At 36.5% G+C, this 61,821-nt stretch overlaps 4 protein-coding genes and 1 long non-coding RNA gene across 7 annotated transcripts; 2 read left to right on the top strand and 3 right to left on the bottom strand.

Moving 5' to 3' along the window:
* Positions 1 to 1,172: 1,172 nt before the first annotated feature.
* On the bottom strand, positions 1,173 to 2,836 carry LOC110930711. The gene is made up of 2 exons (XM_035981283.1): positions 1,666 to 2,836; positions 1,173 to 1,198 (listed from the first exon to the last, which is right to left on the bottom strand). The coding sequence occupies exons 1-2, from the start codon at positions 2,834 to 2,836 to the stop codon at positions 1,173 to 1,175; spliced, it is 1,197 nt and encodes a 398-aa protein (XP_035837176.1).
* Positions 2,837 to 3,209: 373 nt separating this feature from the next.
* On the bottom strand, positions 3,210 to 8,381 carry LOC110935184. The gene is made up of 3 exons (XR_002588934.2): positions 8,295 to 8,381; positions 4,011 to 4,077; positions 3,210 to 3,396 (listed from the first exon to the last, which is right to left on the bottom strand). It is a non-coding gene; the product is annotated as an uncharacterized LOC110935184 (long non-coding RNA).
* A 4,247-nt stretch (positions 8,382 to 12,628) lies between these two features.
* LOC110943819 (ARM REPEAT PROTEIN INTERACTING WITH ABF2) lies at positions 12,629 to 18,691 on the top strand. 3 transcript variants are annotated; one of them, XM_022185553.2, is made up of 10 exons: positions 12,629 to 12,916; positions 13,081 to 13,235; positions 15,158 to 15,301; positions 15,349 to 15,504; positions 16,719 to 16,793; positions 16,889 to 17,059; positions 17,153 to 17,260; positions 18,124 to 18,237; positions 18,323 to 18,391; positions 18,482 to 18,688. In XM_022185553.2, the coding sequence occupies exons 1-10, from the start codon at positions 12,691 to 12,693 to the stop codon at positions 18,563 to 18,565; spliced, it is 1,302 nt and encodes a 433-aa protein (XP_022041245.1). In that variant the 5' UTR covers positions 12,629 to 12,690; the 3' UTR covers positions 18,566 to 18,688. The 3 variants fall into 3 exon arrangements, with proteins under 3 accessions (XP_022041245.1, XP_035833994.1, XP_035833995.1); XM_035978101.1 differs by lacking the exons at positions 15,158 to 15,301; positions 15,349 to 15,504 and having other exon boundaries at positions 12,640 to 12,916; positions 16,889 to 17,071; positions 18,482 to 18,691; XM_035978102.1 differs by lacking the exons at positions 15,158 to 15,301; positions 15,349 to 15,504 and having other exon boundaries at positions 12,640 to 12,916.
* Positions 18,692 to 30,636: 11,945 nt separating this feature from the next.
* LOC110943812 (ARM REPEAT PROTEIN INTERACTING WITH ABF2) lies at positions 30,637 to 37,965 on the top strand. Its single transcript, XM_022185546.2, has 19 exons — positions 30,637 to 31,002; positions 31,845 to 31,999; positions 32,501 to 32,673; positions 32,760 to 32,880; positions 32,955 to 33,029; positions 33,125 to 33,219; positions 33,818 to 33,893; positions 33,982 to 34,089; positions 34,952 to 35,080; positions 35,163 to 35,231; positions 35,703 to 35,762; positions 35,864 to 35,987; positions 36,059 to 36,198; positions 36,286 to 36,349; positions 36,439 to 36,518; positions 36,628 to 36,692; positions 36,767 to 36,884; positions 37,416 to 37,540; positions 37,632 to 37,965. Exons 1-19 carry the CDS (start codon positions 30,750 to 30,752, stop codon positions 37,723 to 37,725), a joined length of 2,124 nt encoding a protein of 707 aa, XP_022041238.1. The 5' UTR covers positions 30,637 to 30,749; the 3' UTR covers positions 37,726 to 37,965.
* A 564-nt stretch (positions 37,966 to 38,529) lies between these two features.
* LOC110943828 (cyclin-P3-1) lies at positions 38,530 to 41,889 on the bottom strand. The gene is made up of 3 exons (XM_022185561.2): positions 41,590 to 41,889; positions 39,783 to 40,195; positions 38,530 to 38,978 (listed from the first exon to the last, which is right to left on the bottom strand). The coding sequence occupies exons 1-3, from the start codon at positions 41,611 to 41,613 to the stop codon at positions 38,702 to 38,704; spliced, it is 714 nt and encodes a 237-aa protein (XP_022041253.1). The 5' UTR covers positions 41,614 to 41,889; the 3' UTR covers positions 38,530 to 38,701.
* Positions 41,890 to 61,821: the final 19,932 nt, after the last annotated feature.

Genomic DNA, 61,821 nt, shown 5'->3' with positions numbered 1-61,821 from the left:
GGGAAGGAGAATGCGTATCAAATATATATACGAAACGGTTGACTAACTGTTTCCCAAAAATATAATCTATGAAGCTAAAGCACGGCCATCCGTCTAATAGAATTAGCACATGTAGGTCGTTGCACAGCATTTGGATATTGGATTGCTTGATTTTGTGACGCGTTCACTGTGAGTTCATGTCCCCCTTTTCTCTTAACTGTTTTCAGTTTTATAAACTGCGGGGGTGAAATACATGTTACAATGATTATGGATATGTTATACATGGTATGGTTAGCATAAGGAGGGTTATTACTTAGATCATGTGAGTGGGTAGGCAGAAACTTGAGGCCATTAATCCTCGTTGAGGACCGAGGGACAGGAGCGGTAGATCTATCTGGGTGTAGCGAGCCCAGCCCCAGGTCCAGCTGAACGGACCTCGGGGTGACTTAGTGCCCGACGCATAAATCCGCTAGGTTTGAGTCATCCCTACTTGCACTTCACACATATCAGTGGACTTGCAACCCATTGGTGATCTCTTTTATTTCCTTATTTGCTACATACCAGGGTTTTTGATAAAGATAAAGGTTTATTTACTCATTTTCGCATGAACTCGCTCAACATTATTGTTGATTTTTCAACTTACATGTATTTCAGGGAATTAAGGATCTGGCACGGTTTAGCAGGATTTCCCGCTGCATTTAGATTCAGAGTCATCCGGGTTCAAGGTTTATGGCTCTTTCCTGGACAAGCCATAGCCTCTGAACCATGTTTATTTATGTTGCATTATGGTAGTGGTTGTACTGTTAAGACAAGTAATGGTTGTCGGGTGTTTACCCGTTTAGACAATGTTTGACAATTTTATTTTCAATGGATGACTTTGCATGATTTTAAATTCATATAGCTTGTTATGGTTAAGCTATGGTATTAAGAAGTCACACCAAATTAACCACGCTTCCGCAAAGCCAGGGTGTGACACCCGGTAATCGATACACATACGCATGCTTCCGTCTTTCTTTCTCACGAACAGTACCGGTGCGCCCCAAGGAGACACACTCGGCCTTATAAATACTTTGTCAAGCAGGTCTTGAATTTGGGACATCAGCTCTTGTAATTCCGACGGTGCGAGTCGGTATGGAGCTTTAGCTACGGGTTTTGCGCCCGGAATCAATTCAATTCCGAACTCTACTTCCCGTTCAGGCGGTATTCCCGGTAAATCTTCCTGAAACACATCTCCAAAATCTCGTACTACAGGTACATCTTCAATCTTCCGTGGTTCTCTCTCGGGCTCATTTGCGTATATCATGAACGCTTTGCATCCTCGCTTCATAAGCTTGTGAGCTTTCAACATTGAGCACACTATGGGGTTACCTCCTTTTTCACCATAAATGGTGACGTGTTTCCCGCTCGGAGATATTAGTTTTATCTCTTTACGAAAACACACGACTTTTGCATGGTGTTGGGCTAGCCAATCCATCCCAGCGACTACTTGAAATTCTCTCATTGACATCGGAATTAGATCTATCAAGTATTCCTCATCGTCGATGTTTAATTTGCAGCCTCGACAAACATCACAAACTATAAAGCTTTTGTTATCCCCTATTTCAACTTCTAAGGGCACAGGCAATTTCGTCAATACAAATGAAGGATGTCGAATAAACCCATGCGAAATGAAGGATTTATTCGCACCCGTATCAAACAATACACGTGCTGGAATTGAGTTAATTGTGAATATAGCTGAAACCACATCGGGTTCTGTTTTCGCTTCAGCTGCGGTAAGTTGGAAGGAGCTAGCCTTTGCTTTGGGGGCTTCTGCTGGAGACTCCTTCGCGTCTCTCTTTCCAACTAAGTCCGGGCATTCGGACTTTTTATGGCCGGGTTGATAGCAATTGTAGCAAACTGATACCTTTCCCGGGCATAACGAGGCCGTGTGCCCCGTCTTATTACATATGGGACATGGCTTGTCTTTGAATCGACATTCCCCCTTGTGTCCCTTCCCACAGACTTTACAACTTGGCGACCTACCTTTAGCATCCACCTTCTTTCCCAATTCTCCCGTTCGGGCTTTCTTTGTAGGGCTTGGATTTACATCATGTGCCCTTCGCTCACCTCTTTCCACTTGTTTCTTTAACTCGATTTCACGTTCCCGGGCGGTGTTGATAATCTCCGTGAGGGTCTCGTATTTTGACGGAGTCATAAATTCCCGGTATTCAGCACTCAGCATGTTGTAATAGTAATATATCTTTTGTTCTTCAGTGGTGACTAACTCGTCACAAAATCTGAGCTTATCCATGAAGATGCCCGTGATCTTATCGATTGTTTCACCCTTTTGTCTCAGCTGGATGAATTCTTCTTTGATTCTGTTAATAACCGCTTTGGGGTTGTGGTGTTTAAGGAATGGTACCTTAAACTCGTCCCAAGTCATAACCTTCGCCGCTTCGGCTCCCATTTCCTTCTTTTTGTTATCCCACCAATCCTTGGCTTGATTTCTCAATTGACCCGTTCCGTAAGCGACAAAGTCACCTACGTCACAATGGGTTCGTTCAAACACTCCTTCAACATCGCTTATCCATCTTTGGCAAATTATCGGGTCGACCTCCCCGTTATAGATTGGCGGTTTACACGCCATGAATTCTTTGTATGAGCAGCCTTTACGTTCTCCCGTTTTGTCTTTCATAAGGTTGACCGTATCCTCCAACCTTTTAACTCGTTCTTCTACGAGTGACAACACCGTACCTTGAATCTTGTCTATAAACCCAGATAGACTGCTTTCAATTGCCTTTCCTACTTCCTCGGCAATTATTTCTTTCATTTGTTCGGTGCTTGTCGGCACCGGATCATTATTGCTCCCTTTCGACATCTTGAAACTGAAATGTTTACATCAAGCGTTAAACATTTCATTTATGACATTACTTTGTTTGTTTCGGTTTAGCCAAGTTCCTAACTTGCTTTAACCGTTCACATTTAATGCACTTTCCGGGTTTGAGTGTGTTAACACACTCTTCCCATGCATATCAATTCGTTTCTCATTCCTTACATAAGACCTAATCCACTAACATAATAAGTTAATTCTTACCGGACGATCGATCAAGCTTGAACCGAACACTTTGTTGACAACCTTAAGCTCTGATTACCAACTTGTAACACCCTTAAATTTTTCACTTGATTTTAATAATAAAATACACCATTTTTGTCAAAATATTGGTTAAGTGACATAACATTCGTTAACGGAGTTCAAAAGTACGTTAACCTTAGTCAACTAATGACTAGGTTAAAACATTTCAAAAGTAGTTTAACAAGTGTTTACAACCCATACACAAAGTCTACTAAAGATTTAAAACATCGCGGAAGCTTCTAAATGTAGTGTTCGGTTCTTCAAAGTTTGCTTGACCGTCATCCGTAATCCGTGAGTACCTAGAACTGAAATATTTACACAAACATTTGTGTTAGAACGCTAAGAAATAATACTTGATCAAAATTACGATCAAAGTGAACTTGAGTATTTTCAATTATACAAAATATACACAGATTCAGGCTCTACCGTAACTTACGGTTCCACCGTAAGTTACGGTGGTCAATTTACTATAATGGTCCACCGTAAATCAGTAGATCCCCACCGTAGCCCTCTGAACTTTACCGTAAGTTACGGTGACACCGTAACTTACGGTAGATCCTGCACATATGAGCTTTGGCTTTTTGTTTGTTTTGCCTACACCTTTTTCTCGAATTCTTATTCTATCAAACCAACATAGTGATTTATCGTGCTTTAGTAACTCAATGTTTAATCAATAACCACAAACAAATCAATCGTATTACAAAGCAAAATCCATGCTTTATTTGATTATTCGACCCGTTTGGCTCGTCTAAGGAATCCTCCCATATGACGACTACCAACGAGTCCCAACCAAATTTTAGACCAATTATTCAATATAGCGACATCGTCGCTTTAATTCAAAACAACCCATATTCTAAAATTCACTACACATAATATAAACATCAACACTTACTTAATTGTAACGGGTCAAGTTACATACCTTCAAAGTAGGCCCTTCAAACGTGGTTCGCCACTCGCTTGCCCGCTTGACGCTCCTGCGTCCTTTCCTATAGAGTCCATTTATAACATATTTAGAACTCTCTTTAATTCACAATACACATAATACACCGTAACATCATAATTATGTGTTTTAGATTAAATTTCAGTTTTAAGCCTTCTTTGAGGCATTATCACAAACACTTTATGGGCAGATTTTTACATGATTAATTATCAAGTTCTCTAGCTTATCACCTTGTCCTAGGTTCAATTCAATCAACCATTTTTACATGAACTTTATCCTTATGAATTCAGAAATCGTTTCATAATTGTAAATTTACACTAGAACAACCCTCAATTCCCTAAGGTTTATCAAGTTCTACATAACCCACTAACCACCTACAAGGGTGTTCATGGATTTTGCTAGATTAACACATGATTTCAACTTGTATTTGTCTAGGGTTTGTCCCTAGACACTATAGTGTTCTTATTCTACCCAATTAACAAATATGCAGTACCTAATTTCAGATTTCCCAAAATTGTGAGAATTTCGAGTAGAGAAATTTCACCAATTTTTACATACCTTGTAACCATCTTGCTGTGAGGATCACTAATCTTAGCTCTAACTTCGATTTGGGACAGATCTTGGCCTTCAATTTGTAAGATTTTGAAGAATTTAGGGCTTGAAGAAAAAGCTCCTGGTCGCCCCTTTTGTTTTGGTCGACCAACACACCTTTTGTGTGTGTTGGTGTGTGTGTTTTGGTTACTAATTGAAAGTAATTTCAATTTTAACACTTTCAGTCCCTTAACTTTTGTTTTAATCCATTAACTACTTATAAGTGGTTCCCTAACTAGGTTAGTGCCATTCATAGGTAGTTTATTTTACTAATTTATTCACAACACGATTTTTAACTAAAATATTTTTATTTTCGGGATGTTACAAGTCCATCCCCCTTAAAAAGGGTTTCATCCCCGAAACCAAGGTACGTACCAAACAATGTAGGGTAGAGACGTCTCATCTCTTCTTCGGACTCCCATGTAGTGTCCGAACCTTTCCTGTGCTCCTATTTGACCTTAACTTGATTAATCACCTTGTTCCTCAAACTTTTCTCTTTACGATCTAAAATCGCAATTGGTTTTACTGCATAGTTGAGACTGTTATCCACCTCGATATCATCATAGTGGATATGAGTGGTTTCGTCGGCCAAACATTTTCGGAGGTGTGACACGTGGAACGTGCTATGAATCCCACTCAACTCTTCGGGTAATTCGAGACGATAAGCTACTTTGCCAACCCGTTCAACGATCCTGAATGGCCCAATAAATCTCGGGCTTAGTTTCCCCCTTTTTCTGAATCTAATAATGCCCTTCCATGGGGAAACTTTTAGCATAACCATGTCACCAACCTGAAATTCAATTGGCTTATTCCTTTTATCTGCATACGCCTTTTGCCTATCTTGAGCCGCTTTCAAGTGTGTCCGAACTATGTCAATTTTCTTATTCGTAGTTCGGATTATATCGGTAGGTGCTATCCCTCGTGGACCCACTTCTCCCCAACATACCGGAGTTCGACATTTTCTGCCATATAACAGTTCATACGGGGCCATCTTAATGCTCGCGTGATAGCTATTGTTATATGCAAATTCGACCAAGGGTAGATGGACATCCCAACTACCTCCGAAGTCGATAATGCACGCCCGCAGCATATCTTCCAACGTTTGTATTGTTCTTTCACTCTGCCCATCCGTTTGTGGATGGTAAGCAGTGCTAATGAACAATTTAGTTCCCATTTGTTCCTGAAATTCTCGCCAAAACTTCGAAGTAAACCGAGTATCCCTGTCTGACACAATGGATATCGGTACCCCATGTCGTGCTATGATTTCATTGGTATACACTTCCAACATCTTCTCAGATGTATATGTCTCACGTATTGGGATAAAGTGAGCACTTTTCGTTAGTCTGTCTACGACTACCCATATAGCATCGTACCCACGGTTAGTTTTGGGCAATTTGGTCAACAAATCCATGGTGATTTGTTCCCACTTCCAAACTGGAATGTCCAACGGTTGAAGTTTACCGTATGGTTTTTGGTGCTCCGCCTTGACTTGTAAACATGTCAAGCATTTCTCTACTTTCTTCACCACGTCTCTTTTCATCCCGGGCCACCAATAGTTTTGCTTTAAATCATTGTACATTTTAGTCGCTCCCGGATGAATCGAATATCGGGATTTATGGGCTTCTTCAAGTAAAAGTGTCTTCACCCCACAAGTGTTTGGAACCCATATTCTTCCGAATCGAGTCTTCAACCCGTTATTCCCATCCGTCAAATCTTTTAACTGCCCGATTATTCTTTCCTTCTTCCAATTCTCCTCTTTTACTGCTTCTAATTGTGCCTCTCGAATACGTTCAAATATACCCGAGGTCACCATGAGTTGCATCGACCTTACCCGTATTGGGACGTAATCCGCTTTTCTGCTCAAAGCATCCGCTACCACATTTGCCCTTCCGGGGTGGTAGTGTATTTCACAATCAAAATCCTTCACCGTTTCTAGCCATCGTCTTTGTCGCATATTTAACTCTTTTTGATCAAAGAAGTATTTTAAGCTCTTGTGGTCGGTGAATATGATGCATTTCACCCCATATAGATAGTGCCTCCATATTTTTAAGGCACATACTACCGCAGCCAACTCAAGATCGTGTGTGGGATATTTCTCCTCATGTAATTTCAATTGCCTCGAGGCATAAGCTATAACTTTGCCCCGTTGCATCAAAACACATCCGAGTCCCGACAGTGAAGCATCCGAATAAACTACCATATCTTCGACCCCGTCCGGCAATGTCAGTACCGGAGCTTGTGTTAACTTCTCTTTTAGCGTCTGAAACGCTCTTTCTTGATCGACACCCCAAATGAACTTCTCTTTCTTTTGGGTTAGCTTTGTTAGCGGTAACGCAATCTTGGAGAAATCTTGAATGAATCTCCTATAGTATCCCGCAAGCCCCAAAAAGCTTCTAATTTCCGAAGGGTTCTTCGGGGGATTCCATTTTGACACAGCCTCAATCTTGGACGGATCCACCAATACTCCGTCGGCACTTATGACGTGGCCAAGAAATTGTACCTCTCGTGACCAAAAGGCACACTTAGAGAATTTCGCATACAGCCTTTCTCGTCTAAGTGTCTCTAACACTTCTTGTAAGTGGTGTGCGTGTTCAGCTTCACTTTTCGAATATACCAAGATATCATCGATAAACACGATGACTGACTTGTCCAACATTGGCTTGCAAACCCGGTTCATGAGGTCCATGAAAGCCGCGGGTGCATTTGTTAGCCCAAATGACATTACGAGGAATTCATAATGTCCATATCTTGTGCGGAAAGCCGTCTTCGGTACGTATTCTTCTTTGACCCTTAGTTGGTGATACCCAGACCTAAGGTCAATTTTTGAAAACCAGTTCGCACCTTGTAATTGGTCGAACAAATCATCTATCCTAGGAAGCGGGTATCGGTTCTTTACCGTGAGTTTGTTTAACTCCCGGTAATCGATACACATACGCATGCTTCCGTCTTTCTTTCTCACGAACAGTACCGGTGCGCCCCAAGGAGACACACTCGGCCTTATAAATCCTTTGTCAAGCAGGTCTTGAATTTGGGACATCAGCTCTTGTAATTCCGACGGTGCGAGTTGGTATGGAGCTTTAGCTACGGGTTTTGCGCCCGGAATCAATTCAATTCCGAACTCTACTTCCCGTTCAGGCGGTATTCCCGGTAAATCTTCCGGAAACACATCTCCAAAATCTCGTACTACAGGTACATCTTCAATCTTCCGTGGTTCTCTCTCGGGCTCATTTGCGTATATCATGAACGCTTTGCATCCTCGCTTCATAAGCTTGTGAGCTTTCAACATTGAGCACACAATGGGGTTACCTCCTTTTTCACCATAAATGGTGACGCGTTTCCCGCTCGGAGATATTAGTTTTATCTCTTTACGAAAACACACGACTTTTGCATGGTGTTGGGCTAGCCAATCCATCCCAGCGACTACTTGAAATTCTCCCATTGACATCGGAATTAGATCTATCAAGTATTCCTCATCGTCGATGTTTAATTTGCATCCTCGACAAACATCACAAACTATAAAGCTTTTGTTATCCCCTATTTCAACTTCTAAGGGCACAGGCAATTTCGTCAATACAAATGAAGGATGTCGAATAAACCCATGCGAAATGAAGGATTTATTCGCACCCGTATCAAACAATACACGTGCTGGAATTGAGTTAATTGTGAATATACCTGAAACCACATCGGGTTCTGTTTTCGCTTCAGCTGCGGTAAGTTGGAAGGACCTAGCCTTTGCTTTGGGGGCTTCTGCTGGAGACTCATTCGCGTCTCTCTTTCCAACTAAGTCCGGGCATTCGGACTTTTTATGGCCGGGTTGATAGCAATTGTAGCAAACTGATACCTTTCCCGGGCATAACGAGGCCGTGTGCCCCGTCTTATTACATATGGGACATGGCTTGTCTTTGAATCGACATTCCCCCTTGTGTCCCTTCCCGCAGACTTTACAACTTGGCGACCCACCTTTAGCATCCACCTTCTTTCCCGATTCTCCCGTTCGGGCTTTCTTTGTAGGGCTTGGATTTACATCATGTGCCCTTCGCTCACCTCTTTCCACTTGTTTCTTTAACTCGATTTCACGTTCCCGGGCGGTGTTGATATATAGAAATATGTAATAACAATTTATTTCATAAGAAAACAAAACAATGGTATTGTTTATAAATTTGTTTATTATCTAATTCTTTCAGAAGAAAACAAAACAATGGTATTGTTTATAAAAATACAATGGTGTCGCTCGAATTTTTCCTATTATACGTTGTATTTGCTACACAAAATTCAATGGTGTCAGGCGACACCGTTGTTCAAAGTGTGGCTCCGCCACTGCCGTATGTTGATAGTGATACATACATAAATATACAAATCATATATGTGCAAATTGATTCATCAGAAAGATGGGAAATGGTAAAGAGACTTTCATTGAGGCATTTTATCGAACAGTTGGTACTCAACTCAAAACAAAATTTGTATACTTACAGTCGATTGTTGTTTGAAATGCAGTGGGTGGGTGGATAGATAACTTCTTCAGAAAGAGTTGTTCTTGTGGGGTTGAAACAACGAGAATAACCGTCTGTTGCAAAGGGTGAAAGTGAAACATGGTTTCAAAGGCGTGTGACGGTTGAGATTCTTTATGGCCGTTGGGTAATGTTGCTGGGTTGTTGGGTTGTTAGTGGGCTGGGCTTTTGGACTCAAGACACTCGATATTTGGTTGGGCTCAGCCCTCGAACAACGCCCATGGCCCATTTCACCTACACAACCCAACCCAGCCCAAACCCAACCTACCTCAACCTTCTACTCACATTCACAACTCAATCTTTAAAACATTTTTTTTATTAAATATATATTTTTATGCTTACTATTTATCCATAAATGTGTTAAAAATAATTACAATTAATATTTTCATTTGAAAGCGATTTGTTTTAAAACCAAAAATAAATAACAACAATATAAGAAATCTTTTCATAAAAAAACACATGCATTCATCAAACGTAGTTAATGAAAATGACAAACAAGTTAAAAAAACATTGTGTTTTCATATTTATAAAAAAATTAATTAAAAAAATATATTGTTTTTTAATAAACTCGGTTTTTGATAAAATTTATATCGATATGTTCACAAAAAAAAAGTTAAACAACACGTGTTTTCAGATTTTTTTAATAAATAAATATTAAAAAGTTATTAAATAAAATCATGTTTTCGTTAGAATTAATTGTTATAAAGCAAAAATGAAAAACATAATTATAAAAGAACCAATCACTAGCTAACATGTGGCATTTTTTAAATAATAAAAAAATCATCAACCAAGGTTGAGAGCACAACTTGGTCTTAAACATTAAGACTTAAGTCTTAGTGTTGAAGTCAAATGTTACAATAATCTAGTTTTCTTTTAGAGGAACTAACTCACACTCCCACTAATCTTATTCTTAGACGTACACCTTTGTTCATCATAGAGGGTCCTTCAAGTGCACTATTATGTACACACCTCGATATCATTAAGCTACAAACCCTTTGGTAACAGTTGTCTAAATATCACAATTCTTTATACTGATGTTAATATTTTATTTATATATTATTTTTTCTCTTTAAATTGTGTATAAAAAATGGATGAAGAAATGAAAATTTTGGAAAAACTAATTTACTTTAAAATGTTCATACCGAAAACAAAATGATCGAAAAAAACAATATTATTATGATCGATACCATCTTATATGATAATTGCCCAAATAGTAATTTGGGCAATGATTTAAATGCACCCAGGGCATGTGTTATATTCTCCCTGTGAGCTTGTGTGGTCTATGTGACATTGTGGCCCAGAATAAGAACCCAACGCTAAGTTGTGCAACCCCGTGAACTAGCGACCATTTTGTGGTGACGATACCAGAGAAAGGGGCTCTCAATTTCTCAATTTGATTTTTGTGTTTATTATATTATTTTACTTAATATTTAATATCATTTTTATCTAATAAGTTGTATTCATTAGCTTAAATAATCTAAGAATACCATCATGTCTTGTGTCAACTTTCAGAGATAAATTTTAATGAAAACAAGATGTATTCAAATCATGGTATCTTTTGGCCCCGTAAGCGGCTTTAACACGTGCTTAAATTCACATTTCTGATGATAATAAAACCGATAACTTTAAAATATTGAAAAGTTTTTACTGGAATGTTTAATTATTCATTATTTATCATTAAAAAGTTTTAATTAATCTTATCCTATGTTGTTTTAAAATAAGTAAGCAAATATAAAAAAGAGTTAATTATTGTTTTCGTCCCTGTGGTTTGTCAAAAATCACTATTTCAGTCCATTAGTTTAAAAATTGCGATTTCAGTCCCTGTGGTTTCACTTTCGTAACCATTTCAGTCCATGTGGTTTCACTTTCGTAACCATTTCAATCCATTTATTCTATTAGTACAGGGACTGAAATGGTTACGAGATGGACTGGAATGGTTACGAGATGGACTGAAATGGTTACGAAAGTGAAACCACAGGGACTGAAATCGCAATTTTTAAACTAATGGACTGAAATAGTGATTTTTGACAAACCACAAGGACGAAAACAGTAATTAACTCTATAAAAAAATAGTTGAATGGTGAATTGTAGGTATAACATTGTCTCAAAGATTATATTATACGTATTATTATTTAGTTGGACTGGTATATATGAATAATCTAAAATCTCTCGAATAATGCCAATTATGATTTAAAGAACTAAATCTATTTGATATGATGAACGATTTAAAGAATTAAATCTATTTGATATGATGAACGATTTATGTTAGTCAACATATATTGATCATTTTCATTTTTAGAGTTGCAAGACTTCAAGCGATAATTCATGTCAATGTCACCTACCACTCTACTTAGTAAGTTTATGTCGCAACTTGACGCTAGAGATAAAAAAGTATGTGTGATATCCCATATGATTTGAAAACTGGATATATCACAACTTGACACTAGAGATAAAAAGTAAACTTCCGTTTTGCTCCCTGTGGTTTGGTCACTTTAACGGTTCTGCCCCAAACCTTTAAAAATAGCCATTTTACTCCCTGATGTTTTGGTTTTGTTGCCAGTTTGCTCCCTGCGGGGAGCAAAATGGAAAAACAAACAATTTGGATGGAGTTAGAGGCGGAGAGCAAACTGGCAAAAAAACCGAAACATCAGGGAGTAAAATGACTATTTTTAAAGGTTTGGAGCAAAACCGTTAAAGTGACCAAACCACAGGGAGCAAAACGGAAGTTTACTCTATGTCACAACTTGACATTCCATGTACCAGATTTATCATACTACTAAAAGCTTGATAAAAAGTAAATTTTACAACAATGGTCTATTGAAGACAATTATTTATGTGCTAATATTCTTCCTAAAAACTTTTTTCTCTTCAACTTAAGGATGTAATTTTATGCAGACAATACAATTTTCTAGTAAAACCAATTCACTTTCAAACTTTCACACCCAAACCCAATGACCAAACCAAACACTATTATCAAAAGGAATATTGGATTAAGTAACTCTAACGCCGATAGCACTTTTAACTTACGAACTGTACCACACCACTCTCAATTTTCAACTTATTTTTCTTTGGCACTCTCAAACTAACTGAACCCTAACCCAGTTAGCCGATGTCAAATGGCACGTCACCAAACATGAGACTTTGGTTTATCTTTCTCCTAACAAACGTGTTGCAAGGAACTAATGGGGTTTCAAGAAGATACCGACATGGATGAATATACACACACTTACAACGCAACGCAACGCAACGCCTCGGCTTATGGACTTATGGACTGGTGTTTACATAACACACATATTGGTATTGACGTTTTGAAAAATAATCCTTGTGAAACTGTTTATGACTTTACTAGAAAATATTAAATAGTTAGTAATGAAGATTCATTTATTTTTTATTTTAAAATGAAAGAATGGGTAACATAAGAAATAATAAAAAAAAAAAAGTGGTTCCAAGATATTTATATTATATGCATAGAATTTATGTAAAGTCAAACATGCATTAACATAGACTTTGATCATTTCAACTATGCAAAGTCCACTCTCATCTGTCTCTCATCTCATCTCATGGATAACCAAAAATGCCATGAACAAACTACAAACTCCAGAAGCTCTAAGAGGAAGCTAGATGATGAATTCATCGTCACATCGTCCGATGAAACCACTCAACAAGATCTAGCATCTCATGTTCGCGCTCAGGTTCAAATCCTAGACTCCACTGTTTCATCGCTTGAAGCAGATCGCGCGATTGTCAAACATTCCATTCATATCCTCTCGGAGCTCGCTAAGAACCGTATGAATCTACACTTACTTTCTTTCATTTTTTTCGAGTAAATTGTCATTTTAGTCCCTTAGGTTTGGCCCAAAATGCCACTGTAGTCCAAATAGTTTTTTTTTTTCTCCCCTAGGTCCCTAACGTTTGCGGTTTTTTGTCATCTTTGTCATAATCAATTGCAGAGGATATTGTGAACTTAATTGTTGAATCCGGTGGCGTTTCAGCGCTTGTTCAACATCTTCAAGCTCCAGAGTGGAAAGAACTTTCAGAACCAAGGCCGTATGAGCATGAAGTAGAGAAGGGAAGTGCTTTTACTCTTGGACTTCTTGCTCTAAAGGTACTCATTATTCAGTTATTCATCAAAGTTAATAACATAGTTGGCCACCAAGTTTTGTTTTAATTATGATGTTTGTTTTGTCTAATTGTAATTATCGTGTTGGGACCGGCCTTTGGCGTACCAAGCTGAGAAAACAGTAGACGACTTACTAGACGTTAAGTATTTCATAGATATACAAAAAGAAGTTAGGGGAATAGTGCCGCTACATATACAAAAAGAAGTTAGGGGAATAGTGACACGCAGCTGCGTGGCACTTCCCTATTAGACCAGCCGTTTTATTATTTTATATTCGTTTTAAAATTAGGGTTTCGTCTTTAATTTAAAATAAAATTACGTTTTTGCCCTCACTTCAAAATAAAATTATGTTTTTTCCCTCGCTCAAAATTACGATTTTGCCCTCGGTGCAAAATTATGATTTTATCCCCAGGTTACAATTAAAATTTTGGTCCCAGTTCAAAATAATTTTTTTGCTTTTGCCCCGAACTAAAAATGACGATTTTGCATTTTTACCCCGTTTCAAAATCTATGATTTCGCCTTCAGTTTCAAACTATGTTTTTGCCCGGTTCAAAATAAGGAATGCTTTTACCCCCAAATTCAAAATTACGATTTTGCCCCAATTGAAATTAAAAATATAGTTTTGTCACCAGCTTAAAATTACGATTTTGTCCTTAGTGCAAAGTTATATTACGATTTTGTATTTGGTTCAAATTTATAGTATTGCCATCACGTTAACTTTTGGCAAATTACGATTTTACCCAACTCAACAAATACAACTTTGCCCTCAGTTCAAATTACAGTATTGCTATCGTTTTAGTTTTTTTAGCAAATCTATAAGGTAGCGTTCGTTTCATGGAATGGAATTAGGAAGTTTTTCTTTGTAAAATTGATCTTGGTTGGGGGAGGGAGGAATTTGAAATCCTTCACTCTAATGAAATTTGTAACTATTTCAACATTCCTTAGAAATCCTTCACTCTATCCGTTTGGTATGTGGTAAATGGAATAGACGAAGGAATGGAATAGACGAGGTAATGGAATGCACGAGGGAATGCAATGGATCATTACAATTCCATGTCTTGTTTGGTTACCACCTACCACCATGTGTGAATGGAATGAATTATTACTGTGTATGATTTGGTGGCAAGAAAAACGAATGAATAAAATTAGCGGTGAGTAGTGGTGGTGGTGGGCGGTGGTAGTGATTGTGGGTGGTTATAGGTGGCGGTGGTGGGTGGCGGCGAGTGGCGATGCGGCGGGGACGGCGAGTGATGGCGGCGGCGACGGCGGCCGTTGGTGGTGGGTGGCGGCGGAGGTGGCGGTGGGTGGCGGCGGGGGCGGTTGGTGGTGGCGGTGGTGGCATCGACGATGGTGGTGGGTGGCGGCGGTGAGTGGCGTTGGCGGTTGGTCGTGGCGGTGGGTCGTGGCGGTGGGTGGTAACGGTGGCGGGTGGGCGGGCGGCGGCGGCGGTGGCTGTCGGGATGGCGGGTGGCGGCGATGGCGTCGGTGATGGGTGGTGGTGGTGGGTTGTGGCAAAGGTTGTGGGTTGTGGTGTTGTTGATAAATGATGCAAGAGGGGATGGAATGAAAAAAAAAACATGGGGGTGGAAGGAATGATTTTGAGGGAATGGAATGCCTTTTGGAATGGGTGATTCCATTCCATTGACCAACCAAACACCATTTTCTTCATTCCCTCGTAATCATCCATTCCATTCCGCCTCTCGTTCCTGCATACCAAACACTACCTAATGAAGGAATGGAATGTTGAAATAGTCACAAATTTCATTGATTAAAGAAATTTATTGGATTTCAAATTCCTCCCTCCCCATACCAAGATCAATTTTACAAATAAAAGCTTTCCAATTCCATCTCATTTCATTCTATCAAACAAACGCTACCTAAGAGTGTTTTTTTTTTTAATTTACAGCTTGAACATCAACAACTCATTGTTGATGCCGAAGCTCTACCTCATCTTATTACCCTGCTTAAGAGACACAAGGATGGCGAGAAATCTCGAGCAGTCATAAGAAGAGCTGCAGATGCAATCACAAACCTTGCTCATGAGAATAGCATAGGTCGCTTTAATTCTACCATCTACTGTCACTACTTGTGTATTACAGTTTGTCTGATCGACGTCACATTTTCATTTTCAGGGTTGAAGGTGGTATCCCACCTCTTGTTGAATTGCTCGAGTTCGCTGATGCTAAGGTGCAGAGAGCGGCTGCAGGGGCGCTGCGTACTTTAGCCTTCAAAAATGAAGAAAACAAAACTCTGGTTGGTAACTAACTTTCTAGATTGATAGAATGTGTTTTCGGGATCAATGAGATTTTGTGCAAACGAGCCAAGCCCGAGCTCGGCTCGGTGGTAGTTTCTCAAGCTCGGGGCTTGGCTGGATTATTATCTATTTATTAATTATTAATATATTAAACAAAAATAACATAAATAATAGGCTCGTTTAGACTCGTGAGCTCAGGGCCGGCTCTATAGGCTTGGTAACCTAGGCACGGGCCTAGGGCCACCAAAAAATAAGGGCTCCAAGTTTTAAGAAAGTTATAATATATAATATATGTTTTAGTCCCAAATAAATACGTTTATTTTAAAATTAAACTGGTTTTTCATTGAAGGAACCCCAAATACATATTATTTAACAAAAAAAGGCCAAGTTTCAAAACCCATTTCGCCTTGATTTCCAACTATTACAACACGACAACCATCGACCTAATCATTAATATTTAGCGGCCTAAAGCCCCTAAATACAGCCGCAATCATCATTCCCACTTTCCATCGCAACCTGCTTTCAGTTTCTAGGCTATTGGCTATCACTAGACGAAAAAGTAAGGGTAATCACCCATGGCGTAGGGATTGGAGTAGAGTTTATCGGCGAAATTAGGGCCCCCACTTCATAGTTCGCTTAGGGTCTCCAAAAACGTAAGAACGGCCCTGCGTGAGCTCGATAAGTAAAGCTCGGTCTCAGGCTCGTTTACTAGACAAGCTTATTTTTAGGTTCGGGTTCGGCTTGTAAACAGGTTTAAATAAGCTCGGCTCGGCTCGTTTGCTAGACAACTTAAAATAAGGGTTATTGTCAGGGGCGGACCTACCCTTTGGTCAGGGTGGGCGGCCGCACCCCTTGAAAAAGAAATTTTAGTGTATATTTTAGGCAAAAAATCCGACCGCACCCCTTGAAAATATGGTTGAACACCTTATCCGCACCCCCAACAAATAATTTATGGGTCCGCCACTGGTTATTGTTATTAAATATCAATAAAAACGAATATTACACTGATAAGGCTCGACAATCCTGACAAGCTTCATAACCCAAGCTTGAGCTTGGGCTTGATAAATAAACGAGCTTTATTTTAGGCTCAAGCTCGACTCAGGCTCGATAAGGCTCATCTCTTTTCAAGCTTTTTCTTGAGTCAATCTTGAGCCGCTTGGCTCGTTTGCACCCCTAGTTTTTTTTTATATTGAAGTTCTGTCTCAATCTACAGATAGTGGACTGCAATGCTTTGCCTACTCTTATTCTAATGCTTCAGTCTGAAGATGTAGCAATACACTATGAAGCAGTAAGTTATTTTATTTCTCGACTGATTAAATCTCGCACTTATCTTTACTTATAAGATTGCTTGTAGATAAAAATGTTTTCTGAATGACGTCTCAGGTTGGTGTAATCGGGAATCTTGTCCACTCGTCCCCCAACATAAAGAAGGAAGTTCTTCGTGCTGGAGCGTTACAACCCGTAATTGAATTGCTTAGCTCAAGTTGTTTAGAGAGCCAACGTGAAGCGGCTTTATTGCTTGGACAGTTTGCCAATGGTGATACAGACTGCAAGGTTGATAGAAACGTTAGTTCATTTATTATGTTCGTTTCTAATCATGGTCCTAAAATGTCTATTACCAACTCTTAACAATTATTTTTTTTGCAGATTGACATAGTTCAAAAAGGTGCGGTTGGGCCACTAATCGACATGTTGCAGTCACCCGATGCTCAAGTAAGGGAGATGTCAACTTTCGCCTTAGGAAGATTGGCGCAGGTAGTAACATGTTTATTTAAACACGCATGTTTAAATACCATAGTTGTTGAATTTAGTTTTTTGATAGTAAATGATAACCTTCCCTAAGCGACATATCTTTTTATGGATTTAGTTTTTTTGTTACAAATGAGTCTTAACATGAGAAGTGAAAAAAAAATTAATCTGCCTAAGCATGATGTTTAGTTGCAAAATGTAAAAAGAAAAAATATCTACTAGTGTAAATACACGATTGTTTTTTTCTATTTTAGATTCTGGGACTAAAATACATGCTTGACAAGATGGGAAAAAAATAAAAATAAATCCCCCCTTCACTTCTCATGTTAAGACTCATTTGTACAATAACCTTACTCTAGTTTTTTTTTTTTTTTTGTTTGGATTATTTACAGAAAAGTTTTATGATCATTGTTTCTACTTCTAGTCACATGTCTTCAAGGCATTCCCATTACCAAAAACGCATTATTGCAAAACATAAATTAGCAACATCTTTATAAGAATCCATGTTTATGACTTATAAGATTAATCAAAGAGTAAATTTCTGTTTTCATCCCTGAGGTTTGTCCATTTTAACTAGTTTAGTCCAACAATCTAATTTCTAACAAAACCATCCCTAAGGTTTTCATTTCTTAACGCTTTTCATCCCTAAGAATTAAACAAAAAAGCACCCTTAGGGATGAAAAGCGTTAAGAAATGCAAACTTCAGGGCTGGATTTGTTATAAATTAGATTTTTGGACTAAACTAGTTAAAATTGACAAACCTCAGGGACGAAAACAGAATTTTACTCTTAATCAAAAGTAACTTATTTAGATTGCTTGAGCATTATGTGGCTGAATAGTTTTTCACTCACTTGGATATATACAACCAGGCCGGTATTGCACATGGCGGCGGCATACCTCCATTGTTGAAACTTCTTGATTCTAAAGATGATCGCGTGCAACACAATGCAGCATTTGCGTTATTCGGTCTTGCTGATAATGAGGTAATGTGAAAGCTTATGAGAATTATAGCACCATCATGATCATATGTACTTTATGATATAACATTTTATGGAAATGCTTTTCCAGTATAATGTTGCTGATTTTATAAGGGTTGGTGGGGTACAAAAGCTACAAGATGGTGAATTCATTTTCCAAGTGAGTAATTTGAATTATCATTTTGCTAATGTCTTTTTTATATACTCATTTGACGTTTGACATGTGTAATTTGAATATTGGATTTTGCAGCCAACTCGGGATTGTGTGGCCAAGACTTTGAAAAGGCTCGAGGAGAAGGTCAACGAACGTATATGTAAACGGTCTAAGATGTAAGCGTACCGATTCACCCAAGTGATGAATCAACAAACAAATACAATGAACTTAGAGCATTCACATTGGAGCCTCAATATTTATATATTCAATATAATATAGAGTAAAAATAGAGAAACATCATTACATTGGAATCTCTATAATAAATATAATAAAGAAAAATTTATAGAAAGTAAATTACAACCTCTATATTTAGAGGCTCATATCAACTATCTATATTTTTATTGTGAGTGTATAGAAGGAGAAAAAAGTAATAAAGTAATTGTTTGTGAGTATGATAGTGATAGAGATAGAGAGTTGGATGTTGGAGGCTTTTGATAAATAAACAAAATATAAAGAAAAATTGATTTGAGCGGTTAACTAGTTTATGACAGTCAAAATATATTAAAAAAAAAGTCTTGGATCATTTCAAAGATGCAAGATCCCAAGTGAGGATTTTTGTCATTGTTAGGTAGCAGCACTATACTCGGTGAATGTATGTCTAGCTCGACACTAGAGTCAAAACGTATGTGTAATGTCCTGCATGATTTTCAAATTGGGTATATCATGTATGGCTGTATGCCATGCTATTCACCAGAGTTATATTAATGATCTATTTGAGCATTACAAATAAGTATTAACAAAACCTATGAGAAACATAGTTGTTAAAAGCCATCGCCTCTTGTGTCTAGGCCTATTTTACAGGTGAGGCGAGGCAATTGCGCTTTAATTCTCCAGGTGATGGTCCGGGCGTAGATTTCAACGAGATTCCTAGATTTCCAATATTTTCCGGCCAAATTCTCTAAATTCCGGTAAAATTCTAGCTAGGTTTTTACTTTTATCTAAGACAAACTACTTTTCTACACCAGTACACTAAATATTTTAGAACTTTTGGTACAAAATATATGATATTAAATGTTATATAATAGCTTTTGTTTATTTTTTTTAAGAATATTATTATTTTTCTAATACATAATATATTTTTCATTTTTTTTCATCGTACGCTTTTCTTTTCTCAAGCCCTCGCTTTTTTTGCGCCTTGTGCCTATGCCCCAGGCGAGGCCTATACGCCTTGAGTGCGTCTAGCGCCTTTAATAACTATGATGAGAAGGCAATTGGATAACACTCAATAATATGAAATGACATTGTGTTGAAGTCAAATGTTACAATAATCTAGTTTTCTTTTAGAACAACTAACTCACATACCCACTAATCTTATTCTTAGATGTACACGTTCAGGAGTACTTTTACGTACACACCTCGATACAATTAAGCTATAAACCCTTTGATAACAGTTGTTTAGAGATCACAATTCTTTAGGTTGATGTTAATATTTTCTTTAAACATTATTTTTCCTCTTTAACTTGTGTATAAAATTGGATGAAGAAATGAAAATTTTGGAAGCACTAATTTACTTTAAAATGTTCATACCCAAAATAAAATGATCGAAAAAAACAATATTATTAGGATCGATACCATCTTATATGATAATTGCACAAATAGTAATTCTCTCTGTGAGCTTGTGTGGTCTATGTGGCATTATGGCCCCGAATAAGAACCCAACGCCAACTTGTGCAACCTCGTGAACTAGCGACCATTTTGGGGTGACGATATCGGAGAAAGGATTTCTCAATTTAATTTTTGTGTTTATTATATTATTTTATTTAATATTTAATTTAATTTTTATCTAATAAGTTGTGTTCATTAGCTTAAATAATCTAAACATACCATCATGTTTTGTGTCAACTTTCGGAGATAAATTTTAACGAAAACAAGATCATTCAAATCATAGTATCTTTTGGCCTGGTAAGCGGCTTTAACACGTGCTTAAATTCACATTTCGGATGATAATAAGGCCGGTAACTTTAAAATATTGAAAAGTTTTTACTGTAATGTTTAATTATTCATTATTTATCATTAAAAAGTTTTAACTAATCTTATCCATTAGTTGTTTTAAAATAAGTAAGTAAATATAAAAAAATTAGTTGAATGGTGAATTGTAGGTATAACGCCAATTATTATTTAAAGAACTAAATTTATTTGATATGATGAACGATTTAAATAATTAAATCTATTTGACATGATGAACGATTTATGTTAGTCAACATATATGGATCATTTAAAGTTGCAAGACTTCAAGCGATGATTCATGTTAATGTCACCTAACACTCTACTTAGTAAGTTTATGTCGCAACTTGACGGTAGAGATAAAAAAGTATGTGTGATATCCCATACGATTTGAAAACTAGATATATCACAACTTGACACTAGAGATAAAAAAAGTTTATGTCACAACTTGACATGCCATATACGAGATATACCATACTATTGAAAGCTTGATAAAAAAGTCAATTTTACAACAATGGTCTATCGACCATTATTTATGGGCTAATATTCTTCTTAAAAACAATTTTCTCTTCAACTTATGGATATAATTCTATACAGACAATACAATTTTCTAGTAAAACCATTTCACTTTCAAATTTTCATACCCAATGACCAAAGTACCAAACCAAACACTATTATCAAAAGGAATATTGGATTAAGTAACTCTAACACCGATAACACTTTTAACCTACGAATTCTATCACACCATTCTCAATTTTCAACTTATTTCTCTCAACTAACTGAACCCTAACCCATTAACCGAAGTCAGATGACACGTCACTAAACAACTGCCAATCAGATGTCACGTCATCAAAAAAGTTACGCCAGATGCCACGTCACTAAATAAGTGGCACATTGAATGTCGCGTAACTAAAAAGGACAAGTCGTTATGTTGGATCAGTTCTTTTTGTTCATGAAGGAAAACATTAAAACATACCTGTTACAGCAGACAGTGCGTTGGAGAATCCAGTAATGGAGTTCGACATGCTTGTCATCGTGATCTGGTTCCTCCTTAGGGTGCTGACTGATGATGGTGATGATGAGAACTGAACAAGGGAATTCGGTTAGGAGAGGAGGTCGAAAATTGTGATGTTATGGCTAATGGGGTGTCTAATTGTGTAACTGAGTAACCCTTTAACCTCCACATAATTCTCCTTATATGAGCACCCAGGAGGAAACCTAATTAGTTAATAATGGTAATATGGTCCATCAACAATTACCAACTAATTATTTAATATGTTATAATATATTTTGATCTATATTATGTAAATGATTATAATGGCTATAGATTAAATATTAATACATAATATATTTAATCTTACATTCTCCCACTTAGCCGAGTAATCATTTACTATGAGTATTAGATAAGCCTGATCAGGAGTTAACACTCATTTTAGCTTTAAACAAGTACTATAGCAGAGAAATACAGCCGTTGAATCATTATGCGACTCAGGACCCCCATTAATCATACTATAGCCTTAATTTAAAACCTAATCGTCATGATCAAAATACGCGTAAGCCCTTTGTTTGACTTGTAACTTTATTTGTCTATATGCCATTATACCGGTTGAACATATTCTAACAGACATACAAAATCAAACTGAGGAAATTTCATTAATCATAAAACATAAGCTAGTACAATATGCTAAACAAGGTCTTTACTAAATCCCATATTCCGAACATGTTCTTCATAAACCTTAGGAGGGAGACCTTTAGTCATCGGATCCGCATGCATATCTTTAGTACTAATATACTCGATACAAAGATTATTTTCCTCAACTCGTTCATGTACGAACAGATATTTTGTATCGAGATATAAACCAGCTCCAGTCGAACTGTTACTGTTCGAGAAACTAACGACAGCTGAATTATCACAGTAAAGCTTCAATGGTCTAGAAATGGAATTAACGATTTTGAGTCCAGTGATCAGATTTCTAAGCAACATTCCATGACAGGTTGCGTTATAAACAGCAATGTACTCTGCCATCATTGTGGAAGTTGTGGTCAACTGTTCTTTATGACTCTTCCATGAGATAGGGCCGCCTGCTAACATAAAGATATAGCCCGAAGTGGATTTCTTGTCATTTTTGCACTTTGCAAAGTCAGAATCAGAATAGCCCACCACTTCTAAATGATCACTTCTTCTATAAGTCAGTTTATAGTCTTTCGTCCCTTGCAGATATAGAAGCACCTTCTTAGCTGCTTTCCAGTGATCTAGGCCAGGATTAGTCTGATAACGGCCTAGCATTCCAGCAATATAAGCGATATCTGGGCGAGTACAGACTTGAGCATACATCAAGCTCCCGACTAATGACGCATAAGGTATCTGGCTCATTTGCTTCTTCTCAACCTCTGTTGTCGGACACTGGAATGAACCGAAAACATCTCCCTTAACTACTGGAGCGACGGAGGGTTTGCACTGTTGCATGTTATATCGTGTAAGGACACGATCTATGTAAGCCTTCTGGGACAATCCTAAGATCCCTTTGTGTAACGTCCTGCTTTTTTGTACTTTCCATTTATAGAAAGTTTTGTTCGTATTTCTATTTTTGGAAACCTTGTATTCTTGTAATCGTTCCTTTCTTTGTAATCATTGTCAAACCGAGACTTGGATCATTAATGAAACTTGTATTTTGTTACATTTATGTTGTACGCACTCTAATTATGCTCGTATGTTCGATTAGTGAATCAAAATTGTGCTTGAACGTTATTCTTGGAAACTATGTGCTAAACTTGTAATTAATCTAAACATATGCTTAAAGCATGTTCTGAACATGAACGACACTTGGTTTTGATACTCATACGCGTAATTATACTTGGGATATATTCCTTATACTTGGATTCATCTTAAACTATGTTTTTTGTGGCAAATATAGTCCTTAAATGCCCTAAAATCACCAAAATAACAAGTCTGGGGGCTAAATTGTAACTTTTTTAAACTTATTTGGAATAAACAAGCCCGGGCGGCCCGCGTGGACTTACCCTGATATCTCAGGCGGGCCGCATGGACCTCATGTCTGCAGAAAAGTTGGACAGTCGCGACCAGCTTCGTTTTTTAGCGGGATTTCTTGGTTTAAACCGAGTTTTAGCCTTAGTTATCCCCCCAAATCAACCCTAATCACTCCCCTATAAGTACCCAAGGTCCTCCAAGCACTTGGACACTTTCATCACTCTCAAATCTCTCCTAAACACTCTCAAATTCTAGCAAGAATCTGCATTTTCGGACAAATTCATACCCTTGCACTAAAGTGAGTATAACTTGCTCATTTCTTAACGAAATTACTTGGTTCTTCTTCCTACTTGCTTGGATAATCATGGAGTTTGATTCCTTGACGTCTCCTTGGAGAAATCAGACCTGGAATTGCTCTGAAATGGTCCAAAAACTTTCTGTTTTGTTACATACTTGCTTAAACTTCATCCAACTTGTGTCTAACACATCTCACACCAATGTACTAATGCTTACAACCTCTCTTATGGTTGGGTAAGCTTAAAAACATGGTTGAGACACTTAAATCAGAGGATTGAACCACATAAACTTTCTGTTTTGTTAGGGTATTTAACCCACAAGTCATGTCAAGCTTAGACTTTGGTGAATGAGTGATTGTGGAACAACTTGGGTTGTTCCAACATAAAATCCTCACATGATTTGATGATTTATTTTAGTTTAGATTATTTACATACTTGTATTAGTCCTAGTTTTGACCCTCCTTGGTTGTCTTTACATCAAGTGAAGTGGTGAACATTCAAGGGGTCCCTAAATGGAAGCATGTCCTTCCTACCCCATACATGACATTCATGAATAACTCGAGGTGACTAAACGAAGATCTTAATCTTCTACCTCCTACTTGAATTATTGAACTTAATAATATGTAATACTTAACTTAAATATATATATATACACTCATTCGAACCTTTAATATTAAACTTGTGTTTATATGTTAAGGTAGTAGAATACCATCTAAGACTTAACACTCCAAGTATGATTCTAATGGGCTTACTACCCATGAAATACAATATAACCCTAGTGGTTACGTAGTGTCATATAAGAGTGTAAGTTAAAGATGATTATTTTGATATCATACTTTATGTTATGTTAAACTCTGAATTTATAATCTTCCGTTGAACGCCAAACTCACACACCTACGTTTCCTTGTGTAGAAGGACTAGGTGCTCCAACTTAATCCATCCACCAAACTCGCTCGCGGGATTTCAAGTGGGAAAGCTTGCAACCACCGTGAGTATACTCGATCTCTTTTTCCCCTTTACACTTTGGGATGCAACATGTATAATTATGCAAACATCTCTAAACTAAACTAAACATACTCAATCCTTGTACAAACATGAAACTAATGTGCTTTACTTATGATTCTTGTATGCTCTATTTGAACGATTTGGAACGTATATGCTCATTAACTTTGCTAGCCCACCTTAACAATTATAGCGCTATAGGATTTACGCACCGCCCGTTAAACTTGGGGTATTGTTAAGTTAAACATTTACCATCCAGCTATCAATTGGGATTAGGTTATTTTATGCGTTGGATTCTTGGGTTTGATCATAGTGTATGCCAAAATTGCATGCTAGTAATTCACATATTATGAATCATGTTGGATTTGAGCCTTTTATTCTATTATGCTATGTAAACAAACTTGTATACTCGCTCATTGCCTTTGCATTGAAACTCTATTTTAATACATGTTGCAGGTTGATTAATGAAGTATGGATGATTGATGAAACAAGTTTAGGGTGGACTAGATACACACCTTTAATCTATCTATCTTTTGATGTTATGTTGAAATTTGAACAATGTTGTTATTTCCATTTTACATGTTGTATGACAATTTAGCAATTGCAATGAAATTTGAGCTTAATTAAATATTGTCACATAGTGTTATGAAGTCTCTAGCAATCTATACACACTTCGTCTCATCCCGATGTTTCCGCCATCGGTTGGGGTGTGACACTTTGTGCCTATCTCGGTGAATTTCGATGCCAATGAAGTAAGAAGCATCTCCAAGATCTTTCATGTCGAAGTTATGCGAGAGTAACCGCTTCGACTCATGCAACATGTCTAAACTATTACTTGCCAATAGAATATCATCTACGTAAAGGACAAGTATAGTAAAGTTGCTCCCACTCATCTTGAGGTAGGTGCATTGATCCACTTGATTCTTCATAAAACCTTGCCTCTTCATGACTTCATCAAACTTGAGGTACCACTGACGTGATGCTTGTTTTAACCCGTAAATGGATTTCTTCAACTTACAGACTAGATGCTCCTGACCTTCAGGTTTAAAGTCTTCAGGTTGTTTCATGTAAACATCTTCGTCCAAATCTCCGTTAAGGAAAGCGGTTTTAACGTCCATCTGATGTAACTCCAAATCAAAATGAGCTACTAGGGCCATGACGATCCTTAATGAATCTTTACGAGAGACAGGTGAAAACGTCTCTTGATAATCAATTCCCTCTTTCTGAGTGTAGCCCTTTGCAACCAATCTCGCTTTGTAGCGTTCAACGATCCCATTCGGATCCAGTTTTGTTTTGAACACCCATTTGCATCCTACGGGTTTGACTCCGTTGGGTAATTCTACCAAATCCCAAACGTCATTTTTCTTCATGGATTCAAGCTCATCAATCATTGCTTTATTCCATTCAGAAGACTGATCACTGCTAATGGCTTCATTGTAAGAGATAGGATCATTGAGCTTTCCGGGATCCATTTCAGTCAGGTAGGTAACATAATCATCCCAATTAGTAGGCCTTCTTTGCCTAGATGACCTCCTGAGTGGATTATCGGGTTCAGCGTTGTCGTGGTTTTGAGCGTTTGATGTGCCTTCGTCATGAGGTATGATGGGTTCTGATTGTAGAGGTGAATTTGGAGTTGGTGTAGTAGCTTCAGGTGCAGTAGTTGCATTGGGTACAAGAGGAGTAATCGGAGTAATAGTAAGCGACGAGTCTCTCCCCCCCCCCCCGCGTCTTGTACTTCTTGCAATTCTTCGTAAGGGTTGGTACTGCTCCCACTGACCTTGAAATCCTCCATGAACGCAGCACGCTTGGTTTCAACAATACGGGTGACATGGGAAGGACAATAGAAACGATAACCCTTCGAGTTCTCAGGATACCCAATAAAGAAACAGGTAACTGTTTTAGGGTCAAGTTTCCTTAGGAAAGGATTGTAAAGTTTTGCTTCAGCAATGCAGCCCCATATTTTCATATATTTAAGACTCGGTTTCCTTCCTGTCCAAAGTTCATAAGGAGTTTTAGGGACAGACTTAGAAGGAACTCTATTGAGTATATGAACAGCTGCTTTTAACGCTTCAGTCCAGAGGAATAATGGTAAATTAGTGTTGGCTAACATACTGCGCACCATGTTCATAAGGGTACGGTTTCTTCTTTCAGCGACACCGTTCTGCTGAGGTGTACCAGGCATGGTGTATTGGTTCACAATCCCCTGGCCCTTACAAAACTCATAAAATGGACCAGGAGCTTGACCCACATCAGTATGTCTTCCATAATATTCACTGCCTCTATCTGATCTCACAACTTTAATCTGACGATCTAATTGCTTTTCAACTTCAGCCTTATAATCTTTAAAATTGTTAGAGATTCAGATTTTTCCTTAATTAGATACAAGTACATATAACGAGAATAATCATCAATAAAAGTGATAAATGAAGTATGTCCTGTTATGCCAGCGATTTGGTAGGGACCACTAATGTCAGTGTGAATGAGTTCTAATAAATTAGAGCTCCTAGTGGCACCTTTCTTATTCGCTAATGTCATTTTACCTTTAAGACATTTGACACATGTTCCAAAATCAGAGAAATCGAGAGGAGGTAAGACTTCATCCTTTACGAGACGATTTAATCGTTCTCTTGAAATGTGGCCTAAATGCTGATGCCACAACATGGATGAAGTCTCTAAGTCTCGTTTCTCTTCCATCTTTGTGAGTGATTCATTAATGTTATATGACAACAAAGATTTGGAAAAGTTATCTTCTAGTTCTAATCTATAGAGACCACCATCCAGAATACCAGTACCATAAAGAACAGAATCATAAAGGATAGAGAGTTTGCGATGACCATGGGAAATAATAAAACCATCCATGTCTAACTTTGGTCCTGATACAAGGTTCTGAGTTACCTCAGGAACATATAAAGTATCATAAAGTTTAATACATAAACCAGTTTTCATAACTAATTGTAATGTTCCAATGGCCTTCACTTCTAATTCTCGATCATCCCCAACCTTAAGCGTTCTTTGGTTTCTTTCCAGCTTCCGGATTGAAAGGAATCCCTGAGTTGAATTGGTAACATGAACCATAGAACCAGAATCAAACCACCAAGAATTAGCAGGAACACTTAAATTATAGGACTCAAGTATCATAAAATAATCGTTACCTTTCTTAGCCAGCCACTCCTTAAAGTCAGGGCATTCCTTCTGCATGTGTCCTGTCTTTTTACAGAATTTGCAGCGGATACTGCCTAAGGAGTTCTTAGAGCTGGAAGGTGCACTTGTATTAGGATTAGGATTAGGCCTTTGGACTTTTGAAGCATCCTTCCTCTGATAATTGTTCTTCCTTTTCTTATAATTGGAGGTAGTGAAGTTTGCAACATCAGTATGGCGATCCATCCTCATACGCTCTTCCTCCTGTACGCACATAGCGACCAGTTCACTCATTGTCCATTTGTCCTTCTGAGTGTTGTAATTGATCTTGAATGCTTCAAAGGACGAAGGAAGCGAAGTAATGATGAAATGAACAAGGAAACCATCACTGATTTCCATTTCCAGCCCCTTCAGCTTATTGGCCATGTCATTCATCATCATGATGTGCTCGCGAATGCCGCTCCTCCCATCATACTTAGTTGTTACCAGCTTGAGAATAAGGGTACTAGCGTGTGCTTTAGACGTCCATTTGAACTGCGCCTCCACATGTTCCAAGTAGGTTTTAGCATCATCAGAATCAGGAATAGCTCCCCTGATTGCATTGCTTATAGACTGCTTCATAAACATGAGAGACATGCGGTTACACCTAGTCCACTTTTCATGAGTTAACTGCTCAGCAGCAGTACTTTGAGTGGTAAGGTCCGCTGGCTTTTCCTCTCTTAGAGCATAATCAAAATCCAGCAATCCAAGTGTAAGCATGAGAGCATCCTTCCATGCAGCAAAGTTATCACTAGTCAAATGTGGAATCCCGCAGTTGGGTGCTGATAGTGGAAATAAGATGAGCAAGTTATGATACTAAGGAAGAAGTCCTAATGTGATCTAAGGGCACGTTAAACTAAGGCAGGCATAAATAATGACCATTTTACATTATGAAGCTGTGATATTGTTTATTACTAACATAAAAAATAATAGACTTAGTTAAAAAATTCTACTTAAACGAAGACAAATCAGCTTTGGCCAGAAGTGTAATCATTTAAGCATATGTGCAAAGTGGTTGTAACAAATCAGCTTTGGCCAGAAATTGAAACAATCACTTTAGTTATGCATTTGTTAAGCATCCCATCTATGAAAGAATTAAATCAGCTTTGGCCAGATATTAAAACATTCATGCTTATGATGCACACTTAACATAGCTTTCGTAATACTTGAACGATAAGTAGATGTATCAAGTCAGCTTTGGCCAGAAATGATATATAAAAAAAACTCATTCAAGTTAAGCTATTTCGGTTTTGTAAAACATTATCTGATTCTGATTAATTAACTAAGTAATTACAAAACCAATTATTTAATAGCAAACTACCTGTTAGCGCGGATCGAACTCCGCGGTGAGTTCGCTGGGGTTTGCGGGGGACAGCGTGCCCCGAAAATTTTTTTAGTTCACATTAAACAGTTAAGGCCCAAAACTTGTGCGATCAGTAAGGCCCAAAACTTGTGCGATCAGTAAAGCCCAAAAACTTGTGCGATCAGTAAGGCCCAAAAACTTGTGCGATCAGTAAGGCCCAAAACTTGCGCGATCAGTAATGCCTTGTGCGATTCACAAGTCTTGTGCGATCCGCAAGTCTTGTGCGATCCACAAGTCTTGTGCGATCCACAAATCTTGTGCGATCCACAAATCTTGTGCGATTATGCAGTCTTGTGCGATCAGGTCATCTCTTATGTGATCTGATCTTGTGCGATCCAGTTGTGTTTATTGTTATAACAACCGAAAATTCGAAAATTAAGAATTGTGATAGAGTTTCCAATTATAACATTGATCTATTTTTATCATAAAATTTCGAAAACATAATCTGTTTATCCTTTTAACAGATTTCGAAAAACTTAATAGACAGAATTAGATCAAAATTAGGGAAACATTTAACAATTCAAATCATATTCCAAATCATAAAGGAAAATTCGAATTTTAACTAAGAACATGATGAACCCTAAATAAAATAACCTTAAATTTATATCCGAAATCTGGAAATATTTACACATTTAAACATGTTTCTCAAACTGATGATTTCGGAACAGTTATTACGAATCAATATATATGATCCGAGATGAAATCTCGGATGATAAAACCGAATTTTATTATGGTTTTCAAATCCTGTTTTCCTGCTTTAATCCAGATTTACGGATACAAAACGGAACTGACTAATCAACATATGCTCTGATACCACATGTTGGATCAGTTCTTTTTGTTCATGAAGGAAAACATTAAAACATTCCTGTTACAGCAGACAATGCGTTGGAGAATCCAGTAATGGAGTTCGACATGCTTGTCATCGTGATCTGGTTCCTTCTTAGGGTGCTGACTGATGATGGTGATGATGAGAACCGAACAAGGGAATTCGGTTAGGAGAGGAGGTCGAAAATTATGATGTTATGGCTAATGGGGTGTCTAATTGTGTAACTGAGTAACCCTTTAACCTCCACATAATTCTCCTTATATAAGCACCCAGGAGGAAACCTAATTAGTTAATAAGGGTAATATGGTCCATCAACAATTACCAACTAATTATTTAATAGGTTATAATATATTTTGATCTATATTATGTAAATGATTATAATGACTATAGATTAAATATTAATATATATTTAATCTTACACGTTACACAAGTGTCACGTAAAAAAAAAAAAAAAAAAAACTAACAAACTTAGTATTCAGTTAATTTGTAAGTTAAAAATGCTATCAACCAAACACTAAAAGCTTGGGATATTTAAATTCAAATAACCCTTCTCACAAACCATCTTAAATAACCCGACCGACACACTCGTCCATTCGTCCCCACCTTTATAAACAAAACCCAATTCCCAAACTACCCCTCCACCCCCACTCTCATCATCATTTCAACATTTCTTCTCTCTCTGGCTCGCCCTCTCTCATCTGCCTCTCATGGAGAACCTCAACAACAAACGCCATGAACAACCTACAAACTCCGTGAGAAGAAGCTTGAAGAGGAAGCTAGAGGACGAATTCATCGCAGATCGGAACCTCATCGCATCCTCTGATGACGCCGCTCAACAAGATCTAGCATCTCACGTTCGCGCTCAGGTTCAAATCCTTGATTCTACTTTCTCATCGCTTGAATCGGATCGTGCGCTTGTTAAACGCTCGATTCATATCCTCTCCGAGCTCGCGAAGAACGGTATGGTTGATGATTGATTTGTCTACGTTCGTTTTTTATTCAATTTCATGTTTCTCCGTTGTTACGTCATGATTTTCTTTTATCTACTTGTTTTCGTAGTGTTTGTTGTTGATTTCTGTTATCTAGACGGTGAATTTTGTGCTTCTGGCATGCGTTTGTAGTTTTAGGTTAATTTTTAATTATTGAAGTTGTGTAATCAGGTTGTGAGCGAGTATTTGTTGTTGATTTGTGTTATCTAGACGGTGAATTTTGTATTTGTGGCATGCGTTTGTAGTTTTAGGTTAGTTTTGATCATCGAAGTTTTGTAGTTTTGTAATTATCGGTGTAATTAGGTTTTGAGTGAGAATTTGTTGTTGATATATGTTATCTCGACGGATAATATTGTGTTTGTGGAATACGTTTGCGGTTTTAGGTTAATTTTGATCATTGAAGTTTATTAGTTTTGTAATTATCGGTGTAATTAGGTTTTGAGTGAGAATTTGTTGTTGATTTGTGTTATCTCGACGGATAATTTTGTGTTTGTGGCATACGTTTGTGGTTTTAGGTTAGTTTTGATCATCGTAGTTTTGTAATTGTCGGTGTAATTAGGTTTTGAGTGAGTATTTTGTGTTACCTCGACGGAGAATTTTATCTTTGTGGCATACGTTTGTAGTTTTAGGTTAATTTTGATTATAGAAGTTTTGTAGTTTTGTAATTATTGGTGTGATTAGTTTTTGAGCGAGTAATTGTTGATGATTATGTTTATGATGGGGAAATTTTGTTCAATTATGTTGTATAAGGAGTTTTGTTTTGTTCTATTGTTGGCTGGAGATTTTGATGTGATATTTTTTGTGAGATTGCAGAGGATATTGTGAATTTAATTGTTGAATCCGGTGCGGTTCCGGCGCTCGTACGGCATCTTGAAGCTCCGGATTGGAAGGAAGTTGCGGAACCGAGGCCGTATGAGCATGAAGTGGAGAAGGGAAGTGCTTTTACTCTTGGACTTCTTGCTATAAAGGTACTTTCTCATTGTGGCATGTCTGATGCTAGTTGTGTTTAGCTGGACTAATAAATAACTTCCTTTAATGTGCACATGCAAGTTCTCCTTTGATCATGCAATATGATAGCATGTCCTGCTCGGTTCTCTAAGTTTTGTATGTTGGATCATTAAAGTTTCTGGAAAACGCTACCTACTTCTCTTCTTTGCATTTATTTTTTTTACACAGTATAATTGTGACTTATTGTGTATTTGAAGTATGAAATTAGCCTTCTAAGCTTTTATACCATTTTTATATCTTTACAACATCCATATCCTCATATATGTTTTTTTTTTGCGTACTTGCGAATCGCGTAGTTACTACTTCAAAATATTAGTAACAGTTTAGCTTGCCAGTAAATATAAATAGAAAGAAAATTCTAAATTCAAAGCTTCATGCTTGTAGTGGATATTAAATTGCTTTTCTATTTATATTTACGGCATTACTAAAGAGATACTGTTTGTGAATACATTTGTTGACAGCCTGAGCATCAACAACTGATCGTTGATGCTGGAGCTCTACCTCGTCTTGTTGCTCTGCTTAAGAGACACAGGGACGGCGAGAACTCTCGAGCAGTCAACGGTGTTATAAGAAGAGCTGCAGATGCAATCACAAACCTTGCTCATGAGAATAGCAGCATCAAGACCCGTGTTAGGTTACTTTAATTGCACCATCTACTATTACAACTTGTATGTAACAAACTTACAGTTTGTTTGACGATTATCACATTTTCATGTTCAGGGTTGAAGGCGGAATCCCTCCTCTTGTTGAATTGCTTGAATTTATTGATGCTAAGGTGCAGAGAGCGGCTGCAGGGGCCCTGCGTACTTTAGCTTTCAAAAATGATGAAAACAAAACTCAGGTTGATAACTTTCTAGATTAATAGAACGTGTTGTGGGATCAATGGCTAGGTTTCTTAACATCAAATTCCTACAGATAGTAGACTACAATGCTTTGCCTACACTTATTTTAATGCTCCGGTCTGAAGATGCAGCAATACACTATGAAGCAGTAAGTTCTTGTTTCATGAATGGATGACCAAATCTCACACTTATCTTTACATATAAGATTGCTTATAGATGGGAATGTTTTCTAAATGACATCAGGTTGGTGTAATTGGGAATCTCGTTCACTCATCCCCCAACATAAAGAAGGAAGTTCTTCTTGCTGGAGCGTTACAACCCGTAATTGAACTGCTTAGGTAAGTTGATGTGTGCTTTTATAATTGTCTTTAGCGTTTTCACTTCTTCATGCTAGCTTTCACTTGCTTCATTTTTTATTAAAATCATTAACCTGACATTTCCCAACCAACTATAAACTCAAATCAATCAACTTACCGGTTTTGTCCTGAATTATTGGATCAATGCAAACTATATATGGAGTAAATAATAATTTGTAGTGCACTTGAGTTCTTTGATGGTTGAATTTAAGATCGCAACTTCTGTCTACGCCTAAAAGTACCCTGTTGGAACTTTGAATATATCATCTAAAGTTAAATTTTATATCTACATTCAATTATTAGATGAAAGTGGCTTATTTCGATTGATATGTTCAACTTTCTTATGTGAAATTGTTCGCTTCTTAAAATAGTAGAATAGTAGATCAGTTAAAGCAATAAATTTTAAAATCTGTAACAAGTCTACATCTACATTTAAAAGAAGTATAAGTACTTGAATATTTTACTTTTTTAAACAAACACAGGATAATATTTTCTCTGCTTGATTAGAATTGATTAGATTATGGTTGATTACCTTCAATATTTGTACAGCATTCTTAAACTTTCAACTTCTTTATCACAGCTCAAGCTGCTCAGAGAGCCAACGTGAAGCTGCTTTATTGCTTGGACAGTTTGCTGCCGCCGATACAGATTGCAAGGTTGATATACATGTTGATTCGTTATTATGTTCGTTTCTATAGTTGGTCTTTAGAGACCTATTACCAACTCTAATAATTATTTTTGCAGGTTCACATAGTTCAAAGAGGCGCTGTTGGTCCACTAGTTGAGATGTTGCAGTCACCAGATGCTCAATTAAGGGAGATGTCAGCTTTCGCCTTAGGAAGATTGGCACAGGTAGTCAAATTAGTTGTTGACTTTAGGGTTTGCTGAGACTTTTCATGTTCTTTTTGTTTCTCTTCTAAACGGACATTCAATATGAGTAACCTATTACCTACTTGTGAAGTTATTATTTGCATTTAAGAACCCGGGTTCATTTGGATGTTGTAATAATGGCAATCATAAATCCACATTTTTCCTAATAAGGGGATAACCTTCCATAAGAGAAGTATCTTTTTAAGGATATAGTTTTTTTGTTTGGATTGGAGTAAAATGCCATTTTCGTCCCTGAGGTTTGGTCAGTTTTGCGACTTTCGTTCAAAGGTTTGTTTTTCCGCATCTGGGTCCAAAAGGTTTGAAATCTTGCTATTTTCCTCCAACTCGTTAATTCTATCCATTTTCTCTGTTAAGTCAGGGATATTTCTGTCTTTTTTGTTAACTTAAAGGGCAATTCGGTCTTTTTCACTTTATGTACAAGCATTTAGCATAATGTACAAGTATTTAAAACACCGAAATGCTCTTTAAGTTAACAAAAAAAGATGAAAATACCCCTGACTTAAAGGAGAAAAATGGATGGAGTTAACGAAGCTGGATGAAGATGCAAGAGTTCAAACCTTTTGAATCCAGATACCGAAAAACAAACATTTGGACAAAAATCGCAAAACTGGCCAAACCTCAGGGACGAAAATGACATTTTACTCTTTGGATTATCTATATGTTATTTATTTCTAGTCAGGTATCACCGTAGCATTCACATGATCAGAAATACATTATACCCACCAAAACATAAATTCCCAATAATTCATAAGAATCCCTATTTATAAGATAAATTATTTAGATTGCTTGTGGATTCGTGTGGCTGAATAGTTTTCATTGACAGGATACTCACAACCAGGCTGGTATAGCTCACGGTGGTGGCATACCTCCATTGTTGAAACTTCTCGATTCTAGAAATGGTTCCCTGCAACACAATGCTGCATTTGCGTTATACGGTCTTGCTGATAACGAGGTACTGTAAAAGCTTATAAGAACAATAGCCCCATCTTGATTTGTACTTTATGATATAACATTTTATGGAAATCCTTTTCTAGGATAATGTTGCTGATCTTATAAGGGTTGGTGGGGTACAAAAGCTGCAAGATGGTGAATTCATTGTCCAAGTAAGTAGTTCTACTTTCATTTTGTTAATGTATTATTAATTATTGTGTTTCCAAAGATATTGTCCCGCCTAGTCGGGATATGGACTTATTTTAAGAGTAAATTGCATTTTACGTCCTGTTAGTTTGAGCCAAATTGCAGGTGCTGTCCTTTAGCTAACGAAATTACACTGAATGTCTTTATGTTACTGTTTCTCATCATGCGGTGTCCTTTTGCCCCAACCCAGTTAATTTTTTCTGTTAACTCTTAACACGTGCCACTCACATGAGGGCATAATGGTCATTTTCACTTAATAACTAGAAAAAGGCAAAAGGACACCGCCTGATGAGAAACAATAACATAAAGGACATCTAGTGTAATTTCGTTAGTTAAAGGATAGCATCTGCAATTTAGCTCAAACTTAAAGGGCATAAATGAAGTTAACTCTTGTATTAACACGAGTAAGTTTGTAATTTGAATATTTGATTTTGTAGCCAACTCGGGATTGTGTGGCCAAGACTTTGAAAAGACTGGAGGAGAAGATTCATGGACGGGTAATAAGATTACATATTCATACTTTAAACAACCAATCACTTTCATTCCTGTTCCTAAACCATATCCAAACACACATCTTAACTTTTGTATATCGTATCAGGTATTGAGCCATCTGTTGTACCTAATGCGGATCGCCGAGAGATCCGTTCAGAGACGAATTGCTTTGGCTCTTTCCCATCTTTGTGCACCAGATGACCAGAAAACAATATTCGTCGACGCCAATGGTAAGTTGTGTATGCTGATTTTAAGCACCGTTTAGTAAATAATTAAATATTCTATCAATGAAAATTTGCAGGATTATCCATACTCTTGGAGCTTTTGGAATCAAGCAGTTTAAAACATCAACGCGATAGTTGTGCAGCCTTGTGCAAGCTGGCGGAAAAAGCCAGTTCACTTTCTCCTGTCGATGCCGGACCGCCGTCCCCGATATCTCAGGTTTTTTTTTCTTTTTTCAGTTTTGTTCTAATAGTATCTAAATGGATTTTGTCATTTTACAGTATAACTTAATACTTCTTGTTGCAGGTGTATTTAGGCGAGCAGTATGTGAACAACCCCACACTATCTGATGTAACCTTCCTAATTGAAGGTGTGAACTTAATTTTGCCGCAATAAAGTTCCTATTTTGTATTGCTTTTGTCGAGCTTAATCTGTATACATAAATAAATGTGGATTCAGGCAAACGCTTCTACGCTCACAGAATTTGTCTTCTTGCTTCTTCTGATGCGTTCCGGGCAATGTTTGATGGCGGGTACAAGGTAAGCACTTTAAAGTATCTTTGTTCTGTTTTTAGTTTTGTCCCCAACTGGATGTTTAAAATACTAAATTTGTGTTTGTTTTTCTCGTTTTGAAATGTGTAAATTGCAGGAGAAAGATGCTAAAGACATCGAGATTCCAAATATAAGATGGGATGTCTTCGAATTAATGATGAGGTACATCCGTTTATATCTTCTGTTTTTAATAGGAAAATAATGCACACTTAATATATTATTTTCTTTAACTATAGATATATATACACCGGGTCCGTAGACGTGAATCTGGAAATTGCTCAGGATCTTCTTAGAGCTGCAGATCAATATCTTCTCGAGGGGCTAAAACGTCTCTGTGAGTACACCATTGCGCAGGTGAGTTAAGATTTTGTATTTATTTCTATATGAGTTTCGTTCAAAGGTTTGTTTTTCTGTATCTGGATCCAAAAGGTTTGAAATCTTGCCATTTTCATCATATTCATTTACTCCATCCATTTTCTCCGTTAAATGAGGGGTATTTCCGTTCCCTTAGACATTTTTAGTTAAAAAAAAACACCATAAGAAATAAAGATCCCCCTCTGTCGACTTTCTCCCCGCTCAAACCCTTTATCATCACAAAAAGACGAAAATACCCCTAACTTAACGTTAAAAAGTGGACGGAGTTAACGAGTCGTTCGAAAATGACAATATTTCAAACCTTTTGGATCCAGATGCGGAAAAACAAACATTTGGACGAAAGTCGCAAAAATAGCCAAACCCCAGGGACAGAAAAATGGCGTTTTACTTTTTTTATTTTGCATATGTCGATATATTTCTTTAAAGACCATCATTTTCGTCAATTGATCGGTTAATGTTTACACATCTGAACACTCCTTTTAGTTGACGATCTTACCTTTTCATGTATAGGATATACGGATCGACAATGTGTCAGTTATGTACGACTTATCAGAGGCCTTCAACGCTGTGTCACTAAGGAACGCATGCATTCTATTTGTTTTGGAGAATTTCGACAAATTAAATGCAAAATCATGGTATGGACGTATGGTACTATGTTTACTATTTAACAATTTCCACTCGCATTGTGGCACTTGATGTCAAGGTTTAATAAATGACAAATTGTAGGTACGGGGAATTGATCAAGCGTATATTGCCAGAGATGCGCGATTACTTTGTGAGGACGCTTGGAAGGGCAGTGGAAGCTGACATGAGGCAATAGACGGCTGAGATTAATTTTTTGATCAACTGATTTTAACCAACTTAGAATGAGCAGAATGGATGTTGTACAGAAAGTGGCAGGTGGCCTTTTCCTTTCAAGTTTAACGGACCCGGATCTTAGTGGCAGTCTGTTTGTCGTTCGATGTAAAACCATGCTTGTACTAGATGTTGACATGCATGAACTGTATCAACTGTCACTTGTATTATCCTTCTCGTCTCATCATGCTTTTTTATCTCTTGCCTCCCCATATCTTAGTTTTATTTAGGGCTGGCATATTGCGTCATACACCACGTGTTAAGACTTTCACATGATAAGACACGAACAGAAAACATGTAAACATGAAAATGACACGAAATCTTATCGTGTCAGTTTTTCCAAACACGAACACAAACCTAATAATAAATAGGTTACACGAACATGACCTGTTAAGACACGAAAAAATTTACAAAATTTACAAGTGTATCATACGACTTGTTAAGACACGTGCACGACCTGTTAAGACACGAACTCGCCTTGGAGGGGTGGTGTCTAGGGCTGGAATATCATGTTAGACACGACTTCTTAGGATCTGAACATGAGATAGGTAAATACGAACACACGAACCTATTAAGGTTGTGTCATTTCGTGTGATGTTTCCGTGTCTGAAATTCACGGCTCTAGTTAGTTTTATTACTTGGATAATATGAGTTTATTTAAGTTATAAATCGAGTCAAATTGAGTTCATTTTTATTTAACTTGCAAGTAAAACGAGTCTGATCGATGAGTTCATTTTTACCATCCGAAGTCTTTCATGTCCCTTTACTCTGAGCAACAACAAAAATCTTCGACGTTTCATTACTCACAGAACATACAACAAAATCAAATCTTCAGTTCAATGTGGAAACGAATCTTATTTCTAGAATCTACTCTACTTTTAATACAATCAACATCATCAACTAAAAGCAGTCGCTAAAACGTTTGCAAACATAAACTCTACTTATACGGTATGAATCTTTGTTGTGGTGTAAGTACTCGCGTCTTCACTGTTGGACCAGGTATCCTTGAGTCCACATGGGGCGTGAATCACCCGTGGCGGTCTTTCCATTTGCAGCTCACATGAACCTTGATTTTCCAACTGGGAACAGTATCTGCCAAACGTCCGAAGGCTGACGTGGAGTCGAAAGTCCAGGCCAAATAGGAATTTCATCTCCAATCTGTTTAGTTCTGCTGTTGTTACCCCTCCCACTTTCGCATAATACGCGTTGTTGTAGAATCTGCAAATAAATACAATAAGTGTTTGCAAATAATACGTGTTAGCTGGTCCGGTGAAGTTGTAATGATTACATAATAAACTGGTCGGGTGTTTGGTAAATTTGATTATAATAGGGACTAATAAATAACATGACCAAAACTATAAAAAATGGGGTGAATTGCATTTTACATTTTTACGTCCTTTAGTTCGAGTAAAATTGCAGGCGTTCTCCTTTAACAAACAAAATTACACTTGATGTCCTTTATGTTACAGTTTCTCGTCATGCGGTGTCCTTTTGCCCTAACTTGGTTAGTTTTTTCTGCAATGGCGGACCTAGGAAATAGCTGCTGGGGGTGCGGAAGCGGGGTTCAACCATATTTTAAGGGGTGCGGTCGGGTTTTATGCCTAAAAATTATACTAATTTTTTTTTTCAAGGGGTGTGCGCGCCCACCCACAGAACACATAGGTCCGCCCCTGTTTTTCTATTAATTGTTAACACGTGCCACTCGCATGAGGGCATAATGGTCATTTTCACTTAAAATATATCTTCCTCTAGAAGTTTCATCGATAATTTTTATATTTTTGTTTTTATTTATTAAGTGGAAATGACCATCGTGCCCTCATGCGAGTGGCACGTGTTAACAATTGACAGAAAAAACTGAGTTAGGCAAAAGGACACCGCATGATGAGAATTGAGAAACTATAACATAAAGGACATCCAGTGTAATTTTGTTAGTTAAAGGACAACGCCTGCAATTTTACTCAAACTTAAAGGACATAAATTGCTATTTACTCTAAAAAATAGAAAAAGAAAGAAAACACGTACGCGTCGTCAATGAACTTGGCAGCAAGCATTATACTAGTGATGAGAAGTCGATGAACACTAAGAGAAGTCAAATTAACATTTCCACACTGAATAAACCGATCCATGTAAACGTGTGCGACAACAAAACACGAGGGGCTGCAATGCGAATACTTGAAAATTCTATCAACATACTCTTTAATGCTAAGTGCCGGTGCTCTTGAACCATGAAAAACCGTAATAACATCTTTAGTCTGTGTCTTATCGAGTAATGACTCATTCATTTGGACACACCTCTCGAGAATTGAAGAAAGAAGTGATAAAACTTTTGGGCTTCCTCGGTTTTGCTTAGATGTTTGTTTGAGTCCTAGATTACAATACGTTTTTGCGCCTGCGATGTCGCTTTCAAGCCCTAAAGATTCCATACCGAAGCACATCTGTATAAAATAAGAAAAGAAATGACTAAGGTTGAGATTTTGGAGCCCGATTTAAATAGTAAACCGACGATAACTTTACATATCCAACTTTCTTGACCAAAAAAGAGGCAAAGGATCATCAAGATGATGCATGAAAGAGGTGCAAAAGGCTCAAACTATCTACACACCAAGTGTGTAGATAACCAACCCAAAAAGGTTTTTTTGTCCTATGTGCATACCCTGCAGTGTCAAGCTGTGGCCAAAGCGCGGCGTTTTGGTCCGGTCAACCAGACAAAGACTGACGGGTCTGTTGACCGAACCAAAACGCCGAGCTTTGGCCGCGTTTTGGTCCTGTCAACCAGACCGTGTGTCAGTCTTTTGTCTGGTTAACAGGACCAAAACGCGGCCAAAGCTCCGGTCAACAGACCCGTCAGGCGTCGGTCTTTGTCTGGTTGACCGGACCAAAACGCCGCGCTTTGGCCACAGCTCGAGACTGCAGAGTGTGCATATAGGACAAAAAACACCTTTTTGGTGTGCCAATAGGCAAATGGGTGTGCAAATAGGTACACCCGTGCAAAAATAGAAATAAACCGAGCAACGAAAAGTCAAACAGGTTAATGAGCTAAACTAAACTAGTTTTACGGTCTTTTACCGGTCAAGACAAACCACAAGAGTAATAAACTAAAATATTCTTAATTAATTTTCTATATTAATTGCTTCTTAAACTATAGATGATATTCCTTTAATCCAAAAACATACTAACAAAACAAAATCCAAAGTCTCTTTGTTCATGTAAAGACACAAAGAAGGCAACATGTACAATTGTACACCAATCAACATCAATTTAACATTTAATTTGTAATTTATTTATATAAATTTCTAAAAAAACATAAAAAATAATTAATAACAAATTTTGTGAGCTATGTAAATTGTCTAAAACTCAATTGTTTGGTTATAGAAATAGGATTAAAAATATAAAATCAAGGTGAATTTATCACTAAAAGTATACAATTACAGTTGTAGACCTAGATACTAAACAATAAACATCACCTGCTTCACTGCAAATAACCCCCAAATTTAACAAACAAATAAATATATAAAGAAGATAATAAACCTAACCCACTAAGATCCAACCAACAAACTAGCTTATAAGCTATTAGATCTGACCAACAAACTAGTTTATAACCCCCAAAAAATTATCAAAACTCAATAAACATAAAACCAGATCTAAAACCAATTTCACCTTCAAGAAACCAAAACTAAACAATTTAACACAAACCCTTTTCAAATTAAGCCAATATTATAAACAAAAACCCTCAAGAGATTAAAAAAACAAACCCCACATAAAAAAAAAGTAAAAAAAAAGTCTGAAAACCCATTGAGGCATTTCATCAAACACATGGTGGGCAACTTACAGAAGAGGTTCTTGAAGCATCCATGGCGGCCACACCTACAAGTACAACATTCTTCTACATGAGCAGCATCTGGGTAAGAGATATTATTATTCTTTTTTAAGAGAGGTGTACAGAACAGAGGGTATTATATCGCTATCGCCTTGTTAATGATTAATGATGTCACGATCGATGGTTAATGGGGTGTGTGTGTGATTATCCAAAGGTGTAGCTTTATTGATATGTGAAGCAACAATACAAATTGGTTGTCTTTTAGGTTAGTTAACATATAAAATTTGGTGGCATTTTTAAAGATTGTTTTTGGGTATGAATTGAATAGATGGGGACGTACAGTGGATTTTTATTATGGAAGCCAGATAAGCGTCGGTGGTTTTATATTTGAGTTAGTTATATGTATTTTATGTATACATGGTGTAGTAAACAGGGGTGTGCATGAGTCGGTTTGAGTCGGTTTTTACTATTATTCATAATCATAACTGCTAGTTTGGTTATGGAGTTTTGGTAACCATAACCATAACCATAACCAAACTTCGGTTATGGTTAATCGGTTATGAAGTCGGTTATGGTTCGGTTTTGGTTAATTTCGGTTAAGTAACCAAGCAAGGTTTGAAATAAATAGCGTTGTGCACGATTTGAACTTAGCTTGAGCCTATTTTATAGGATAACGAAGACTAAACTTTTTGGTTAAACTATCGATTTAGAGTTATTTTTAATAAGGTAATTCTCAAACAAAAACAATTATGGCCATAACACCTTAGTTCTTTATCAAAATAAATGACATCTATATCAAGATCATTTTGTTACTAACATACTTTTATCTTAGTAAAAACCCTCTATATGGTTTTGTAAAACACAAATCTATTATGTAAAGTTAACATCACAACTTCGGTTCGGTTTCGGTTATATTCGGTTAACCAAAGCTTCATAACCATAACCATAACCAATTGAGCGGTTATACAAAGTTTCATAACCATAACCATTGGTTATATTGGTTATCGGTTATTACTGGTTCGGTTATATCGGTTATGGTTCGGTTATCGGTTATGGTGGTTAATTCGCTCACCCCTAGTAGTAAATGTTAAGGGTGTTATTGTTTACGGTCCGGTTTTAAGAATTTTTAGGTTGATCGTTAGTAACGGTTTTTTATTATAAGGGTGTTAGGAGTGGCAGCGGTAAACCACATCGGCAACCGCTGCCAACTCTTTTGCCGCACAATGTTGCCGAAAATGGGGAAGAATTCGGTGAGGGAACACCGATGCGGGGAGAGGGAGGGGAGGAGAGATAGAGAGGGGGTGTGTGGGGTGGGGTCCATGCCATCTCAACCAATTACACATTTTTCTTTTTTTTAAATAGTTTACCACTTCACCAAGTGTCTAACCATTGCCAACACTTTTGAGCATAGTTTACCACTTTGACATGACACACTCTCATTGGTTTATTTTTTAGTTTGCCACTCTAAGTGTTTAACCACTCCTTACACCCTAAAAAACTGAAACCAAACGGTGCGGTAAACGTTAAGGGTGTTTACAATCTGGTTTTAAAGATTCTTAGGTTGATTGTTAGTAACGGTTTATTATTATCAAAAACTGAAACCAAACAGTGCGGTAAATGTTAAAGGTGTTTACGACCCGGTTTTAATGATTTTTAGGTTGATCGTTAGTAACTGTTTTTTATTATCAAAAACCGAAACCAAACGGTGCAATAAACGTTAAAGGTGTTTACGGCCCGGTTTTAACGATTTTTAGGTTGATCGTTAGTAACGGTTTTTTATTATAAAAAACCGAAACTAAACGGTGTGGTAAACGTTAAAGGTTTCGGTTTTAACGATTTTTAGGTCGATTGTCAGTAACGGTTTTTTATTATAAAAAACTGAAACCAAATGGTGCGGTAAACGTTAAAGGTGTTTAAAGGCCATTTTTAACGATTTTTAGGTTGATCATTAGTAACGGTTTTTTATTATAAAAAGCGAAATCAAACCGTTGAAATTTAATACCAAACTGAACTGGTACTATCAGTTTGATTTCATGGTTTAGACTTTATTCAGCTTTTTTTTTTTTCAAAATGCATATTACATGAAATAAAAAGACTTTTTTAATGCATAATACATGAAATAAAAAGGTTTTTTTTTTTGATGAACCGTCATATTCACATACCTCACACTGTTTTTATCTTTTTTTTTCTTTATCTAATTTATACATATCACTCTCTCATATTTTAAATTATCATAATGTATGTTAGTTGGTATGATTTTTTTTTCCACATTAACATTCATTAAAACACGCCTAAGTACAACTACAGGGGAGAAGCAAAGCTTCGTAGACAGCTTCGCTTTCACGTCGCTTCTTTCTAGGATGATTTCACGAATTCTAAATTTTGTCAATACTTAATGAATTCTTTTACACCCTTAATGGATTCAATCATGAATATAGTAATAAAATAAAAGAGTCAGAATCTAAAAGAGCTCTTTTTACACACTTGCATAACTTAATGTCAAATTGTAGTAATAAAAAAAAAGTCAAAATAAAATAAAAGAGAACGGAGATTAACTGAATATGACATGGGTACTATTGATTATTTACACTCCACTCCATTTGACCCTCAATCTCCTCCTCAATCATCTCATCATCATTGAACTTTCTCATCATTTTGTAGATTTTAAATTTCCATATCCCCTAGCTTTTTTTTTAACGACAAGGAACGACGTGTCAATCAGCGTGACATCGGACGTTGTGGCTAAGGTAGACTACTCGACCGCCGCCAGCCTCTTGGCTCTCCCAGATGTGCGGAAACCTGGCCTCCACCCGCCCGAAGGCACAACAGTGGAATAATTGGTAAACCTCGCCTCTCATACAAAACGAATCGGCGTCACCCGTATTTGCACTTCACCTGGATGCCGCAAAAAATAATAGAGAGAGGAGAAGTCGAACATGAGTCACAAGGAATATCAAGTCTTTCCCTAAACCATAGCTATCTCCGCTTCTCTTTTTTAAAACAAATCTACCATTCAAAGAAAAACAATAGAAGAAATCTTACACTGTTTTTTTGAAGATTGCATTTAGAGAGGTGAAGAAATGAAAAAAGATGTAGAGCTGACGAAATTTTTGAAGATTGTTTTTTTAAATATTCTGGAATTTTTCTTTAAATGATGAAATTTTTAATCATGTCGCCTGTGAGACTTGAATCCTAGACCTCTAAACCTAGGTGTTTCTGGATATTTGAAAGTTTAAAATAATTAATAACTACTTATGAAATGTTTTGTTTGTTTTTTTACTATTACTTTATGAAAGATAAAAGTGAGGTCTTCCTAGCTGTGCATAAATTTATGTCCCCAGATGAGTAGATTGAGAGCTGACGTGTTTATATAATAAGAAAATAATTCTAACTATTGCTTGTTGGCTGACAACGGTTCCGACCTTAAAAATTCCTACTGGCAGTCTCATCTTTTCATATATTGGCCTTTAATGGACCCTGAATAACAGAACCCTAACACCGTTAGTCTTCTATCGCCGGAAAAACATTTTTGGTCGGAAAAGGTTCCTAAAGGTCCGATCTATGGTTACAAACAGGTTTGGGACGGAAACTTTGAGTTTTCCAGCTAAAAAGTTGAGTTTTCCGGCCAAAAAGAAGTTTCTGGCAAAAAAACAGTTTTTCCGACAACCTTAATAATTGGGGCTTTTTACTACAAAAAATGTTCCTAATGGTGCGTAATAAGGTTTCAAAGAGGTTTGAGATGAAAAAGTTGAGTTTTCCGGCCAAAAAAATTTTTCCGGCAACCGGAGACTAACGGCGTTAGGGTTATGTTAGTCAGGGTCCATTGAAGGCCAATATGTGAATAGATGGGACCGCCAATAAAAATTTTTGAAGTTGAAACCGTTGCCGGCCAACGGACAATAGTTAAATTTATTAAAATTCAATATTCCTAAGAATATTAAAGGTTAAATACATTTTATGTTTATTTTTAAAAAATTGACCTTGACAAGTGTCTATATTAGTCTAAAGTCAGCTGACTCATTTATGAGATTTACTTTAGTGAAACAAGTGCCCAAATTAACTACTAATACCGTTAAACGGCATGATAGCTTAATGACATTTTAGAGGTGAGATAAGACTTAAGAATCATAAAGTATTTGGATTTGATTTCCACAAGGGTTTTTTTTTTTTTTTTTTTTTCTAAATTTATTGAGTTTCCTCCTGAACTGCTGTATAGGCATTCTTGCCTAATGAAGATGAATATGATCGGGTGGTTCCATTCGTGACACGATAATATTCCAGTGGTTCGTCAGTGATCCACATTTGCTGTTAAAAAAAACTATTAATTACCGGTCAATATTTTAACCTTTTGTTTTGTTATCTAATAAAACTACCCTCATTAATTATTATCTAATAACACCTAAAATGTCCTTTATCGTAAACGGGACCAGGGCTAAAATAGTGGTGTATCAATGTTTCTTTAGCTCCCTCTCGATCACGATCGAGTGGTGGTTGTCTTGTTAGCCCTTGTTGCCTTTGAGACCGCTCAACCAAGTCGTTAACCGTTATCCGACCCGCTTCAATAATCAAATCGTCTTCCTCAGAAGAATCGGTTGAAGAAAATGTATCCATTCCATTTTCTGTGAGTAAGGAGTATTTAGATTTAGAGAGGTAAGGAGAGGGGTTTCTTTTTTTTTTCTTTTTTTTTTAATACGGTAAAAATTTTGGTTACTTATGGATTTTTTATAATTTTTTTTTTTAAATTCCAAGATTCGAACCCGGAACCCGGAACGTCGGTTTACCTAACAAGTGACGCACCCATTGAGCCAAAGAACACATTTTTGTACATTTTATACAATAAGCTTATATATAAAATATATAGATATATAGATATATGTATATTTTAAATATATTGGGCCCCTAGTTATATTGGGCCTTGTGCGGTGGAACCTCCGCACAGGCCCAAAGCCATCTGTGTCTAATCTTTCAAAATTAAACGTGCAACAATCAAAGCATTTGCGTTTACGAGACACACATTTTGAAACATTGGATCCTGCACAACGTTGCAATTAGATCTTCATGCACATCATCGTTTTTGTTACAGATTTTTAAAACCTTTTTCCTATATTAATGATTATGGTGATTTTCTTCATCAACATTTTATTTATTTATTTAGGGGCTGTTTGGTAACATCTGAATGGTTAAGTGCTGAACCAGTAAGAGGTCTGAACCATTAAGAGTCTGTATAATGCTTAACCGTTCAGAGACAAATGTCTGACCAATTCAGATTAGAGGTCTTAACCATTCAGACTCTGTGTAAATCTTAACCATTCAGAGGCAAATGTCTGAACTCTGAACCATTCAGACATCTGCTCATGAAACAAACAGTCTGAACCATTAAGTGTTGAACGAGTAAGAGGTCTGAACCATTAAGAGCCTCATTAAGAGGTAAACAAACAGCCCCTTAGTAAAATTAAATTTTCAATGATTGTTACAATGGAAAAGATGTTAAAATCTTAAGTTGTTCGTTGCAAAGATATTGTCGATTTGAATAACCGAATATGTAAAACGGGGGTTTCCCCTCTGGTTGGTTTAACGGAAAACGAGTTTGTAGCTGGACAACCAGCAAGAAAGGCATAATTGAAGAAAGCTGACAAGCACGCTAAAACTTGTGTAGAGAACCAGCATGTTTTTGCCCTGCCTTTGACACATTTGGCTTCCTAGCGCCAGAAGCTATCCAATTACTGACCAGCAACGGGTCATCCACAGCAATTCTTCCGCCTCATGGTTTTGTCTTTGATAGATTAGGGTTTGCAATTCAGAAAGAGGTGGCGGCGCAGCTTGTTGCCCTTCTACCTTCTATTTTGATGTAACTTGACAAGTATGAATCAATGAAAATACTTTAAATTTTCGTTAAAAAAAATTGTAAAATGGGAATCGGAATAATTTGGTTTTATGGATACACCATTGATGCTATATATGCCACCACTTGACATATCACGCGGGTTGCAAAAATGGTCATACAGGTCATATGATTTTGTTAGTGGTCACATGAGTCATTAATGTGTCAGCGTCAACTCTATGGTTCATTTGGAAATTAGAAGGGGAGGATCTTTAACAATGCCCATAGACACTCTGATCAAGTTCAAAAGATATAAAGGCGAATGCGTTCTTTTGAAAATGATGGTGGATCAGCTGTTCAAGTGTATGCTAAAGAATCCAGTATACTAGTGCTGGATTTAATAAAAAACGGGCATAAACCCAAAGAAGACAGAGACATCGTACCTAAAATGATCACATTGGATCATGTTTTCGATATTTGTGGAGGTCGTCATGCGTTTATCGAAGCGGAAGAAGCTAAAGAGTTGCTAAAACCGCTAAAAGAGCCAGGAAACAAGTTTACAAAAAGTTGTTTTAGTAATAGAAGTTTCGGGTTACCTGCAGCGCATGTTGCTGCATCGGTTTTGTCGGGTGTTAAAGATCAGTTAACCGAAGTTGATTTATCGGACATTGTTTCTAGGAGGCTCGAGCCCGAAACCGTTGAAGTTTTGAGGATGTTTTCATTGGCTCTTGAAGGTTCAAAGTTGAGTTATTTGATTTTGTCAAGTGGGTATCCCGAGAGTGCTCGGGATTGATTCTGTTGACCGTTAAAAAAAAGGTTGAGTGAGAAAGGGGTAAGAGCATTTGGGGATAAATGATAACTACGGTTAATGTGAGATTGGTATGGAATTATTTTATAAAAAAAAACACCATAATCATAATCCAAAACACACCAAAATGATTACGACCTCAAATTATTTTATTATTTTAATAGTACAGTATTGGTTAGGCTCGCAAATCAAAACGAGTATATTATGTATGATTATAATAATTTTATATGTAAAAATAGTCATCTACTTAATTAAACAACTAATAATTATTATACGAACGGACTTGAGCTTAAAAAAGTTTCTTATGACCCAAGCTTAGTTTTGACTATATATCTTGAGCCAAGCTTAGGCTTGACTTGTTTACACCCTAAGTTTAACTAGATCTAACCTGTTTGACTAGTTATAACATGTTTAGATTTGATCAACCCGTTTCATTCATTCGGGCCAATACCGCCCTTTTTTACTTTCAGGTGTCTCTCCACACGGGTCAGGTCGGTACAGGATTGTGCTAGCCGAATCACTTAAAACTTGTACACTTTTGAAGAAACTTGACTTACGTGACAACATATTTCGACCAAAAGCTGGTGTTACATTGAGTAACAACCTATCCATGCATGCTAGTCTCACTTAAATATTCCTAAGTTACTTGAATTTGGAAAACGAGGGCGCTATCGCGATTGCAAGCACGCTAAAAACCTCCCATTCAAAACGGGTGGGTTTCGGGTAAGTTATGTTGAGCTTTTTTTTTTTGTTTGTATGGTTGTAGTTTATGAAACAATGGGATAAATAAAGGCTAAAAAGTTTTGAATAAATTCCAAATCCAATAATTAGATCGTGTATATAATACTCGTCCGGTGCTGATAATGTTTGGATAATAACGGGTTCTGTCACAAAACAGACTCGCATTGATTAGATTCACCGACGAACTTTTTACAGATACATCGGCCGTTAAAAGTAGTACATGGGTTCTGAATCGGAATCACTACAAGAAAAAACCCCTACAGGACGACAAATGCCGTCTGTCTCTACAGGGGTTTCGTACTTTTTAAGCAAGGTGACATTATCAGATAAGTGTGTTAACATATAATTTCTAAAATAGGGTAAAATGCGAAAAGGAAATGTAGAACAATAAAAAAGAAATTTAAGGTATAGAATAATAATTTTACTGGGGCTTAAACGAAGATTAAAAAGCTTTCGGAAAATGGTGATTTCACAAAGTATAGTTTACGAAAACTAAAGCATTCACACAAGTTGGTTTGAGAATACTTTGAAATACAGGGCATTCCTGAGGATTCGAGGGTCTTTGCGAGTAGAAGAGATGGGCCCGAAACAAGGGAGACTAAACAATTTTGGGAGTCAAAGTGAACTAAAAATCCTAGTCCCCTTTCCTAATTTCATGTAAAAACTGTAAGAAAACCATTTAAAAAAGTGTAATGTGACATCCAACCAATTATAGAGAAATGGTAAAATAATAACCTAAATAATATTAGTTATACTGAAATCCCTAAAATTATACTAACGAGCAATCAGCTTTTTATTTGGGTACTTCTTTTGTTTTGAATGTGCTGATATAATTTTCCACAAAGAAAAGTGTTGATATCATTCACATATGTGCTAAAAACAATTATCTTGTTTAATTTACATGTGCTAATATAATTCAAAAGTGTTACTTTTATGTATGTGTTGTTTTGGTATGTGCTAGTGTAATTCTTTAAGTGTTAGGATCTGTTCCCACACTTTTTAGAATAAATGTTGGTTGTACCATAACGATCCCCTCATGTTATAAACCTTTCATTTCGTCCCTTTTTGACATGAAAAGATTTTATTGCACTTGGTTTCCATTCAATGGGTTATTAGCCTCTTGTAGTGGGTTGGGCTTATGTGAGCCCGGTCCACTCTTAATGATTTGGGCCTGGGGCGGGGGTTTCTTTAGACAATTTTGGTTGTGATGACCGAGTTTAAAAAAATAACATTACAAAATAAATTGTGAATTTAATACGCAAATTACGAATCTAAGATGTTGTTGGTTTGAATTACAATTTTACAAATGTTATGTGATGATAGATTGAATATATCTGAATATACAGATTCTTTTGGGGAGTATGCAGTTCATTGTAGAGAGCTCTCGGGGTTCAAATGCCGACATGATTTGGTTAGTGATGTCCTTTTTGACATATTCAGACACGCTGGTATTTCTGCTAAGAAAGAGACACCCGTTAATCTCTAAACTGACCCGTTGGAACGTAGATCTACCCTTCTACCAGCTGACATTCTGGTCTTTGGATGGGTAGGAGAAAAACATGTCTGTGTGGATCTAACAGGGGTTTCCCCGCTTGTGGGCTTAGGGGTAGTGCTTTCACGTGGGTCAGACTGCTTTAAAGGCTGCTTCGCGTAAAGTGACCAAACACGAGAAAGCGTGTCTTGACAACCAGCACCTGTTTATCCCATTTGCTTTTAATACTTTTGGTTTTCTAGCGCCAGAGGCTGTGGACCTACGTAGTCGGGTTCAAATGGTCATGCATAGTAATGTTATGACCCCGAGATCTATGGACGTTGTTTTTAAAAAACTTAGTTCTGCTATCCAAAAAAGAGTAGCGACGCAGCTTGTTGCCCGTTTACCAACTATCTCGATGTAAATTCGTCTTAAAAAAATTCAGGCTATGGTTTTTGAATCTAATCTAATGTAAATAAATGAATTTAAGTTATTTAAATTAAATACAAGTTTAAGATAAACAGATAACGAATAACAACCGTAGATTAATTAAAAAAAATAATTACAGAATAAATAATTTTTTTTTGAGAGAATAATATTTAAAATATATTTGTATTCACCATCGCCTTCAAACTATACAACCCTACCTTTTCTTTGATTTTGTCGCTCACAACCATCAAGTCGAAAAAAATACTAGCGATAGCAAGCATTTGGGAAAATTGCAAAGCGGTATACAAACCGATTGAAGTCGTTGCGCGAGTCGAAGAAAGAATCCATATGATCGTTTGGAGAAGATTTAAGATTTTGCCTCTATTACTTTACCTATTGATCAAGGTACGGATTTGTATTTACTCTACCCCGTAATAGGAAATTTAAATTTGTTATTATGTGGATTTGAACTAGGCTCGAAAATTAATTAATCCAAAAACTAGTCTGGTGGGTGATAAGTCTCATACTTTGCAATGGTTTTCGTCCCATAACAAACGACCCTCGTGACTTGGCTCTCTCTGGCTCTCTCCAGGCCACCACTCCGAGTTTGGCTCTGATACCAACCAGTGTTACATCCCAAACAATAGAACTCAACCCAAAATACTAGTGTGGTGGGTGACCCGCGGCGGATCTAAGAGATTTTTTCACGGGGTTCCTTTTGGTAGATTCTCACTAATTTTCGCTATTTTTTTTTTCTAAACCATACAAGGTTCTCACTAATTTTTTTCCATTTTTTCCAAATCGAATGGGTTTCTGAAAACCCACAAAAGTGGCCTAGATCCGCCCTTATGGATGAGAGAGCTTGTTTGGTATTTAAACTCCACATTAGTTGCCCATAACACTTTAATTGTTATTATTTTGGAATACTAAGTTACTAATTACACTCACATATGAACTCTGAAGTGGCTCCGAACATGCAATGCGAACTCTAAATGTGTCACGTAATATGAAATTGAATTGTTATATTGACTATGATATTGATATTAGACTACAAGGTATGGTGATGGTCTATCCTTGGAGAATGATCTGTCACGTAGGCGACACGTCATAGTCCTCCCAAGGATGGATCATCCTCCAAAACTAGAGGGCATGAGAGGATGGTCCTAATCATAGTCCTCCACAACTTTTATATATTTTTATTTTTTTTAATCTTCAACTTTTATTTAACATTTACCAAATAAAGTAACAAAATATTTTCATTAATATTAAAAAACATTACATAAACTTAAAAAAAAATTAAACTTAAAGAAATAAATTTAAAAAAAACATAAACTTAAAAAAAATAAAGTAAAAAAAATAAACTTAAAAATATCCTAACATATTAAAATAAGCTACTAGTCTTCGTCTTCCATGTCGTGGCCGGGTTCGTTTTGAGCGTTGTTCCAAATGTACTCCACCAAGTCCGCTTGTAGGTTATGATGTATGTACTCGTTACGTAGAGCGAAGGCGTTCAAATCTTGTTGTTCCCCACTAACTGGAACAGAATTTCCAGTACTCGCATATCGCTCTCCCTTCGTCTTCAATGATCATGATATGAAGGATGATACAAGCGTACATAATGTGTCGTAACCTCTTTGGTGTTTGGGAACGTGCTGGATGTGAAATGATGTGCCATTCTTTTGTAGAACACCAAAAGCCCGTTCAATATCTTTTCTCGCACCCTCTTGAAACTTCGCAAACTTTTTTCTTTTGTCGTCTGTCGGGTGCGGGATAGTTTTAACGATTGTCGAGTACGTTGGGTAAAAACAGTGGACGACTCATGCGGAACCGACGTCGTTTCGCAATGTAAAAAACGGATCAGAGTGGGCCATGTCGCCTGCAATACGTAAAAACAGTGGACGACTCATGCGGAACCGACGTCGAAAAATCTCGGCTGGGTACACGGGTTCGTCGGCAAAATAATCGGCTACTAGTTTATCGTGGCCGGCTATAAATTTAAAACGAAACATAAATGAAATTAATTATAAAATACATTTTCAAATTTATATAAAACATAAGGAAAAAAAAGTAAAATACCTTCTTGGTCTCGGTTATATTTTGCTCGTCTAGTTAGCCGTTGGGACGACCCTTCATCAGCCGCCATGCACACCTGAGTCGCGTTCATAATCATGTTGTGCATAATACCATCCTCTTCCGAAGATGATGAATACCACGCAGACGAAGACAATGAAGACATAGAAGAAATTGAAGAAATGGAAGAAATGGGTGAAGCCATGATAATTTTTTAGCGAGAGATGGGGTGGTAGCGGGTAAAAAATGGTACAAAATATGATGAGTTTTTATAAAAAGGGAAGAGTGGTAATAAAATGTGAGAGAGAATGGGTTGGTAGAGGGTGAAATGTTATGGAAAACAAATGTTAAAGAGGTGAGTATTTATAAAAATGGAAGTGAAATGGGGTGTTTTTTGATTTGTGACCGTTTTTAATTAATAAAAATTCAGATTTTTTTTTCAAACGGTCAAGTGCACAGCAGTCCCCACAATATTTTGTCTTTTTGTGCGCGTCTTAAACGTCGGTATATGGACGTTGCCGACGGGACCGGGGGGGGGGGCACGGTGTGCACTTTGGCGCCGGACCAGGACGACCCGAGGACGTCCCCCATACCGAGTAGCCTTATGGGTTAAGTTTACGTACAAAGTGTCTTATCAAACGTACGAAAGACATGAAAAAGCCAAAAAACTCGGTAATATTTTTGTAAATATTTGCTCGTAGGGTAATTATCAAAATTACTCTACAATATACCTTGTAGGGTAATTATCAAAATTACTCTACAAGCGTATCAAAATTACCCTGTATCAAAATTACTCTACAAGTGTATCAGAATTATTCTGCAAGTTTATCAAACAACATACAATTCAAAATTACTCTACAAAATCATTTCTAGAGTAATTATGATACTCTACAAAATTACCTTATAAGATCAAAATTACCATACAAATTAGAGTAATTTTGATAATTACTCTACGGGTAAATAACTATGAAAATGCCACCGTGTTTTTTCAGCAAAACCTTCAGTTCGTACTTTTAGTACGTTAAAGTTATTTGTATTTGATTCTGTCATGATATTTTTTTAGGTATTGTTAGTGTAATACGTAATATGATATCGAATTGTTATACTGAATATGATATTATTTAGGTAATTGTTAGATTAATATATATTATTTTATATGGGTTAAGTTATTGTACAAATGAGTTTTAAGATACAAAATACCCTTAAACGTGATAAGTGAAGGATGGAATTTTCTTCTTTTTATTGAATTTTTTTCTCATTTAATTAAGCATGTATTTTAGTTCAAGAATCCAAAAAAAAAAAAAATCGTAATTTTACACTAGTAGAGTAATTATGTAATTTTGTAGAGTAATTATAATTACTTTGCAAAATTGTTAGTAATTATAATAACCCAACAATAATTACTCTACTACTATAAAATCATGATTTTTTTTTTACATTTTGCAATTAGACATTATTTTTAACGAGTAGGAGAAAAGTAGAAAAAAAAAACTTCTTTCACTTATTTTATATTAAAATCATTTTTTATATTAAGAGACTCACTTATTATATAAGCTATACTCTAGTTATCACAAATACTTGATAAGAGGTGTGAAGGTTTACCCACAGGTCACGGGTTCGATCTCGGGTCAGTGGGTTCCTGTCCGGGGCTTAGGCCAGACTGACCGGAGGTACCGCATTACGGGCCGGTGGATTTGAATCTGAGCGGGTATGCCTAAAGGCCGTCATAGTAACCGGTTGATCCACTCCTTCCAAAAAAAAACTCTCATGCTTACATTTCCTTTCGTGTATATTAGGTTACGTGGCTTGGGGAATACCTAGAAGAGTGCTCGAGAGGGAAAAGAATTAATATGATACGTGTAATTGAGTTTATTTTGTATTTCTTGTATAAATTATAACAACTAAAACATTTATTGAATTTTGTTTATGATCTGGTATAAATGACATATCAGCTCTAGTCAAATTGGGTTGTTACATTGACGGTGTAAACAATGATGGATCTAAAAAAAATCTTCATATGGGTAACCTTGTCATAGGGTAGATCTACCTCTGGGTGTAAAGGTGGATAAGTGTTTCGAACCAAACTTATTTTTTATAGTTGTGAATTCTTCTATAAAACTAGGTTAGAATTTCTTGTATTAAACGGTTTGAGTAAATGTAATGCTATATACTTACTAATAAAAAAGTTATGTCTTTATAAAACCTATGTATCGCTCGGGTTGAATAAATACATGTATTACACCAACATAGCTATCAAATAATATTGCAAAGATAACTTAATCCTTTATTTAGACAACCTTTGTAATTCTAGTGTCATAAATTATACTTTTAATAAACTTATAATTACTACATGTTATCTAATATTTTATTAGTAATTATTGTTTATATCTAATTAATGAATTTTATATTATTAAGTTGGTATACTAAGGTTAAATTATCGATACTTTATTGCTTGTGTTTTTTTTTTTACTATCTGAATAACATGTATGAAGAAAAAATTGTTATTTAATATTATTTATAGTGTCATATACGTTGAAATAATCTAAATAGCATATTGTTAAATTATTTTTAATATTATTATTTAGGGTATGTTTGGTAAAAGTAGTTGGTGGCTGGTTGAAAGCTGGAAGCTGTTAGCTGGTGGCTGGAAGCTGTTAGCTGTAGCTAGTAGCTAGTAGCTGTAGCTTTTTAGATATATTTGGTGTTTGGTAGAGTAGCTGGAGCTTTTAATAAAATGTATAAAATTACCAAAATGGACATAACTAAAAATTTAGAAAGTTGGTGCATAGTCATTTTTCCCTAAAAGCTTGTAGCTCCTTCTAAACGCTACTAGTAGTAACGTTCAACCAAAAGCTTCAAGCTCCTAACCTAAAAGCTTAAAGCTCCTTCAACCAAACAAGACTTTTTATTAAGTAGGAGCTTTTTCTTAAAAGCTTAAAGCTAGAAGCTCCTAAAAGCTCCATGCCAAACATACCCTTAATAGAATATGTGTATATTAGGAAACGATTGTATATCATTATTGTAAATATTGCCTCAAGATTAGGCGATTCTGTTTTTGTAACTATTTATATTAGATTGGTGATAATGAGAAGGCAAGGAAATTTCATTCTATCATGGTATCATCCTAATCTCCTAAACGATCCTGACCTAACCTAATTCTCCTTCTCTGCCGCCATCCTGATCGCCGCAGCCCCCCCCCCCCCCCCTGCAATTTTAGAGTCCTTCATGTGCCTTCTCGCCATGCAATTTTAGAGTCCTGCACGAAGAATCTTCAAAAGCTTCGTTCGTGAACAGGTTCAACGTGGCCATATTAGAGTCCTTCATGTGCCTTCTCGCCATCAGATCGCTGACATATTCACCAAAGGCCTCCCTCGTGTTCTCTTCGATGACTTCAGATCCAGTCTAAGTATTCGGCCACCCAACGCTTCGACTGCGGGGGTGTAATAGAATATGTGTATATTAGGAAACGATTGTATATCATTATTGTAAATATTGCCTCAAGATTAGGCGATTCTGTTTTTGTAACTATTTATATTAGATTGGTGATAATGAGAAGACAAGGAAATTTCATTCTATCATTATTTAATAAAAGAGAAGTGGGAAAATAACTAAATAAGGGTGAGCATAACTAGATAGTGACGTGTCCAAAAAGATTTTATTTATTTGTATACAAAGATTAGGTATTGAAAAAAATTAGAGGTGCAAAGCTCAGCTCTCCTTGAGCTCGAGCTCGTTTAAATTACGAAAGCTCGGGCTCGAGCTTGGCTCGGCTCGTAGGTGATTTTTCAAGCTCGAGCTCAGTCCGTAGGTAGTTTTTCAAGTTTGAGCTCGGCTCGTTTATTATTTGTCTTTATTGTAATTATTCTTTTTATATATAATCCAATAATATTTTCATAATTTTTTACATAGTAATTGTTAATATTTAAAAATATTGATATCTCATTCATCTTAGCTTCGATTTGAACGTGGTTTGGTTTGTTATAATGCTCTTCAACATAGAACACATACCAAATATAAAGTACATATATTTACAGAACTATAATATAAATACTTTTGTCTGAAATTAGAAAAAAATACACATTAACCCTTAGTAAAAAAACCCAGTGTTTTTCCAAAAAAAAAAAAAAAAAAAAATGGAACTGAAGTTCACTTGGAGGAAGACGTTTTTAAAACACATCTAATCGACAATTTTGATGCCAAAGGTTTTGGGTCATTAATAGTGGTTCAAACTATTAAAATAAATAAAAGACATAAAATAAACGTTGATCTTTTGTTTAATAAAGAAAAGTTTGATGTAACGGGAAAGGTCTTCGATACTCCTGATGATCCATATGATTTCTACAATCACAATGTGTTTTCATGGATTTGGAATACATATTTATTCGAATTTTAATAACAAGACGATAAATGAGACTTGTCTGATAGAAATATGTACGCAAATATGCAACAAAGTTGGTTTTTTTCTAAGATTTGAAGTGTAATAGCTCTACATGGATTCTTCATAGGGATCTAATGACTAGATGAGAAGCATTTTTTGAATTGTGGTTCTTCAAATTTGTATTAACATTGAACAACGAAAAGAAAAGTTTTTATGAAGATAAAAACGTATAGCAAGATGCTAGAAACATGATACTATCGTCTGAAATTACATAACACCATTATTGAAAACGAAAATCACACCATTGCAACCACTCCAAATTTTATACTTTAACCTATAATCATCTGCAAATAACTAAGAGTCTTGACGTGGTCAATAATCTAGGCAATAGAGACTTGACTATTAGAAAAGATCGTGTCGTTTCTAGCTCTCCACACGCACCAACATGTCGTAAGAACAATCACTTATACATGTTTTCTTTTGTTAACATCGCCTTGCACAGATTTGTGAAGCAACATCAAGTCACGAACAACAAACGCGAAAATAGGGGTAGTTTAATCCATTAGCTGACGGATGATCGCCCGTATCATATTAGCAACCGAACATGAAGTGAAATCCGAATAACTCTACATAAACCTCTCCATAAATTATTTTTCTAATTAGTTAATGGTTGTAATTTGAAATTCAATATATATATAAATATATATATATATATATATATATATATATATATATATATATATATATATATATATATATATATATATATATATATATATATATATATATATATATATATATATATATATATGGGTGGGTTAACGTACAGTATTTCTTAACGTACAATACGTACCAGTGGCGGACCCAGAAATTATTTGTTGGGGGTGCGGGTGAGGTGTTTAGCCATATTTTCAAGGGGTGCGGTCGGGTTTTTTTGCCTAAAATATACACTAATTTTTTTTTCAATGGCTGCGGCCGCCCACCCTGGCCAAAGGGTAGGTCCGCCCCTGGTACGTACGAGATGAAATTACGCACGTTATAAAACTCAAAGCCCTAATCACGCATGAACATAATCATGCATGTACAAAATCAGAAATCATGCATGGGGTAAAAACTTAATCACGCATGTTATAAAACCATGGTTGCAAAAGTCGCTAGGCACTCCCTAGTCGGTCGACCGAGGAGTAAGAAGTACTCGGCCTAGGTAAAGAGTACTCAGACATGTTAAATTATAAATAAATTAGTTTTCGAAAATTGAACATATGTCATGTAACATAATTTACTAGTATTTATAATAAAATACGTGAAAATAATATTCATTCTTTAATATGTTAGATGTCGAAATTATGTCGGCCCAAGTTGACCGCGTTTGATCGATTTCGAGTAATTAGGTGGAGTTAAAGAAGGTCGTCTCGGCAGCCTACCTTGTAAGTGACTACTCGGGAAGTACTCGGTCTTGGAGACCTTGTTTTACAATCATGTATAAAACTAATTACACATGTTATAGTTTCATCTCATACGTATTTTACGTTAAAAGATATTGTATTTTACACTTTCCTATGGATTCAATTCAACGAAAGTTCTAAATCAGGATCTCTTTTGATGCTCTCTTTTGATGCTGATGACAATTATGGCAATCCTTTTTTGTTTTGGGTAGGGCTGTTCATTTTCATCCGAAACCCGACCCGAATTCAAAGCCACCCGAATCCGAATTAGCGAATACCAAAAAAACCCGAACCCGACCAACCCGAACTTTAAATGGTTCGGTTATCGGGTCACTTTTTCCAGGCCAAAAACCCGAACAACCCGGCCCGAAAAACCCGAAACAGGAAACCCGAAAAAACCCGAACATTTTTTAATAGATGGAACATAAGTTTTGAGACTTTTAAATACTTTGATTATATTTTTAAAGTAACAATAGGAATTTTATGATATTTTGTAAAAAAAAATATTTATTTTCATTTTACATGTAAACTCAAAAACCGAGTAACACGACCCGAACTAACCCGAACCCGAATAACCCAAACTCGACTAACCCGAACTTTTAAATGGGTTGGTAATCGGATCAATTTTTCCCAGAGAAAAACCCGAACAACCCGACCCGAAAAACCCAAAACCCAAAAAAATAACCTGATGAACACCCCTAGTTTTGGGTCTTAATACACAATAATAAAAATGTACCCTAAAAATAAAATAATAATAATGACGTGTTGCCTGATACTTTATAATTCAAACTTTGTTGCACAAGAATCTCATTTATCTGTTATAGATCATTTTTCTATATTACAATCCTAGTTTAGTTTATAGTGTTGTACGATACACGTCATCTTAAATACAACTTGTATTAATATACTCAAAATTTATAAAGTTTATACTTGAATTTTATTTTTTCCCAAAAGGAAAAAAGGATAAAGTGTTATGGGCAAACTAATTAGGCAATGTATTTTTAAAATAAGCATGAAAAAGTATATTTACATTTACAATTACAATTAGAGTTACAGTTACAGTGTGAGTTTCAATATAGAACACTAAAAAAGTGGGGAACCGAAGAACACTATTTAAAAATTAACTTAACATGTTAAAAATCAATGTTTGTAAAAAAAATTTCGACGCTTTTTCTTATAAATACTTGTAGAAGCATTTTTAATAAAAAATATCAAAAACTAAAAATATATAAAAACAGTTAAAAAAAGGCTAAATTTTTTTTATAAATACTTGTAAAGACATTCTGGTTCTCTGCGCAAACTTTAGCATGCTTATCCACTTTCTTTGATTCTGTCTTTCTTGCTGCTTGTCCAACTACAAACTCGTTTTCCCTTAAACCAACCAAAGGGGACACCTCGGCGAGGTCCACACAAGCCTCTTTCCCCCCAAGCCCAGCCAAAGACGAGCAGATCCGCTGGTCGCAGAGTAGATGTCCCTTCCATAGGGTCCGTGAGGAAATTCACAGGGGCCTCTTTCTTAGCAGAAATCCTAGCTCTTCTTGGGAGTTCTTAGGATGTCCCACAGAACATCTTGCACCCAGTCATGCCGATATTTGAACACAATGAGCTCTTTACAATGAACTGTGTGCTCCCCGTATTTATCCATACAAGCTTTACGGCATATCGGTCAAATTTCATCTTCCGGATACATATAAACTTATATAATTCATGTGACTATAATTATGAATTTGGTGGAATGTGACTCATAATAATTTTAAAATATTATAAAAGACTAACATGCTCTATTATTATGGTTAACTAAATTTTAAAATTATCATCTAATGCATCCATATATGATTCTTTAATCCTATATGAGTATTTCTGAATATAATCTAACTTTAGTTGCTTAAAAATAGAGTTTTTCTTTGGTAAAGTACATTATATATGTATCGGTACTTTGACGAATCAAACGTCTCTGAATGAGCATCGCTACCGGCATCAGTACCGATCATTTCTTTTTCCGGTTTGATTAATGTAAACCACATGCCGACATCATTTTGAACGCATCACGGGTTTCTTAATTAGTTTTTTCTTTTGTTTTCTCTTTTGGTTGCGATAGTGGATTTTGGTATTGTTACGAACCGAAACTCTACCAATCGGAATCCTGCCACATAGCAACGGGGAATCTCACTAGTTGATGAGATATTTCATGCACAATGTTATTTTGAAAAAAGAAGTTTCTAATAAACCACAGGTAGGTATTCCAAAGATGTTCCAAAAATAGGTTTTAGGTTCTTACATCTAACTCGTTTAGTAAATGAGTCTTGTTTGGTTGATATACTTAACTGGATGAGTTGTGTTCTAGCTGACATATTTGATAAAGGAGTTGTGTAAAGATTGACATGCTTAATTAAACGGGTTGTGTTTGGATTAACATGTTTAGTTAAAAAGATCAAGTTGGGATATGGCTTAGAGTTAAGGTTTATGGACCATTAGATGCTGAGTTCGATTCCCACAAGAGTGATTTTTCCAGATTTATTGGGTTTCCTTCTGAATTGGTGTATAGACATTATTGCCCAGTGGAGATGGACATGATCAGGTGGTTATGCTGGTGGCACGAGGATACTCTAGTGCTCGATCAGTGATCCAAATTTGTTGTTAAAAAAAGTTAAAAAGACCAGGGTTAACTGTCACAACCCCCGATCCCAAATTCCCAGGAACGGGCGGCCGCGAGCCAGTTTCGGTGGTATCACGTTATTGCCTAATTTGACAGCGGAAATTTTCATCAGGACCGTAGTTAGGAAATATTTTATCAGAGTAAACCACCACATTTTATAACATTAAACACATGGGTAAAACCCAAGTTTTCAGTATACACACTTTTATAGGAATAAATCCTATTTTATTTAACAAAACATCTATTTTATTCTTAGGTAACTTTATTGCCACTTTTCCAAGCTTTCAGTGCTGTCCAGCTGGCTTCTATTTGGCTTCACATATTGTTACCTGAAACGCATTTTAAAAACATTTTGTCAGTGGGAAATACTGGTGAGTGAATCCCAGTTTAATCAAGTTTAAGTAAAAGTATTTCACAGTGTACAG

Source organism: Helianthus annuus, chromosome 1, assembly GCF_002127325.2.
Source record: "Helianthus annuus cultivar XRQ/B chromosome 1, HanXRQr2.0-SUNRISE, whole genome shotgun sequence".
NCBI lineage: Eukaryota > Viridiplantae > Streptophyta > Magnoliopsida > Asterales > Asteraceae > Helianthus > Helianthus annuus.
The sequence above is the reverse complement of the archived record's forward strand: the minus strand, read 5'-3'. Positions and strand labels throughout refer to the sequence as shown.

Bases quoted from the DNA above. Each gene is read 5' to 3' on its own strand.
- LOC110930711 (XM_035981283.1), bottom strand. From the start codon at position 2,836: ATGTCGAAAGGGAGCAATAATGATCCGGTGCCGACAAGCACCGAACAA. The intron at 1,199-1,665 runs GTGCGAATAAAT...GATGTGTTTCAG, and splicing joins ACGTGTATTGTTTGATACGG to GAAGATTTACCGGGAATACC.
- LOC110943812 (XM_022185546.2), top strand. From the start codon at position 30,750: ATGGAGAACCTCAACAACAAACGCCATGAACAACCTACAAACTCCGTG. The intron at 32,881-32,954 runs GTTGATAACTTT...AAATTCCTACAG, and splicing joins ATGATGAAAACAAAACTCAG to ATAGTAGACTACAATGCTTT. The intron at 36,885-37,415 runs GTGAGTTAAGAT...TTTCATGTATAG, and splicing joins GTGAGTACACCATTGCGCAG to GATATACGGATCGACAATGT.
- LOC110943819 (XM_022185553.2), top strand. From the start codon at position 12,691: ATGGATAACCAAAAATGCCATGAACAAACTACAAACTCCAGAAGCTCT. The intron at 12,917-13,080 runs GTATGAATCTAC...AATCAATTGCAG, and splicing joins CTCGGAGCTCGCTAAGAACC to AGGATATTGTGAACTTAATT. The intron at 17,261-18,123 runs GTAGTAACATGT...ATATACAACCAG, and splicing joins CCTTAGGAAGATTGGCGCAG to GCCGGTATTGCACATGGCGG.
- LOC110943828 (XM_022185561.2), bottom strand. From the start codon at position 41,613: ATGGATGCTTCAAGAACCTCTTCT. The intron at 40,196-41,589 runs GTAAGTTGCCCA...TATTTTATACAG, and splicing joins ATGCTTCAAGAACCTCTTCT to ATGTGCTTCGGTATGGAATC. The intron at 38,979-39,782 runs GTACGTGTTTTC...ATTTATTTGCAG, and splicing joins GCCAAGTTCATTGACGACGC to ATTCTACAACAACGCGTATT.